This window comes from Magallana gigas, chromosome 5 (genome assembly GCF_963853765.1).
Source record: "Magallana gigas chromosome 5, xbMagGiga1.1, whole genome shotgun sequence".
Taxonomy (NCBI): Eukaryota; Metazoa; Mollusca; class Bivalvia; order Ostreida; family Ostreidae; genus Magallana; species Magallana gigas.
Window position 1 is genome coordinate 37,801,720 of NC_088857.1, and position 72,089 is coordinate 37,873,808.

The window sequence follows — 72,089 nt, forward strand, 5'->3', positions numbered from 1 at the left end:
AAAACCTAAAAATCATCCTAAAGCGCCGAAACCAGGAAAAGTTATAGATTTACGGGAGCGAGTATGTAGAGCTGATTGTATGATCACCTATTAAATTTCAAAGGAAACTGTAACCTCTTTTTCTAATTGTCACAACTTCGATTTAATAATGACTGATTAGTTTTTTTCGGGTTTAATGAACCTACTATGTTTTCTTCGTAGAAATCTGTTTCTAAAAATAATTGATTAATATTCGATTTCTGTAATTCAAGACCCCTCCCCCCCCCCCCAATCAACCAAAAATCAATATTAAAAATGATGACGACTATGGAGTTCAAATAACCTTTGAAATTAAAGCTTTTTATCGGAAAAATTATATTGCATTTCTTATTTTGTTCTCGAATCAGGTAAAAATACATGTAGATGGAAGTATGATTTATCAAATAAAGTAGCTGATCTACAAATATTTATTTAGTTGCTTACACAATTGAATTCATCGATGTTTTTTTCTAACTATCAATAGTGTCTGTTATTATCGTTTACCGAGTAACCAATTTAAAAACTCAGTTAAAGCACGAAATGATTCATACAAAAGAACGTTAATAGTAGGAAATTTTACATCTTCTTCTGGCAAGGTCATTCAGTTCGGTTAATTAGCAATAAGCGTAAATCTAAAAAACATGTACGTAAGATGAATTCATTTGAAAAGTTCAAGAATAAAAAAGAAATGTCAACATAAAAAACCATTAGAGTCAAACCAACCTTCAACTATCTGGGGAAATTTTTCGACCATAAAATTCCACCTCTTAGTCTTATGACTGCGATTTAAATTTAGCGGCATGTGTTAACGTGTTTGACTAGATCAAAGTTATGTACTCCGCAAAACCCTTGTTTCGCATAATGCTGCAACAGGTTTTCCTAAACCTACCAGTACTCATCAACTGAAAACGTGCTAACCAGATGATGGCAAGAAACAATCTCAATTTCGGTCTGACGCTCATTTTAAAACCTTCAAAGAACAACAAGAAGCTATAATCCAAAGAGGCATAGAAAAAATGGAGTGTTGGAATAGAGTTAGAAAAATAGTCTAAAGGATACGTGAAACAACAGTTTAAATTTATACAAATATCATTTAGATCTTTGCCTTGATAAGAATTGAATGTACCATATAAACTAAAGAAAATAAAAGACGTCTTGCATGGGCAATTTGTACAAAATGAACGATGGGTTACGAAATGCCGAAAAAATATCTGCAAATCCTTTTGTTTGATAAAATGCAAGTATAGAACCAGTTATTTGTTTATCCCGTCATAAAAATAACCCCTCTTCTACGTTTGCAAAACTCTTGTGAATTAAAGGAATGTTTTGTTTAATAGTGAATATTATTTCTTTCAGAAGAGTTGTTTGTAAGAAGTCAAACTGTTGCGATACAATGTTTAAAAAATTTGAATGGAATCTCTTACACGCATGCGCGCACGCATTTATCGTTGATATAAGAAAGCGTTCAATGATATAAAGAATGAAGAGTTTAAAGTATCTAAAATGTCTGCTAAAGACTTGCTGAAAGATATCCTGTATTGCGACAAAATCTTGTTTGGCATATTTGTTACCGTGGAAGACGGTATAAAGAGTTGAAATAATTTACAGTCCCTGGGTTGTGCACTTCCTTTCCTTAGTGATTGGTAGAAAATACATCATGTGAAAATTTACATTTATTTCATTGGTTGAAATGCTGTTCGGCGCAAGGGAGATAATTTTCTGATGATCTCTTTCATGTACGACTTTAACAAATTTCGTAGATTTTAAATCTTAAAAAGTGAGAAAACGAAAAAGCAATACAAATTGATATGAATGAAATTCAGCCTTTGGTTTTCAGGTCCAACTAGTTGAAAGTAACATTCTATAATATCTATTGAAATCATTTGTTTTTCTTTTAGCATTGTTTACTCAAATATTTATACAAAATAAAAAAAATTGATGCGGTATGCCTAATATCGGTAAAGTTATTTGCACCTTAGATAGATAAATGCAGTGGTATAACTTTAATTTTATAAAAACAATACGAGTCTACGACCCTACCTAAGATCTCTTTTACCCTATAGTCGATCTCAACTTACAAGCTCGGGTACGCAGTTCTCAATTTTAGACACGCAGGCTTAAACGACACATGACATAAAATGTTCCACTCGCCATGCTATGTAGAGGAAGGTGACATTTATATAAAAAGAATTAAACTATCTTTGATAACTAATTGCTGCTTAGGGTTTGTTCTAAAGACGGTAAGCTTTTTAAAAAAAGCTAAACTTGTTGTATCAAATAAGCAGAAGCCATGCAGGATTGTGCATGAAATCAGATGGTTTTCCTAACAAATCGTTTACGGTTTTTAGAATGTTGTTTATCAGCTGTTATTTATTTTAGTCACATCTCTAAACCAGTAGCTAAAAATACACATAATAAAAAAAAACATGCGAGAAAATCTTTTAAATGACTCATTATAATGTTGACAGTGCCTCGGTTTCCCTCAGGGAATTTTTCGCCCTTCCTCCTACTCGCTCTACTTCCGGTTTGTAGAGTCCTGAGCATGACCGGTCTTCAGATTGATATTGTGGTTGCTCTGACGTTTGGGCGCTCAGCTGCAAAGGGAAATACTATGTCGCGGATGAACTGATTTATATGAAAATACTACTCTGCATGGTGGCTTCATCACCTTGATTCACCGCGACATTTGAATAAATCCTAATTAATGAGATCACGTACACGAACAGATTAATGGTTAAATAACCCTTTTTTGTTTTCTATTCAGCTGCCCTCTAACAAGGAAAAGTAGATTATACTAGATCCTGATAACCTTCAGAATTCAGGCTACCCCCCCCCCCCCTCGATTTTTTTTTTAAAACTAACCTACAACTTTCATAAAATACAAAAGAATGATATTATTGTTTATTTAAGTTTACAACATAAATTGTTTTTATTCAGAACCTAATTATAATCCGAGTAATCGTACATAAGTAATGAAAATTTTATGGGACATGCAAAAGCTTCGATAGTTAAAAAAAATGAATTTTTTGATTGCTTTCATATTTAAAAAAGTCCAATAACATCACCCCCATAAATCGATTTAAAATGAACGTTTTCGCCTTCTGTGTTTCATATTATCTTTTCGTAAAAAGGATAGATACTCGTTAAAAATTCACCCAATATGTGTTACGCATTCATATATTGAATTGAAACGTCAAAATACAAGAAACTTCAATATTAAGAGACTGGGTAGGGGAATTTCATTCGTTTTTCGACCTATATGACTAAATAGTTTTTCAATCTCCAGAATTCCAAAAAAAAATATTATTCTATTTCTGTCAATTATCATACATAAATCTTTTTCTTTAATAAAGGTTGCTATATTGAGAATCAAACAAGATGATTGAGTACAGACTTTTCATTTTGTACAGAGTCTACCGTATTTCCATATTTGTACGTCAGAGGTATGAATTAATTGACAGATGAAAGGATAAAAAATTATATAGACTCTAAGTATCTTGTCAAAATAAACCAATTTATAAGATTTGAAATGCATTTTGCATTTGGTCGATCAATTGAATATTGTCAGTTTTGGTAATGAATAATGTATTTGTTCAACCGCCCATTGATATTAGCAATGTTCGTTGATAAGTAATTGAATTGGTCACGTACAGTGCTTGCGAATTGAATTTATTATGGTTTTTAACCTTTGTTGTCTAAGAAATGTTTAACACTTGTAAGTATTCCAAATCTTTTTTATTTTCATTGTTTAAAAAATCATTTTTGATATTTTTTTTAGTTATGATGCAGGACATGCATCGTGTTAAAAACCAATAGGTTTTAAAGAGTCGCCGCAGTGTCAAAACGAGTCTGTCATATTTTTTTTTTATTTCTCATTGCTGCATAATTTGGTGCCATTAAAAAAGAAATTACAAAATGCATTCGAAGAATGCCATCGTGTAATTGCTTTCAAATCTTTAAATTTCCAACATAATAGCGTTAATTTGCAAATTGTTTGCATATTTTAAAACATTTTGCAATTAGATTTGGTATAAAGTCAAAGACCTTACTCTATAAATTACTTTGCACTGCATGCTCAAATGTTAATCCAGATATCTTATTTGGAATTTTCTGCTATCTTTTATTTCAGAATTTGTCGATGTAAGGCTTTTTTGTGAGTATTTTTCTGTGAGAGAAAACTTAAGGTATCAACTTTCAAATAATTCTGTTTCAGATCTATTTTGTTTGTTTGTTTGTTTGTTCTATATTCTAAGTTTGAATCAACAAAAATACATGTTCTATATTTGAGAAAAAAATTCAAGTGAAAACTCATTGTTTTTATAGTTTGCAAAGAACTCATCATATTTTTGAAAATTGATACAGAAAATCATCAATTGATGTTATATTTTGTAGACTATTCTTATTTATATCAACATTTTATGCAATATTGATATGTAATTGAGAGCATGATTAATTGCTGTCATTCAATACTGTATTTTTTAAAAAATTGTAATTCATGTGTTTATGAACTAATATATGAAATTTCAAACAATTTTAATCATTGCTTACGTAAAAATAAACAACTCTCGAAAGAATGTTCAACCTTGTTCATAACATGAATTTCATTTTTTTATTAATCAAAGAAGGCACGTAACAATGTTGAAACAAAACAAGGCTTAACTGCGTCGTAAAATCCTCATATCATAACAAGCGAATACAAATTGACACAACATATATTCCTTATTTATTACACAAACAAAAATTAGTTAAATGTTTTGTTACATCTACTTATTTCGTTCAACCCCAAAACACAAAAAATTATGTAAAATCATAGGAAAGTTCTTAACGCGACCGTTGAAAGAGAGAGAGAGAGAGAGAGAGAGAGAGAGAGAGAGAGAGAGAGAGAGAGAGAGAGAGAGAGAGAGAGAGAGAGAGAGAGAGAGAGAGAGAGAGAGAGTTTAAGATGTTTTAATTATTAAATTCTTTTCTAAATGTGTTTCAAATAAGAATGTTTAAAGGCTTGTAAGTTGCATTAATAAAATCTTTAAAAGTTTATAATAAAATTTTGATAGAGTTTCGAGAGTACTTGATATGCTATATTTATAAATTTACTGCCTAAATAATCCATTAATAAATCTGAGTTTATCATTTAACAGTGTTGAATGATTCTTGTATTTCCTTTAGTTCGTCTTCTTTTCAATTATCAGTAGAGCAATAAAGATAAGCAAATGTTTAGCACAAGTTCAGAAATTGCCAAAGTTCTGATGCTAAAAAGCAATATTTTAACTTTACACAGCAAAATTTGTGAAAAGATACGTTATTTGCATATAAATTTAGAAAATGACACAAACCTTGGCATTTTGCCCAAAATGACGACATTAATACATTAACACTACGTCATGGTGACTTTGAGAGAAACTATACCGCTGTTTAACACTGCAAGTCATTCGCAAAGCCTAATATAGATGTGAAAAACCCACTTTGTTCATTATCATACCACTTTACTGCAACCAGTACTGATAAAATGTGTGGAACCTTTAATTTTTTGTCGTTCGTGCATATTCATTACAAACCCCTCCCAAATGTTGTACTGAAAACATTAAAGTTAACTAAACAATGTTTAAAAGCAACAACGTCAAGTGTATAACCTCAACATTTTCAAGTCTACTCAGTCATATTTGCTTGAATATGTAAAAATCCTCGAACACTTAAGATGAAGCATGTTCAAATGCAATATGGACATGCGAAATTAATGATAAAAAAACAATTATTCATGGAATTATCAATATATATACACTTATATTCTCACCCCCCCCCCCAAGTTAATTGATTGTTAAAACAAAATAGTGTTGTTAAAATGAAGAACTGGATGAGAACAAAGTGATAACGCAGGATTCCACATACAGTTCCTAAATTTGTATGCTAGTTGCATTCCATTTTTATTGCAGGTATATCTTGATATCATAGTAAGTTACTGAATGTCTAGTGTCCGTATTAGAAATACAATACATTTTACTTTTATTCACGCATAAAAGTGTCCAAAATGTATTCCTAATAATGCACCATACAATGCAGCTAAACACGATACAATAAGGTCAAAAACATTTCAGGTGCGTTTTTTTCGGTGGGCCAGGATCCCCACAAATGTAAATAACAACAATAAGGTCAACACTAAGTTGTAAGTACATTAATTTTGACGCATATTATTTCGTTTGTACATGACCGTAAAATGTACAATGAAGACTCGCATGTCAAACTCCGTACATTGTGTCTCCTGGTGCTGCATATTCAAGAAATACAGATTCTAATTATTTATCCAAATGTTCAACTGTGAAGATATCAAAATAATTATGATATGGGGTCATATAATATCCTTTCTCGACAATCACGGTGTTGGGCATTGCTGAAGAGATACAAATTTTCCTGGCGTTGCTATTCCATAAAGAGATTATAGTTATGAAAGACATAAATGGGTAATATGTTGACCATCCAAAGGCACAACTACCATATAGATGAAGCAACAGTAATTTGCTCCAAGGGGTCATTTATTTTATGCAAGTACAATATACCGCCGACAAGTGTGGCGGGGTTTAAGAAGCGGCGTATGTAGTAAGATTAGCATTACTCTAAATTCTTACTTCGTACTTTGTTTTATTACCAGGTTTATCAATTTGAGTTAGTGACCTCCCATTGTGAAGGTCCTGCTCGCCCGTAACATCAAATCTGTTATTTCCTTACAAAAACTCCGTTCATTTTATCGTCAAAATACCTAAAAATGCAAAATATAAAAATGAAAATATAAAAAAGAAAGAAAACATATAGCAAACATTCTGGTTAAGCCGTTTCATCTGACATCTTGACACTATTGCGACATATGTGCTATTTATGGTCCATTAAATAAGGAATCCGATCATATTGCAGTTTCCCATCATTATAGGTATATCGAAGGTGTACGACTAAGTAGCTAATTAACAATCTCTAATACATGCAGGTAATGATTACCTGTATGATCGAGTGTCTATATTGACTTCTGTATAATCATACCCAGAGGCAACGGTAAAATACAATGACACCAGCTATCTTCAATTTTTGAGACATAAAGATCTATTTGAAAGGTGTCTGGGTTTTTTTCCTGTAGAAATTTCCTCTATGATGATAAAGAAAAAAACAAACATGTATATATACATTTTAAAACGCTTCTAATATTTCATTTCCTATATAGATACTCTCTAAACTGCATGTAACTACGGATGCCGTTTCTATAGAATCGCTCTCATACTTCTAAGGTGTATCTTTGTGGTGTATCATGCTAAAATGTTACAAGACGTCATCGTCCGTTGATAAAAACTTCGAATTCAGAATATTTTGTAAAAGGTAATTTTTCAAAAATGTTTATTTTCTTTGTTATTGTTAAATGGTATTCTTATGTATTTCAAACTTGGACTACTTTTCATTGCGGTTAACCATGGAAATCTGCAGATGTACAGACGCATCTAGTCGTTTTTGGTCTAATACAATACATACTAAACCCTGCAACTTGTCGATATATGTATATTGCTGATCGTAGGTCTGGTTTTATTGCTTCGCCTACCTACCAACAAATATTCATGCTTTTTATCAGTGCGTAAACACACCTGTGTCATTGTGTTGACCAAGCAATGCGGACCATTGAATCACGCGCACTTTTGTGGTATTTTACACACTTTAAGACCATCTGGACGTATGTCTGTATGTAAACCTTTTTTTCCCAGAGCAGCTGAGCCAACTTAAACAAAACTTGGCATATAGTATCGGTATGTAGGTAATTGACCTTTAAATAAAGGACAAGACTCTTTTACTCAGAGAGAAAGTTTGAAATTATTTCAGATAGGGTGGGCTGTTCTTCACTTGAGCTGAGTATCCAATACGAAAGCTTTACGTATTAAGCTTTCTTCTATATAATAAATATGGTACGAATCCACGGACTCCATGGATTGGTACTGTGTCTATCAAACTGGCTAAATCTCTGTAGTTCCTAGTCTGAAAAAAATCGGATGGACGACCGCAGGTCTGTAGCCCCTGGTTTGAAAAAAACTCGGATGGATCCAATTTTTTTTCAGACCGTGAGATAGAGACCTGCAGCTACTACCATGCATGTTTATAGCAGGACAGGGGTTCTAAAATGTTATGAAAGCAAGCTAGAATATTGTCTGCATAAACTCAAAACATTGTAAAAGCGTGATTCCAAATTTTACTCAGTGATTTAATTATAGAAATACCCTTTTTCCAGAACTTCATTTAAAAATCTACGTTTTGTGTCAGAATTATTTTTTTCAATTTCGCAGTGCCTTTTTTGTTATATTTATTATACTTTTAAAAATATTGTATTCATGATACAAATTTGAGGATACTGAGATTAGCAATATTCAGAGAATTTAGGGGTAAATAGCAAATGTCTTAAAAATATTTATAACAAATGCCAGCAAATGGAATCTACGTTTCAGACTTTAAGGTTGTCACATCATTTAAAAATTATTGTTTCATATAATTATAATAATGATAAAAATAATAATTAACCCTCATTATCATTATCGTTATAATTCAGATACAACGTTTTAAACGTATTTCGGGATAATGCGCAAAAATACCAGTCCGCAAAAAGAATGTGTTGAAATGATTACTTCTAAAAAAAAAAATAAATGTCTTGTTTTTTTAAAATAAAAAAAAACGTGTTAAGATATTTCAATGACAACATAAATCTATGATATGAAAGTGTTGCTAGGAAAAAAAAATTAAAAGAACTGATTTGAATCAAATTCATTATCAATAACTAACAAAATGTTATTATGACATAATACTGTTGCAAGGAAATGTTTCATCTAAAACCATTGGTTTGGATTGAACAACTTTTTCATCGAAGAAGAGAGGAAACGGTCAATTTACAAGAGGGAAAAAGGCACTGTGTTACGTGAGTTCTATTACAGCTCGGTGTAATTAAGGTTCATTAGATAAGTGGATCAGTGGGTCAATTCCAGTGAACTGCGGTATACGGCCGAGCCATCAGGCAGAGACAAGTGTGAAATATATGACAACATGGTTCCTACATTAGTATATATATTTAGCTTATATTACTTATAATAGCAGTCTTAAATGACATTCCTGTAGATGGTAATTTCAGCAGAAAAATTAAGAGCAGCTATCTGTGCTTTTGTCTGTTTTCGTTTTCCGGGATATTATGCTTAATTTCAAACACTTTTAGAATTAATTTAACGTACATATATGTTATGTTTGCCTCTCCTTCTCTATGATCCATTGAAATCATAGAACGTTAAAAATCAGCTTGCTACGAAATATATCTTAAGACAAGAACAGGGGATGCTTACTCCTCCTGGCAATTGATCCAACCGTGTTTCTCTGCTTTGAATTTATATTTCGCTTCATGGATTTTTTGAGATGGTTGACAGTTTGGTATTTTTATTTTTCTCTTTAATATTATTTGGTTTATCTTAAGAACAAACCATCATTCAGTTAATAATGTGTAAAACAGATGATGATACACCAATCAAGTAAGTATAATTACGAAAGTAGGTAACCGTTTATTATAGTGACTTTGTGCATTATAGACACTGTTTCTTATAAACAAAACAAAATTTAAACTAAACTGTATCTCGCCATTTGGACCTATCAGTCAGATAGATTGATTAAACATTTTTTCCTATGGTTAAATGCTGTACCAATTTGGCTATTTTTTTTTCTAGTGATCTTGATATGACACTTTGAACAAATACCAGTATCGTTATATTTGGGTTTACAATTTAAAATCTATCAAAATATTATTTTCTTATATTATCATAAGTTTTACAGTCTAATAAAAAGTTCCTTTCATATTCGACAGAAGAGCTTAAACAAGAGACAAACTCAAAACAAATATTTTAATATTATAACACTATATATTTTTAAATAGATCCAAGAAAATATGAAAAAAACCCACTTAATTATATTGGACAAGGAAGTGTAATGATGATGCAACTCATCTCTCATAATATTTGATGCATCAAACACAATACAATAGGCAATGAAAAAAAATCAAACAGCTTCTTTCCTTTTAGCCTGTGGAAACCAGCAAAAATTATGCCTTCAATACACACCTTTTCATGAACTAAATGTGTCATTCTGTAGTGGCACAATAGATTCGTAATCATGTTGCGACGCGGCCCCGAGGCAAGAGACTGATTTTTTTTTACCACTACATAATTGCATAACAGTTGAATGCTTCAATTCAAAATAAGCATTTAAAAAGATTTATTATTTTAAAGGTAATAACATTGTCCTTTTTTAAAAAATCAAATTCAATTTTCAAAGAAACTGAAACAATTTAATAAGTAACTCAATTAACTTTTTTATATTCGTGTAAGTTTTTAAAGCTAAGAAAGACATCCTCCTTAAATAAAAACGTGAAAGTGAAAGAAACAAGCAGATCTGATATTTTTTCATTCAAGGGAATTTTTTAACACTTGAGGCATCATGGTTTAATCATAAACAAGGACAATGGTAAAACAGGTATGTAGGAAAACAAATAATGTTGTCATTATATAAACGACACACAGAGCAACTATTCTAAATCAAACAAATGTGTAATGAATTTGAAATTAGAAATAAATGTACAAATGATGAATATTATGTCGTGTTATAAATTTTGACTTTAAACGTCTTCAAACGTTGTTGTGACTTTGTTCAAGAATTCCAGAAAAGTCTTGTAAATTTTTTTTTTAATTTAAAAATGATATTGAAAGTTCATTGATTTAAATAAATATTATGAAGAATGCCACTGAGAATAAACAACTTGTTTTCCACAGATAAAGCGAGAGTTAGGCACTGTTAACATATTAGTGACAATAATCATTCTATTATATAATCTACTCATCATTCAGTGTAGCGGGGCAATAGAACATCCTTGTCACACACCTGAAGTGTAGTAAAAATGTAGTTGGCTAAAAGATTATTGCCCCTCTGCAGCTAGGGGTTGTAGAAGCATTGTCTGTCGTAATATTGACAGGTGTAGTATTTGTGTCAAAGAAAAGTGTCCGACTTCTTGAGTCACCTAATATGGGTTTCTGGGGGACGTTTGGGTTGCATAGATTAATGAATACTAATTAAGTTTTTAAGACTTTGAAAAGTTATTAAATGCAACTCTTCTCTAATCTGTTTTTATAAGTGGTTATAAATAAACCAACAAATGTCAAAAAGACAAATTCCTTGCTAAAGAATGCCACATTTCCCCCAGTCGTGGAATCATATCTTTGGTTATTAAATTCATGTATATTGTACTTATAGAAAGCTATCTAAAATGTGTGCATCTTGTCATGTTGCTGTCAACAGTATAAAATAAGGTGACATCTCTCAACATCAAAGTATGCATGTATATTAATTCAATTATATAAGTTTTGCATAATGAATTTTCAATTTATGGCTTTACTCAAAACGCACTGATATTAAAATCAAGTAGACCCTGTTGAAAATTTTCAAAATTATCGCAATGTCATTACCTTTTTTCTAATGTCTTTTGAAATTCTAGGATGATGAAGTGTAATTGAAAATCTTAAATTACAAAATGAAATAATTTTGCTTAATAAAGAATAAGGTTGTTTTTGGATGGACAGTGTGTATGTTGATATTTTGCATTACTGCACTTCCTCGCACGGACGTGAGTTTGAACTCACGCGTGCTTAATATCTATGATAAGTAGAATTATATATAATATGGACGAAAAGTACATATGCCGAGGAAAACCTTTCTTTTCTTTTTTTCTCCAGTCGAAAACTTCGACCGTTTGAACATATACAATTCAAGCGTGGCCCATTTCTCCATTGAGATATTTCGAATAATAAACTTTTCTTATATGCCTAAAACAGGAAACAAATGCTAACTTACGAAGTGCATCTTTTTAAAAAATAAAATTAAAAGAGAAAAATCATATAAAGTGGGGGGGGGGGGGGGTGTGATAACTATGATGTTTTACTTTTTCCATCTCCCGGAATTTGTTAAGTACTTTTAAATGACGTCGAAAATGTTTCTCACAGTTAATTTATGTATTTAATTGTGAGGAAATAAGAAATATTTGACGTCTCCTATAAATCCACTCATACCTAAGTCAAAGATTTGCATATTAAATTTGATTTTTATATTTGATTGCATACCATCTAAACGCAAGTTGAAAATTTCAAGTACAGTATGATTAAATTGGAAACAATTTCAAGATCCCCTTTTAAGTTAGCTACTGTACAGTGATGATGTCATCGTATCTATAATATTTATAATAAAACAAGATTCCTTCAAAATATTGGCAACGATTTTGATTTTTTTAATCAAATCTTATTTCTTTCATTTTGAAAAATAAGATCCACCTTTAATTGATGATTGGAACATACCTTAAGGAATAAATCTCATGCTATGAATAACAAAATGATTACATATAAATTTATATTAACTGTAAGATAAGTAATCACCAATCGCAAGAGTATTCAATAAGAATATGATTTCCATTGATAACAATTTAAAATGACCATCGACAAAAGGCAAATCATTTCAAATATTTCCGTTGCAATCTTCTAAAACTGTACTATACCTGTTTGTTAATGAAAATTGTGAGAGGAAATACAATTAGCTAAAAATATTTCTATTCAAGGTCTTTCAACGAATAAAGGTCACCAATACAAGGTCGAATGAAACTGTAATATTGAGTGCAGACGAGAAATACAGATTTCCATGTAATTGACACTAGCAGGCGTTACCATGATATCTCGATGATGAAGAGCGATCGAAATTATTTAAATATTTAAAGAACTGTTTCTAGATCCGGTAAATTTAATAGATTGTAGTCTTAATATTACATCAAAGCAACATCCTTCCACGATTACAGTATCTAAATACCATTAAAATCTTACTCGAGTATTAAACACTAGTAATTTTCTATTCTTTGCAACCAGAATAAAAGTTACAACTCAATTTGGAAATCATTATGAGCCTATACTTTATAAAAAAGAATGAGATAATGCAACGGTTTCTAAATTGTTTTTTTCCTTGTCTGATTAGAAAGCTCCAGCATTTTAAAAAATCTTGGAAAATCTGACAAACTGTCCTCTCCAGACTGACAGGTATAGGTGCTATGCTGACACATTAACGGGTTTTCCTTTGTCTCCTTGATGGTCTGTTGGTCTTAAATAAGCTCTCCATTCCACATTTCAAGACATTGGTGCCAATAGAAAAATTGTTTCGTACTTCCCAGACAGATTAGTTTTTAGTTTTTCTTCTTGTTTAAATGGAAATCATTTTTCAGTTTACAAAAAAGGAAGACTGAAGTTAATATTTTATGTTTAAATATAAACTTAAATTAAGACTGTTTTGGTCCACATGTCAGTTTTATCATACTTAAAATGGTAAACTGTCATACTTGCATTAAAAATGGTTTCCTCAATCAAAATTCTTGCTCATAATAAATCTTTGTCGCGTTACTGACTTCAACGTGAGTAAATTAGAATAAAAGTTTTCATTATTTACAACTTTATGCTGTAAAAATTACACCGTTATCTTAAATAGTGGAAGCATAGGACGAAAGTTTTAAGCCTCTACAAAAGTAATGAGGAAAATATGCTTAAATACATTCCATCGTATTTGTGTTGCAATTTTATATCCCACTTATGTATGCAACCACGTGAAGTATAGTTTACATCACTGTGAAAGCAAAGAAAAACCAAAATTGAAATAAACAATAATGTTTGATGCAATTTCTTGCCATGGTTACAATGCATGCCCAATATAAAAACTGTGTCGAATAGTGTTGCTAATGCATTTTTTCGACCTTTTACATGCCGTTTACAAAAATGCAAATAAGTGATAGCTCTTTTGCCTTGAGGAGTGTTACCATTTTTAGCTTTCAAACCGGTTATAAAAGAATTTCCGACCAGAATTTAAAAAATAATTGTATATTGTAATTCAAACTCTTAAAGGGTATTGTTAATAATATTAGGAAACTAAATAAGAAATAAGTTGTCAAGTTGTCCTACATCTCATTTGATTTAAATCAAAATAAAGGATTCCCAATACCATTCAAGATAGTTCTCTCAGGACAGTTTTAGTTTTGAAGGGAGAGTAATTTTTATATTAAATATGTTTTTTATATATTACATTTTAACCATGTCTAACATACACCAATTCTAGTTTACTTGCAAAGTTCAGGAAAATCAATTGTATGGTTCATTTAGGATCTTTCTCAAAATGCAGGTACATTTACAGGAATATATAGGAAATTGCAATTGTCCACATTTCAAAGCAAATTATAAAAGCACCATAGTATTTTCCTCAAATTATGTTATGTTTATAATAATAGAATTTTACTTTACGTGCAAGAAACATTGAATTCTTCCATTTGATCTTTAAAAGGGTGACCATCTCATTACAACATATCAAAATACACGAAACTTTGTTATTTTGTTTTTTTTATAGAAGCAGTTGGGAATAAAAAGAAAGTTTGACATTGTCGGTTTTTGCTTTGTACATTTAAAGGGACATGGTCACGATTTTGGTGAAATTCTATTTTTCTGCTTTTATTATTTACAATGCTTTAGAAATGCATTTCAAATGAAATTTGAGAGTCGATCATTAAGTTATAAGCAAAAATTATGTAAATATGACGTGCTACATGTTACCTGTCCTTCAACACCGAGAATACCGCAGTACCGCAGTAAATCACTCTTTGACGTCAGCACTAACTTTGATATTCTGTAACCTTTAGCAGACGTTCAAAACCATTAAAAAATCCGACAACTCTTGAATTTCATTTTTTATTTTTTTTTGTTTTTTCATCTTACTTATAGTCATTGTGTATGTAAACATAATCGGTAATTAATAATAATGTATATGTCACCTATGCCAGCAATAATTAAATGTCAAAGGAATGATTTTTATGTTTTTTGCTAATCTTCTGTGATGATGATAATAATGCTTCAGAGCGTTTCAAAGTACACAAAGTGAAAAATGTATTCTATATACATAGTTTGCCTTCCTCATCCTGACACAGAATTTTACAAAACTTGCTTCATCATCCAAATGCGTCATTGTGAAACAATGCCCCTCTTAATAGAACCAAATTAGGTCAAAACTACGATGAGCATCATCAATAAAAACCTTGAACTTTTCAAAGTAATGTCCAACTGAATAGATCGGTTCAAATCTGCCAATCAAACTTTTTTCCGAAACATGTCGTAATTCCCATTTTGTAATTCTCCAGGTTTTGGTCTATCCATATTTTTGGTCTATTAAGGTTTTTTGATTATGTATTTCAAGATTCGGTATTGATTTCGTGTACAACTTCTTTTGTAAACAATGATTGATTCTCGAGGTTTCTAAGTTTATCAAATTATATACCCCATCTTTATTGAATATAAAATTTGGATTATTTCATCTAATCCCAATAAAATTTTTCTTTAAAATCAAAAAAACAATGCAATTTCAGAAATTAAAATGGATATTGACAAAACGTTATCTTTAGGTTTAACACTGGGTATGTTGCCCTGTCAGCAGGGATTATCATATAAATAGTGCGTGTTTGGGAGGGTATAAATTAAAAATTGACACCCCGAAAAAACCACAGTCTGTAACCAACGCGAAGCGGAGGTTGACAGTGGTTTTCGGGGGGGGGGGGGGGTGGCGTCAATTTCTACTGCAATGCGTCCAAACAGGCATTATTTATTTCAGTATCCTGAATGTCTTGATTTTAAAAAAAAGTTTACTGATTTTATATAGGAATGACGCGAATTCTACTGCGGCCAACCGTACGCGCATAATTTACGCGCATATAACAATTTGTTATGTTACTCGTAGCTTGGTGTGTTACTAACGCTGAGGGTAATAGAACGGATTTTAGTGCGTCTTAACCAATCAGATTTTAGTTTTTAACATTAAGGGATAATGATATATCATGTTGTATTGCTATCTCTGATCTGTCTTTAAGATGGAACGTAAATGAATAAGTTGTAATGGACCTCTGTGATGAGAGGAAGAACAACTCTTCTGTTGTCCCGACAAATTTTAAATTGTTAGACTTGTCAAACCAACATTAATTTTGATCGACTCCATGTTGAAATAAACATATTGATAATTCTAAAATAGCCGCATTAGTATTATAATTACGAAGTTTTACCATTATCATTAGAAACACGCGCACTTTTAAAATTTTAGACAACTAGAGTCGAAATCAGGGTATTGATATGGCGACGAGTAGTGGTAACCTTGTCTGTCCTACACAAGTCATGAAAAGAGTAAAGTGTGAAAAAAAATTGTTAGACTTAAGTAGGTAAGGAATAATTTAGAATATCCGGATATGTTTATAATATAATAAACTATAATATGTAAAACTTTTTTTTCTCTTTACCTTTTCATTTGAATATATATCTAGATTAACAAACGATTTTTGCAATGTTTTGCGAGCTCTTTTGTAAACCTAGTTAAGAGATTACGGCATATGCAGATATTTTGTTTATTTTGTTTTGGTTGATTTTGAGGTCAAATGTCTTTTTCTGCATCATTTATTTGAAATTTTGCGATATATTTGAAAACAGCTTGCTAATGAGTGCTTTGTAATTTTAACTACATCTCAAACTATAATCTCCATTAATTATAACTTATGTATGTACGAAGCGCCAATGTCCTTTACGTCAATGATATTTTATTTCTACTCTCGTGAATAACTTAACCTGAAGTTTATACATAAGAAAGTGATTTAAAATGCTGTTATTCCAGGAAATCCATTCATATGTTTTGTGAACAGACATAGAAGAGATGACAGGTAATTTTGGTGATTGTAGGATGAAGTCATCAGTTATTTTAACAATGCTGACACATTGCCGTGCCTAACATATCCACCGGCCCTATTGTGTCATCTGTCTTGGGTCACAATTTTATGTTTAACATGCTACTATTTTACAAATTAAATAATAAAAGTCTTCAGTGTTAATTCAGTGTTAATTCAGCAAGCTAGTCATAAGACCTAGTTTACTGAAATAGAACAAAACGCTGCTTATTTGCACGGACGAATATTTTATGTGTTATAGTTATCATATTAATTAATATATATCATGTAAGTTTAATAAATTGAATTAAGCTAATGAATACAATTGAAATGTAAAAACACAATAAGTGATCTGTTTATCTTGTTATCAATCTATTTCTGTTGTTCTAAGCCATGAACAATGTGGTGGGTAGTATGATCACCTGCCGACTTTGGCAAGTTAAAAAAGGAGTACTTTATTATACACATGTTTAATATCTATGAAACATATCTATTTTTTCTGAATAGCTAGGGCTATGATTTATCAAACTAAAAATATATGTTTTTTTTAATCAAAGTTTGCAAGTCGTTTATATCGAGTGTTTATTTTAACGTGTAAAGTTTTTAGTGCTAAAACCAGTGTGATATCTCAATTGATCCTATTACTATTGTTATCATTGATATAAGTGACTTGGGTGGATAATTAAATTTTTCCTTTTGCGTTTTATTTAAAATCATGTGAACAATGATTCAACAATCTAAATTTAGCTTGAGATTTCTTTGAGGAAGAGGATGTTAGCATAATTATTGATGATTGTTTTCTGAATGAATATATGGAAATGGTTTTTAGACACAATTCATTCACTATACTGTATATATAAAAGTAAGAGACTTGTAACTATTTTTCTGCATGATTAAATAAAAATGTCAAGTCTGAAACACAATATTGACCGTGTCTACTTAAAAAAACTATTCATTCGACATACTATGTTGAACCAACTATTGCATAATGAATATGTCTTATATTTCAGAATCTTATAAAGTAGTGATACTCAGTAGTGAAGAAGTCACCCAACCAATCCACATTAAAATTGTTTTTCAATTTTGAAAGTATGTCAAGGAAAACGTAATCTTTTAATGCTTCCCACGATTAGCTATGATCATCCCACCCTCATAAGATAAATTTTTAGATCCAGTACATGTGGATGATGTTAGTTCTGTTTTCAAAAACGATTTAATTCATTTCAAAGTATGAATTCAATGGGGCCCTAGAAACTACGTTTTTAGATTGAGAATTATGTAGAATTGATATATTTTTAGTTCAAAGATCTAAATATTTAAATTGAAATTACATTTTAATAGCAAACCTTTAATTCACCAATGACTAATTCGTTATTTAAAGATATATTAACGATAATTTAGATTCAAAACATTTATGTGCATTTCCTTTAGATAAGGTTAAAATACTTTATTTTTTCTTTAAAAGAGATTTAGGTCAATAACTATTAAGAAAAGAAAAGTACAACTTTTTAATGCCATAAATTTGTCATCCAAGTCAAGAATACGTGCTAATTTGTATGATGTTAATTTTAGACCAGAAACGCCATCTATTTCCTGTTTGACGACATAACTGTCGGATCTTTTCGTTTCTCAAATGCATCAAATTTACTTGAAGTTAATTAAGATAAACACATTTTGATGCCTTACGTATGTTGAAAATAATACATAATTTATCAAATTTTAATACTTTTTCTAAGTTTTTGCTGTCGTTAAAATTTGTTTACATGATATTCATTAGCTTGATTTTTAACTATCTTCAATCAAAAAGTAACGTAATGCCCTCGATGATCAGATTATTCGGAAAATATTGATTTCTCAATTGATCGATTTAGTATTTAATTAACTATTTCAAGATTTTATTTATTCAGTGTTTGCAAAGTTTGCATCAATAGGAATATCCTAACTATACACTAACCAAGTTTACTAGCATTTGCTATACCCCCCCCCCCCCCCACCAATATAGTATATTCAAAAAACAGTTGCAGAAAAAGAACAATTAATCGATAAATAATATACATTTAGGGTTTCCGACTAAGAATTCAGCCAATATTGGTATATTTGTTTTTACTAGTATTTTATAATAAACAGCATAAAGCTTTTATTAAGAAAGAAATGGAAAACTAAAAACAGTTTTTGCAGATATTTATTTTCAGGAGAGAACTGGTATTATCACATTCTGTTTTCTATTCATTCACTGAGTATTTAGCATGTAGTAATTGGTTTAAAATTGTGCTTCTTGTAACCCAAAGGTGGTTGTTTTAGTAGTAAAACATGTCATACATTTTGCCTGACATTAATAAAGTATTTACATTAAAAACTGGTCTAAAATTGGCATGAATACGAGTAACTGTAAAGAAAACCCCCACAATGTGTCGTCAATCAAACATTGTAGTTTATTTAAGATACTTATAATTAATGCATGATAATGCTACGTAAAACATTAATCATGAACAACAACTACTGTGAAGCTGTGGAATTTAGAGCAAACTTCGAAGGCTTTTTTCCTTTAAACGTTGATTTCAGGCTCTTGATGTGACAGTATAAAACAAAAGAGAGTCACTGTGTCACACGAAGTTATTTTATAACGGTTTTGTCAAAACACTGAAGATTTTTGTACAGAGAGTTATGCTAAATACATACAGCACCATAAGCATTGTTCTTTGTTTCAAAAAATCCGCGTTACCCCTACAATAATTCAATAAGGATATTTTAGCTCTGCTTAGGTTTGATATGCTGTCATTTATATCTTGTTTATATAACGTGTTATTCGCTGATAGACGTCTCATGTTTTATGTATACCTTTATCAATCATTTTTTAATTAATTTATGACGTAAAGTGACTTTAGAATTAGGTAGGTATAACCTCAGTGTTTCAATTATCAAAAGAAACAGAGGGCAAATCAGTATGTTAGTACACAGAGTACCTTGTTATGTCCTTAACTGTCGGATCATTAGTTAAAACAAATATTGTCTTTTAAGTAAAACGAAATACATGCATTAAGACTGGCCCGAGTCTTCCTAAAAAGAATTATTGTGATAAACTAAATCAAGCACATACATGTACAAATTTTTTGTTAAAAATAGTAAAAACAAGCATTCTGAGAGTATTGCATAAGCAATACACGTCCCCTACCAGTTTGTGGAAATTGTGAAAACAATGCACTGTTATGCAGAATATCGAACCCAAACATTAAGAAATTGGAATATAAAAAATTGATTTTCTCGAAAATATGTCAACCAGACGCTACAAAAGTGTAAACTTGGTCTGTAGTTTGACATTTTTAAGCTGTTCAGCAAATTTCATATTATTCCTCAAACGCATAAAGAAAAAAAGTGTGGAAAACTGAAGTGGGACAGACAGACGGACGGACTGACAGACGGACGGACGGACGGACTGACGGACGCAGAGGAAAGCAATAGTCCCCTCCGGTGAAAACCGGTAGGGGACTAATAAAATCTGGTGCATCGAAAGCGTAGCTTTGGCTTCATATTTGTTTCATGGATTGATAGCTATTGTAAAGGAACCTGACTCAGCAAATATGTCTACAATTTATCTAAATAATGACGAAGATATTCATAATCCTCAAAGAAGTGCTATCTGATTGTGAATCCAATTTTCACATATATAATGTCAGTGTGAAATAAATATGCATTAAAGTTTATTTTATTTTCATTTCTAAAACACAGAAAGCAATTCATACTTGGTATAGAATAATAAAAAAAATAACAATATAATTAGTATACAATGATTTATTCATTTAGTACCCAAGAGGTAGAATTAATTTCATAAAACAATTTCTACTGCAGATAGTTTGAAGTTACCTTAAACAAAAAATTGATTAGACTGCTAGCATTTCAACACGACTTATATTTGAAATCACAGATAACAAAATATATTTGTGTTGCTTAATATACTATGTCCTAACTTAAGGTTAAATGGAAAGGTGATATTTTTCCAGATAATACTAGTACTTGGTTAGATACAGATATAAAATTTGCAAGAGATGTCCAAAAAAAGATGCATCCGATTCCGAATCCATCATTATACCTGATAAATTCTCTGAAATTGAATTTGATTATAATATTAAAAAATGAAATTCAAATGATCTTTTAAATATTCTTTATTTCAAAATTTTACTCTTCGGTTACACCAACTTATGACAAATTTCATTGAGGGTATGAAAATTGAGGGGAATTTGCCGAAAAAAATGTTGTTTAGAAAATAGCTTTTTAGATAAATCATAGTACAACATTTTTACTGTTATTAATGATAAGTACCTGCACGCACCAGTGTTAAGATGCATGACTTGCTAAAACTGGATGATTAACTATTGAAGATTACATCCTTAATTCACAAAGGCTTAGTTGTTTACAAACAGTTTCCCACAACGTGTTAGGCCTTAATTTATCGTTTTATTTTTCTCTGCTCTGCAATTATATCAAGGCGTATAAGTTACAATACAATGAATATAAACTTCGGCAGTAATACCAAGTTCCCCACTTGAAATTCCTTCTGATGATCTCTGATCAGGATCAGCTTAATTTAAATCAAGTTGAAAATGATATTATAACGGCACCAAATAATCCATGAAAATAAAGAGTAAAACAAACGTTTATCCTTTACAATTCACAGAGTAATAATTCGTTACTTTTTACTAAAAAGGGAGGGGGGCCAAGATGCATACCAGTTTGAGAGATGGTATAGGTATAATAAATAATACAACATGTCAAAACAGGACAAATCCTATTTAATAGTAGATCGATCAATTTCGGTTCGATTTATAAACCATAAAATGATATTGACAAATTATTTATTAATAAATTAGCATTAATTTTTTCTTAATGAACAGGTTATTAAGAGTTGATGATCGATGGTTAATATACCTGCCCCTCCTTTTCACTTGGTGTCAAAAACAATCTCCACCTGCATAACTCCAGTAATGTACTCATAATAACTGAGAAAGTATTATTGTTTCATAATTAGGTCTTGGTTCGTGTGAGGAATTCAAAGTTCGAACTAACATATATTCCTACAAATTTGATTTTTTTTAACAATTCGCGACCATTTTTACGGAAATTGAAAGAATATGTGTATTATATTTGCAGAAACCTCATTAAGTAATATACTATAACGTTGCAAGATACTTGTTTTTACCCTTATAATTATATCAATGTCTTATTGAAAAGAATGGTATTAATTTGTATTATTGCATGAAAACGTGATTCTCGTATGAGTATTACATTTTGAAGTACGCTGTTTACAGTTAATTTTGTATGCAATTAAGACAAATCAAAATTATCACACTATTTATTCTCGATTTTAATTGCTCAAAGGTTTGTTGCAATTTGAAAAGAAATGGTTTGAATACTATTTATATTCACACCCATCCATTGTAATTCCCAGACTTCTGTGATCCTATATTACATAAAGCAATGATGACTGGTGTTGAAGATGACAACAAGTCGTCATATGATTGGACGTTTGTTCTGAGATACGTCAGTCCTTGTCGGTTTTTGCAATAAATTGACGCCTGTTTCGTCCATATATATCGTTATATATAATATACCACAATAGGGAATGGAAATCTACAATCGATATTTCGTGTTGCATATTATGTTGTTTAATCTACACCTTAGTCTACTCTATCAGATGAAACATATAATCCCATATCTTTTAAACCATATACTAAAAGTTGAGGATTTAATTTCTTTATTTTCACTTGAAGTCCTAATCAACAGTTAAATAAACCATGACGAATTTTAAACCAAATTATTCATAAATACAGAGTTAATTCGTGGTATATTTTGGAAACTACTAAATGAAAATAAAATTTACTTAAATTACTCAAATTAAATTAAATTAAATCCAAACGTTTTATTCGGTTTATAAACAACGAAATTTTAACCAAACGAATATTTGTGATTTTACAGTATCTATTTTTTGCGATTTTGAACAACTATTTCGAAATGTTGATGTCATGTTTTTTTTTAATTTCATTTATATACAGTTCATTGAGCTAAGGAAAAGTACAACTTTTTCATGTTCTTTGATTTGTCTGAACATAGTTTCCTTTACTTTTAAATATTCGAATGTTCAAGAGAAGATGGCAATTGCCTTGTGTCAATAAGTATAGAGTTTTCAACAGTTTTGGTGTCTGTTGATTCTTGTGCATAATATTAGATCTTATTCCCTTGCTAGTATTATATACTTAAAGAAAAAAGACTTTTTCAATAAAAACGTAAGATTTCTAAATTTGTTTCATAAATTAATAATGATTTAAACTGAAATCAATAAAAATAAAAACTGTCTATCAGAAAAATAGAACACTGCATCAGTGGTGATGAACATTTACTGACTATCATCCTTTATTTAAAAAATCTTTGGAAATCAATGCAATAGTTATAGGAAAATTTTATCTAATTATAAAAATTGTATGCATTGTTACAACGCACTTTGAAAAATTACGCACTTTGAAAAAACATTTCAAAGTGCGTTTATTATGGGACCAAGTCAACGCACTTTGAAAAAAAATATTTTTTTTTCAAAGTGCGTTGATATCGTCGATATTAACGCACTTTGAAAAATGTTCATGGTTTAGTGAAAATAGTTGATAGTTTTATATACAATAAATGATTGTTTGAATCTTGTTTAGCTTAATGTGATATATTTAAAGAAGAATTCATTGCATTCTCAGCTAACTGGATAAACTGAGTTTCTAGATGAGAATTTTTTCCTTTTCTCAGAAGACAATATCGACAATTTACACAGAAAAAAAAATTCGGGAGCTTTTAATTATCCAACATGACATAAACTTCATCGCTTAGCAACTGCAGTTTCCTTTTTTTGAGTATGCAGCAAATTTACCTCTTATCTAGTATATTAGGCTATGCCCGAACGAATATGATATATATATATATATATATATATATATATATATATATATATATATATATATATATATATATATATATATATATATATATATATATATATATATATATATATATGAATAATGGAGATCAATGTATGATATATTTCAACTGGCTTATTTCAAATATGATGTGAAAAAAGGATACCTTAGTTTTGTTTTTCAAAAACAATAATGATTTTTTAAAAGATCAGTGCGAGAAAATTAACCCACATCCTTTTGCTTGTTTTTAAGTTTATAATAATTTAATGTTCGTTAATGTTAATATTCTTTTATTGAAGGGATTTATTTGATTAGAATACGAAAAGAGGGTTATTGTTGAAACACATAGATTCTTTAACATACCATTGGAGAAATTATTATTCGGCCATCTCGTTTTTTCAATAACACTGTACGTACTTATACAGATCATATTTCTTTTTCCGATCTTAAATGTTTAACCAAAGACTATCATATGTTATGGAAGGAAAAATGAAGGGTAGGGGACCTCCTTCTTGTAATCAATAAATGATGCACTGGTATTCGACCTGTATCGTTGGTTAACCCCCACCCCCATCCCCGTTCTAAATACGTTAAATTAGATTCATGAGTGTTAACAAATCATCATACAATCAAAAAATTAGAAATTCATTTCCAGAAATTGTGATATAAAAATATTTTTTCAAAGTGCGTTAAGAGTGTCGATACTAAAAAATGTTGATGTACTTTCATAACGCACTTTGAAGATTTTTTCAAAGTGGGTTATTTGGGTCCAAAATTTAACGCACTTTGAAATTTTTTTTCAAAGTGCGTTGATTTTGTCCAAAATTTTACGCACTTTGAAATTTTTTTTCAAAGTGCGTAATTTTTTCAAAGTGCGTTGCCACAATGCATACATATCAAAACAGGGAAATGAAAAGGAACAATGACGTGTTTTCTTGAAAAGGAAAGTGCTTATCATTTTTTGAATACTTTTTCGTTTACATTCCTAAACTCTACTTATGTATAATCAAGTCAGAATTCCGTTTGTTTACTCTCTATTAACCCTGAATGGGTTATACAGGCGCACAAGTTAGACGTTACCTTCTATAGTAATGAAAAGCTACATTAATTATCATTAGTTTAAATTGAGGTCGTTGCATGCGTCTTACAATTTCCTCATACTTTGTGCGTTTCTCTCAGTCCTCGGTTATTGTCCAGCCATTACTCATTGACATTTATGTCTCTGGTTTGCTTCGTATATACCTGGTGTATACATTGATAAATACATTATATCAATAACTCATAAAAGTGGAAGAGTTATGAGACATATGCAAATCAGTAGGAATACCAAAACCAAAAATGTTCTGAATATACGGTCCAGGATATTTTTTCCTTTCCTTTTGTTAGGGAGAAAAAAAGATCAATGTACATTTTGTATAATGTAAATTGTGCCTACATGTCCTGACGACCCGCTTTCAAATTTTAACAGCTGCAATGTTTCATTGGTAAATGAATATTATTTTTTTAACGAAAAGGCGGAAACAACTCTAGGTATCAAGAAGTACGATGGAATGGGTTATCATATAACATTTCTAAACTTCAAGTAAAATACTTTTTAATTTTCAAAGGGTACACTATGATACATATATTCAAATTATTTACCTGTTTATTAATTATGATTATGAATAATGGCTTTAGCGCTGTTTAACTGGTTTTGTGGTCAATCTTTTATTCTATCTTCTCGTTTTAATTACAAGACCAAATTTTTAAACAATAGTATTCCTTTATAAATTGTACCTCTATCTTTCTTACCTTTGTTTATTGTTTATGGTATACATCAATTGTACACAGAATTCTTTACCTATATATGTTAGATTCTATTGATAGACACATAAATCATTGTAAATATTAATTTACAATACAAACATTGTTGATATACCATTAGGTTAACAAAGGATCTTCACTTAGGACAACCACAAAATGATTCAATTGAAATTATACTGTTTTAGGGGATTCTTGTGGAATATTGCATTATTTGGGATAAACTTAAAAGCGCTGTAGTGTTTTTACATTTTAAGTCATAACACACTTACTCCTTATTAAAATGAATAGCTATTAATGATAAATAAGTTCTTCCATTATTTATAAGATTATTTTAATAAGGTAAATTTAAAGTGTTTAAGAAGTAATAAATGTCTTGTGCTTTATTCTGAAAAGTTGGTTTAACACATTAAGGTCCAATCGACACACTATTTTTGGAGTAATAAAGATTTTGCGTTGGAATATTTTGAAAAATTATCAAATTAATTTCATATTATTTTAAATTTTAGATGAACCTTGAAGAGAGGCATTTAAATATTGGCATAACTTGACATTTTTAAAGCTAAGACGAGGACTTTTTAACTACTCGAATTCTACTTACCGCCATATTTGTAATCATGGATGTCCATGTGATTTTAGTTTAAATCATTTTACATTCTTCAGTATCAACAAACACCTTCCTGAGTTTTACCTTATATTTTTTTACACATAAAAAAAAATTCATATTTCTTATTTTTTTTCAACTTATCTTCCAATACATTCTATATTGAGAAACATATTTGCTAAAATACACCATGTGCAAAATCGTATTAAATTTTCTTTTCAGACACAAGATATTTACTAAATCTCTACACCCATTGATATCTATTCAGGCACTTTGACTTTTATCACAGTTACCTAAGAGATTTCGATCTTCCATCTGAAATTATTATTAATAAGTATTAGTTTATAATTTTTTCGAATGAGGTCTTGGATGTCTGTTAATTCTGAAAATAATAATACTTTGTGCTAGTAACTGTGTTGATCATTAAATGAGATTTGAAAGCATTAAAAATACTTAAAAGCATTAATTGAACAAAAAAGAAACAGATAACTCGAGAATGTTTTTCCATACTTTTTCGTTTCTACACAGTATTTTATTTTTGATAATTTTGCTCAGCGTGCTGTAAAATATACCGTTTGACAGATTTGAATCGATGAAACCATTAAAAAGGCAACTGCCGACATTTCGATTTGACAAGGTTTGACAAAGTGAATAGATGGTAATATTTCAAGAGATATTGCATTTGACAACTGTAGATTTGATGATGTCAGTAAGTGTATTTATTCAAAAATATTTTATTTCCGTGGATGTCTTGTCTCTATTGTAATACCTATCGAAAGGTCAGAGTTAAAGATCATAAAAAAAAAACAATTGCAATAAACACATACCCATATAACAACAACATATTTTTATATTTTATACCAAAAGAAGAAAGTGGATTCTGGAAAAAAGATCATCGTTCATAGGTATCAGTGTAATACACAGTATTCATACAAAAATAATATCAAATGACAATTTTAAACTTAGTTAGAAATAACCAATAACCGATGAATTGAAATAACCAATTCATCGCTGTCTTCTTTGTTCCTAGTCAATTAAGTAACATCTTGAAACTGTGTCATTAATAAACAAAATCCACAAACTTAACACATTTTCAATATTATCGACTCTTTTCAATTCAGTCTTATATTGAATCTGAGTGATATCAAGGCAAGAACAAAAATGACAGATTAAGGCGACATAAAACAAACTGATGTATTTTATTTTATCCAATAATGCTCTTTTTATCATAAAGTAAAAATATTTTAAAATCATTATCATAAATCTATGAGAAAAGATAAAATTAATTCATTTATTGGAACCTTGACAATGTAACGTCGTTGGTCTTTGAAAATGTATTAAATCTCACTGTTTCCACGTAATGCTGAATTTTCAGACGTTAAATCTCATCAATTTTATTTCGATTTTATAATCTGTTTATCGTCAAAATCTATTTAAGCATGTCTCATTTGTGTTAAATGTTTTAAAACTCCCTATAATTTACTATTTAGCCGTTTTAAGTAAACATCTTGTTCACAAAGAACAGTTTTTTTGACTGTGAAACACTCGATCTTAGGGTTTACGTCTAATTTTAGCCTGTGGAGCCTAATGTTTGAAAACTGAAACAATTAGTTCTATTTAAATCATTAACCATTAGATTGTTCTGCCCGACGTGTTTTTACTAAATCAACGATGTTTTCTTTAAAAAAGGAAGGAACAGTTTAATTCTTCACACACCTATTACACTATGAAATATGAGTACAAATGTACCTATTCTTTCTTATGACCCTCTATTTATCTTTTCCGCATTAATCATTTGTATATGAACTAAAATGTTGATGTGAATAGTTCTATTTAAAGTTTGATTTACTGAGCAACCTCTTGACTGCTTAAGTTTAATAAAAGCTTTTTGAGTAATCAAAAGCAAGCATGACATGAAACAATGAAGACAAATCACAAATGAATGGCATTTTATGACCTTTTAAATAGATTTTGATGAGTAAGCTCGTCTTGCTTAACTTGCTTAACTTGACAGGAATTAATTATTAAATATGGTCATATGTAATGAAATTGAACTTAGTTTCTTTAAATTAAAAAAAAAGTTGACACAATTTTCATTGTATTTAAAGATAATAATACACTTCAATTAATTTTGTTGTAACTTTGTTATTTTGTAATTGTTAGACAATAGTTAATCCCCTACTTGTCTACGGATTTTCTCGTTTTGCCGATTACGACACAGAGCACACGGACCGGTCAGCAGAGGGTGCTCCCTCCTCCATGGCACCTGATCCAACCACTTTTTACAAATTAGAGGCCCATGTTTGCTCCGCTCCCGTTTTTATTTCTCCTTCAAACTTTTGATTTTCAACACCGTTCGTTATCACCACATGTCATTTCATATGACTTATTTTTGAGTCCATGATACTTTTTTCTTTATTAAGTAGATTAGATGTTTCAAGATTAGGGCATCCACCTTTCCAGTAATACCGTAACGAACTAGTCATAATAGTTACGAGTTTTAAATTTTTAAATTCAAAATGAGTATGCTGTACATCTAATGATAAGTTATCTTCTTAGTCTTTGTTCGTACATTTTGGTAAGCTAGGTTGTTTATTGATTTGAAAATAAGTTAAGGAAATAGATTGAGGGCTTTTGATGTAACTTTTGATACTCTTATACACCTCTGTGTTGAAAAAGTTCACATGTTACTACGTACTAATACACAGAATGACAACCTGAACGAAAAGCAGAATGGATCAAAAACGAAAAGAAAAGAAAAAAATTGTATCAAGTCAATCACTGAAAAAAAAACCTGTACTTATGTAATTCAAGTGGTTTAGTACACAAAAGATTGTGCATATTTAAAACTTTAATCAAAAATAGTACTTGATTTACAAATATATACGAATCCATGTTCTTTAAAAAATTGAAAATAGTTATAGAATATGATTAGTGGGTTGAAGTCTTTTCCATCAAAAAATTTGCAAAATGATTAACAAAGTTTGCTTACGTTTTCAAACAAAATTTTATCTGGAACTTTAATGGAAAAATAAATCTGATATATATTTAATTTCTTAAATAAGAGAATAATGGTACGTGTTGAAGTTTTTCAAATCTCTTAAACCAATGTTTACAAGATAGATAAAATATGTATTGATTAACTTTTGGCTAGATAGTGATTCGAAAATTCTTGCAAAGGTCCTTTGACGTAAACACGTCAAATTTGACCTAAATAGATACATTCCTTGTATGTTGCTTTTCATTGTATGAAATATTCATTCTCTTTTGTGACCGCTAACAATTAATTCAAAGTGGGAAAAAGAGGGAAAGAAACCATAAAAATAAAAGTCGGATTATCTTTTTGTATGCCCATTCATAGTTTTAACGGAAACTGTTGTCGAGTATTTGATGGACCTTATTAATTTCTAGTTGCTTACTGTTAGAACAGGATGAAAGGTCAAAATGTGACGAGACGAACAATAACCTTTCACTTTAATTCATTTTTATTGGGTGGCATTAATTGACCAAATTTTGATCATATAATCAGTTTGTTTTTTTGTTATGAAAATTTACAAACGGTTCATTTGTTGGTGAAAAAATAAATAAGTAGCATTAAGCTTTAAAATGTTTTTAAGCAACTTTAAGTTTAGGCTTTAAATATGTTCTATAAATTTGTGATACATTAACATCAATGACATGTGTGAAATGCTGCACAATAGTTGGTGACTTTTGTCCTATTGTATCAATTACAGAATTTTTTACAGTCTATAACTGGCATTTAGTCAATTGTTGATTAACAACCTGTTTTGTTAACGATTGTTCCAATACTAGGTCATACGATAATGTTTACTTCTTCACATTCCATTACATTTTATTGTTTCTTTGTGAAGAATTCAGAAATTGACGATTAATGAAATGGTCACGTGACTATTGCGTCATATTTCTTTCAGTAGGGTCAACTGAAGCTAAAGACAACTCGATGAAAAAAAATAAACAACAACAGATAAGAATGTTTAAAAGTGTTTGTTTTCACATTTTAATGTGTTTTTTGTGTAATTTATAAAATAAAATCAGAGACATTTCATGTTGTTTTCACTTTAATCAAAGTATCACAGATGTCAGAAGGCCTAAAAAGAACACTGTTCAACCTATAAAATGCCGACCCTTTGAGGCAGACGTTCGCCTGACATGTTGTTTTATCAGACATTTTACAAAATAGTTTCCGTCTCTGTATTTAAAAAATTGTAACTTTTTACAGAAAGAAAACAATGATGCATGTATATTTGTATTCATTGGAATGAATACAAGTAGAAAAAAGTACATTTCCCGGGTTTTTTGTATTATCATTTTATGAATTATTTTTTACTATGAAGAACATAATTTGTTCTTATAATGAAAATGAATGGGCGTTGATAAGTATAAAGTATATATAAGAGCAATGACAAACGCAATCTGAGACTATCACTGATAATGCATTTCTTAAAATACCATTTAAAACTCTGTGAGGGGACTACATATATGATTTTACATTTGTCAGCATTCTGCTTTACAATGTGTAAAATTTATTGTTCAAAATCACTGCTATTATTTATGGTTATTATGGTTATCCTACATTTGTATGTACCTTTAAGGTTGTTCATCAATACCCACTCACCCACATCTATGCATCGTAACTATTTTGCACTTGGAAAAACATTATTTTTTACATAGTTTGCATTGCGAGATTTAAAAGTAACTAAAGACTAAAGAGAGACAACTTTTAAGATTTTTTTTTACACTTTGTTGTCTGTTTTCTTTTAATGATCGAATTATGAAATTATTTCTTGTTTAAATATACTAGTAATGGGATGGTATATGCAATAAATGAATAATTGAAAATGGTTTAGTTTAATATTTACACACAGTTGCGTACATACGTAACGTGTTGGATATTTGTATCATACAATATACAATGGCACAATGCTCGAGAGATTGTCAGTTGAATACTAAGCCACATATTCTACGTCGATAGTAGATTTATCGCTGCCTGCTTCTTCCTTAACAAATAGACAGAGACGATGCACACGTTTTTAGATTATATAAAAACTTTTAAAATTGTCGATAGAAGCTATTTCTCGAATTCAGTAAATACTCAATTCCATGAAAGTTCGATAAAAAGACAAACAATTATATGATTGTTTTATCGGGCTTTCAGATGATGATAATAAATGCAATAAACAATGCTTGTGTTTGTAATCTGGTTACTATTTTGACAGTTTCCCTGCTTGATTTATGAAGTTGACGCTTTCCCTATGGTTTCTGTCGCAAACGATAATTGAAACAATGTATTTGATAAGGAAATATACATTATAATGATGGAAATTGTATGAAGAGAGTGGCAAAAACTTTAAGACAAAAATATATAAGAAAGTATCTTGCTAAAAAGGTGAAATAATTGATTTATATTTCAATTCTTATCTGTTCCATATTCGGATAGATTTTAAATTGATAAAAAGGGTTTTGATTTTTTTGCACAACTCAGAGATGCATTCAAACAAAATTTAGCGCAGCAATTAGAGTGATGCATAAAATGAAACCACGCCACCCATAACGATCAAGCAGTGTGTTATAATATTATTCTTTATAGTTTCTGCTTTTCCCAAAACGTCCCACCAATTTACACCACCGTTTGAACCCCAAACACTTTATAATACATCATTTATCCCCGATACTTTCATTTATTTATTTCAATGTCCTCTGATCTTTTGTATGGTTTATAATTGCGTATGTGAAAAAAATTAGAGAGAAAAATATATTAAATATTCAACTGCAAAACTGCCATTGAAATATCATTAAAATGGTCTCAAGATGATTTTAAAAATAAAGATATATGGACGTCTGAACAAAAGGAGATACTAGTACCTTATTTTGTTACTATTCATATTCGACTTAGTATATTTTTATATCATTTTTCTCAGTACTTCGTATTTTTCACTATTTGGGGGAGTTGCAATCTAGTTGCATCATATTTATACCTCAGAGGTCAAACAAAGAAAGACAACTTTATATTTTGTCAAAACGGCATGATATGGTATATTTCTTTTTCTCATAAGACAAAGGTGGCTTAAGAGAGACTTACATTTGCCCATGTTTAACAGTGCTGGATGGTTGTGGCCGTGTTATGCTTATTAACCTCTTAACGAAGAAGAGCAATATATAAAAAGATGTAGGAAACTTATATAAATTTTAATGGTAAAATAATCCAGATCTTTCTCTTAAAAATATCAGTAAATAGCCAGCTTTTCATACGACAAAGTTTAAGGCAAAATGATGGCTAATTTGTTGATCTTTTAAAAGTTGAAATTGAAGTCAAATTGATGCATCAGAATTTTTTTTTATTTCTATTGCAAATCGTAGGCAAAAAATATACTGAATTTAAGGTTTAGTTTTGACTTCTTTCATCAGTTTTTAAATTCTTTAAATTTTAACTGGATTAATGTATACCAAAGACATTTGTGAGAAATATGCAGAATACAACCGTTAAGACAGATGCTGAATAAGAATGATAACTGGAACCACGAGACGATTCGTCAGAGTAGTAAGGGGAAAGCTAGGACTCTTCCAGTTATCTAAAAGTTTCTTTTTGTTAAAAAAATATTTTTATATATGTACTAAATGCAATTCGAAAACATTCATACCTTTCTCTTTTAAAGTTTATGAAAGACACAATCTGGTGAGGTCGACAGTCAGTTTTAATTTAGCATTTAGAAGCGTGCAGCAACAAGACGAGGTGGCCGAGTGGTTAAGGCGATGGACTGCTAATCCATTGGGGTCTCCCCGCGTGGGTTCGAATCCCATCCTCGTCGGTATTAAATTTTTGATGCCTTCCCTTCTTGACAGACTAAAAATAAAGGTGATCGATAATACGAGGAAAAAATTCTGTCTACGGTGGTTCCGGACAAATCCTACAGCATTATTGTAAATAATAGCATTTATGTTATTTGCGATATGCTTTGTCCAAGCAATATTTTAGGTATTTTGAATTTTTAGAAAATTTCGACCACACATTTGGGTTTTTAACATTACCTTTTGTTACTTATATACTTTATACTATATAACCAATCAGAACGTGCTAATATGTCACGTGATGTATTTTTAGCGCCACTTCAAAAACTTTTTGTAAACAGGGGTTCGTTTATTTAAAATCTACCCACCCTTCCTTCCCCTCATCACCTACAGTATACCGGGAATAATTGCTGCTAAATTTTTATTTTAGCCGTTTTTTGGGAGTTGATCTTAATCAACTCTCCTATGCAGTCACTCTGGCAAACCGAAAGTGAAACAGTGTTTGGACCTAAGCACAAATCATCACCGCTGACAAGTCTTAGTTCTCGAATATAATAGACAAATTCGATGTAATGTATGCTGAAGCATTGTTTTTCAAGGAAACTTATCTATAAACACTTTGAAAATAGTAAGATTTTATATAATACGAACAATTAAGATATTTATGTAGTCTCATGTATTCTTACGCCAGAGTTTAATATAGTCTCGTTCAACCAAAAGTAAGAATTGTTTCGATTACTAATACATAGTTTGAAATCTATCATAAAAATATTACACAACATGATTCATATGTGGTTTCTCTAAATTCTTTTCTGAAGAGTCTAATTAAAATTCATATTATAAAAAAAGTGCGTAATTGAAAAACAGACTAGAAACTAATTGCCACGCAAGATAAGTTGATTCTAAAATAAATGATAATCGATAAAATCAACTCCCGTCAGTACTTCAGTACTTTGATTTGGTTTTATCAGTATTTGGTTGTATGCATATGTTGTATATGAATTGTACATTTTAGGTTGTTTCTTTGTTTTATCAATAATTGGTTGTATGCATATGTTGTATATAATTTATACATTTTTGTTGTGTGCAGGGGAGGTCACATTTCGTACTTTGTTTGATCTTACATCCAATGTCGGTGGTCTCACTATTGTGAAGACCTTCCCTTTAGTCTGTTTTTCTTTATTGTCAAATAAATTGACAATATTCACTCAAGCATGTGTTATGTTCGTGATAGTCCCAGCTAGATCACCAATATTACATAAATATTGTGACGTCCTTTCTAGCAAAGTAATCAATAAAATCAGGTTTTGTTCTATAACTCTAATTTTCTCCCAACTTTTGTACCTAACAGAGTTGCGCAATGGGTTAGAGCGTTAGCTAAGAAGTCATGTAAGTCATGAGTTTGAATGCCGCTGGGTTTTTTATTATTTCCGAGTTTCAAAAAAAAAATTAAAACTGTAACGTGTAATGTGGGTTCAAACCACGGATAATAATTTTCCCTAAACGTTTCCTACGTTTTTAAATGATTGGAGTAAAATCAACTCTTAAACACTTTTCATCAAATTAAATCAAACACGATGATTCTAACTGATTTATAACTAATTATTTTCCTTCCGCTATCCTTGTACAACACTTGGTCTGAAACCACTGTTTCAGACCACCGTTTCAGACCCTGTGCTGAACCTAGTCCGAACTTATTTATTTCTGAGCCTATGCTCCCGGACTATATGATATACCGTAATGTTTCAAATGGTCCACCCGCAGTATTTTGGGGTCCCGCAAATGAAACATAAAGCGTACCTACTATAATCGCTGTATCTCTGCTCTCTGAGGTCTTCTCTCCTCTGCGTCTATCAGCAGACTAACTACTATGCGCAGACGCGCTTCCTATTTATACCCTACGTCAATTCTGCTGACTCATCGCAGGGTCATCAAAACGTTTGAGACAGTTAACCACACCCAAGGAATAGTTTATGATTGAATATATTTGATTGACCCTGATTGCTCTATTTACATAATCAAAGGAATTTTCATTACAAAACATAATATTTTGGTCAAATATTTAAAAATTTGAAAATACTTAACAGGTGAAAGTATTTTACTCTTAATGTACTTTTATTTACATTATCAGCAGATGTCCCATATCATACCTTAAATGTTTCATCTAGTTCTGAATACTTGAAAAGTAATAATTTTGTATAATGTGTAGACATTAACAACCCGCATCAAAATATTTCTGTAAGAAATGAGACACGTTTTTTCACGCAATCCAAAATCACCGATACCCTCAGGTAAACATGTAAATATTGTGAAATGAGATTGTTGTTTTCATAGCTTCAGTATACATTTATGCTGACTCGAAATCAAAATATTTCTGTAAGAAATGAGACACGTTTTTTCACGCAATCCAAAATCACCGATACCCTCAGGTAAACATGTAAATATTGTGAAATGAGATTGTTGTTTTCATAGCTTCAGTATACATTTATGCTGACTGGAAACTAAGTTGTTGGTTTGTTCTTCCTTACTATTCGTAAGATAAATGATATAGACATTTGTATCAATATCTTTTTCATGTAAACGACAGAACATTTTTAAATGTTTGTACACTTTCAATTAATCACCATTCATCAATTTTGTCTATTTTGGAGGTCATTTTAGGAAAACGTTTGTGGGAATTTGATAAAGGTAGACTAATAAACAAAGCTTTTAATAAAAAAAAACAAAACTATTGAACCTAACTGACAAAGTTGTCAAAACGTCATAACGATAGACTATTGAGAAGCCTCATACAAGTTGCAACACATATGTTTGTGGATTAATGACATTCAGAACTATGAGTCGACAAGACGAGGTGGCCGAGTGGTTAAGGCGATGGACTGCTAATCCATTGGGGTCTCCCCGCGTGGGTTCGAATCCCATCCTCGTCGAAAGAAAATTTTTGCTGCCTCCCCTCTTTCAACTACTGAAAATAACAGTTGTCGAAAATACAAAAAAAAATCCTGTCGATATGTGCTAGTTTTGAATAACTCTTATTTTCTCATTTTACATTCTAAACATGAGTCTATATGAGTCTATCGATATCCAAAATACAGTCTGCATATATTTATATCTCTTTTTCTTGTCTTTTTATATTTTCTTGTGAAAGAATGATAGGCATTTAATTTTTGAAATAATGTAATTAAGAATTCGCCAAGGAACCATTGACAACCACACTTCTGCCAAACTGAGCCAAAATATCGGCCCAGGCAAGTGTTAGCTTTTTCTTTGTAGTTAATGATTTCTGCAACAAAGATCGTTTTGTATATTTTATTATTTTTGCTCTCGTTTATTGAATTAAAGGCGAATCAAAGACGTAACAAAAAAAATTACTCATTTCAATTGAGAAAGTAAAAGAGGGATATAGAAAGAGTAAGCTGTCTTCTCTCAATGAAAGAGGAAAGCACTGTTATGAAACCTCGTTTTACTGTACAAATGTACTTTCGATTCAGATAAACGATATAGACATTTGTATCAATATCTTTTTCATGTAAACGACAGAATATTTTGAAATGTTTGTTCAACTTATTCAATTAATCACCATTCATCAATTTTGTCTTTTTTTGAATGTCAATTTCGGAAAACATTAGTGAGTATTTGATAAAAGAGGACTAATAACCGAAGCTTTTAATAAAAAAACCCAATTATTGAACGTAACTGACATAGTTTTCAAAGCGCCATAGAGATAGACTATTGAAATTCCAGCATGATAAAAGTTTAAAAAAGTTTCATTCAATTTGCAACTTAATGTTTGTCGATTTATGACATTCATAGTATGTAGTAGATAAGACGAGGTGGCCGAGTGGTTAAGGCGATGGACTGCTAATCCATTGGGGTCTCCCCGCGTGGGTTCGAATCCCATCCTCGTCGGTATTTAATTTTTGATGCCTTGCCTTCTTGACAGACTGATAATAAAGGTGTTCGAGAGTACAAAAAAACCTGTCGAGGTGCTAGTTTCGAATTACTCTTTTTTCTCAGTTGATATTCTCATCATGAATCCATCGATATCCAAAATAGAGTCTGCATATATCTATTCTTTTTTCCCCTTTTCTCTCCATATTTTCTTGTGAAAGAAATGATAATCATTTGGTTTTTGAAATAAGGTAATTAAGACTTCGCCAAGGAACCATTGACAACCACACTTCTGCAACACTGAGCCAAGGTATCGGTCCGTACAGGTATCACCTCGTTCATTGTAGTTTATGTTCGTTTTCTCTGCGACAAAGATCGTTGTGTACATGTATTTATTTCTGCTCTCGTTTTTTGAATTAAAGTAGAATCACAGACGAAACATACAAATAGAATACTCATCTTAATTGAGAAAGGGAAAGAGGGATATAGAAAGAGTAAGCTGTCTTCTCTCAATGAAAGAGGAAAGCACTGATATGAAAAAGACTTGTTTTACTGTACAAATGTACTTTCGATTCAGATAAAAGATATAGGCATCTGTCTATATATATAAGCTGTCTTCTCTCAATCAAAGAAGAAAGCACTGTTATGAAGACTCGTTTTACTGTACAAATGTACTTTCGATTCAGATAAACGATATAGACATTCGTATCAATATTTTTTTCATGTAACCCACAAAATATTTTTAAATGTTTGTACACCTTATTTAATTAATCACCATTTATCAAATTTGTCTTTTTTGGAGGTCAATTTCGGAACACATTTGTGAGAATTTGATTAAGGTAGACCAAAGCTTTTAATAAAAAAACAATTATTGAACCTAACTGACTTAGTTGTCAAAGCGACATAACGATAGACTTTTGAAATCCAGCATGATAAAAGTTTGAAAAAGCTTCATACAGGTTTGCAACACATATGTTTGTGGATTTATGACATTCATAAAAATAAGTCGACAAGACGAGGTGGCCGAGTGGTTTAGGCGATGGACTGCTAATCCATTGGAATCACCCCGCTTGGGTTCGAATCCCATCTTCGTCGATTGGAACATTTTGCTGCCTCTCCATGACAGTTGACAACAATGGTTTTCGAAAATGCGAAAAAACCCTGTCGACGTGCTAGTTTCGAAATAATCTTATTTTCTCAATTAATATTCTTAATATAAGTCTATCGATATCTAAAATGCAGTCTGAATGTATCTATTTCTCTTTTTCTTTTCTGTCCATTTTTTTTATTGTGAAAGAATGATAATTATTTGGTTTTTTTCAATAACGTATTTAGAATTTGCTATGTAACCATTGACAACCATACTTCTGCTAAACTGAGCCAAAAATATCGGTCCACACAAGTGTCTGCTCTTTCTTTGTATTTAATGTCTTTTGAAACAAGGATCGTTGGGTACATTTTATTATTTTTGCTCTCGTTTATTGAATTAAAAGTTTGAAAAAAATTAAAAGCTTCATTCAAGTTGCAACACATAATTATGTTTGTGGATTTATGACATTCATAATAATAAGTCGACAAGACGAGGTGGCCGAGTGGTTAAGGCGATGGACTGCTAATCCATTGGGGTCTCCCCGCGTGGGTTCGAATCCCATCCTCGTCGGTTGGAACATTTTGCAGCCTTACCTCCTTGACAGACTGAAAATAATATCTTGATATAGAAATTAAGTTTCCTTGATTATCTTTTATTATCTATTAGAGTCTGATCATTAAAAAGATCTTTTATAAATTCCAGAAATAGAAACTTGCAAACGATATCCAATGTAATTATAGTTCGCCTTTAATTAATATAAGGTAGTGGGTATTTTATTGTTTAATTTTAAATACGACTTTTTAAACTTTAATAATTATATAAGCCAGATACGAAGCTCTCAATTTTTTGTCATGCAAACAAAGTTTGTGTTCACATTTTGAATGTTAAAAAGAAAAATTTAGGATTTGGCCTAAAATGAATCTGACAATCTCTATGGACTGTTTATGTTCAAAACGAATTACCAACTTAAAAAAAGAACTTTTTACCGGTATATTAAACCGATGTAAACAAACGCATTACACGAGCCTTGTTTTTAATTACAAATAATTTGTGAATTCTGTACGATGCTCTTTAGTCTGTGACTGACACTTAGTTTTTGGTTGATTGTTAGAAATCCATTTTCAAAGCGTTGTAATCAAGAAACATAGAAATAAATTGACCCAAAGCGTGACATCCTACTTTAAAAGAAGACATATTAATAGGATAATATTTTAATAATAACCAAACCGAATAGTTTTTAGAACACATTTAACACGCATTTAACATATTTTCTGAGTACTTTATGTAAGTTCAAGAGAGAAAGCTCAGCAAAGCATTGATGTATTTCTAAATAAAAGTTCTACCCGAAATTTGGCTACCATTAAATGATTTCAGATCTTGATAAAATGTAAGAAAATAATGACCTATACACTTTTTGAATATATAAATACGCATGATCAGCACATTTCCAACTACTTACTGCGGAATCATTTAATTTCGTGGGGACCAATTTTCGTTGATTGTGGATTGTTTGCTTATCCGTGTGGATGTAATTTCGTGGATTTGCCAGTTTTCAGTTTAATTAGGTAAAGTAAATCTTTAATAATTAGTTTTCGTTGAGGATGTAAATTCGTGGGCCAGGGGGTACCCATGAATACCACGAAAATTGAGCCACCAGGAATTCTAATGATTCCACAGTATATCATGATATTGTAGATCAACCTGACATTGTTTCAACTTGTGTATAACATATAGATAACAACCAAAAGATACTCATTATTGGACAGAAAATGCCTTTCACAAGATGTAAGCATAATTCTTTCCTTTTTAAACATGCAGAAATTTTTTGTCTTTGTGAAAAGGTGGTTCTTAGTTACCAACATATTCAACCTCTTTGTTTCAATTAAAACTTTTACTAAAGTAAATACTCTTTAGAAAAAATTAAGAATATAAACAGTCTCAATTTTTAATAATGACATTTGATCTTGTCTTAAGATGGCGTCTTTTTGTTCACCATCGTTGCTGTTGTTTTGCATGGGCAAGACCATAATGGTAAATTGTCAATTGTCATCAAATTAATATATCGGCCTATCTATCATTACTGTAGATTCCTTAATTAAAAAAGGAAAGGAATTTAAGGAATTCGGTGCTCTTTATTTTATACGCTCTTGATTTAAAATTTGATGTTTAAATCGCGAAATTAAGCACTCTCGTTATATAAGGAATCTACAGTTTTCTAGATCATCATGAAGTTTTTTTTAATGTAATTGTTTTGTGTTTAAATCGGAGGCTTTTGTGTTGTTAATTTCTATATTTGAGAAATAATACGATTTCACTAGCTACCTTTCCAAGTTTAATTAAGTTTTAAACAAACATACTTTATAATTGTCTTGACATCGAAGAAACAGTCATATACAATAAATTGCATAACAACGAGCGTTCTTGTTATTTATAATGTAGATCCACCGGTCCATTGTGTCAGTTGCCATGACGTTCATAACGCTCGTGTGTGTCCACATCTTATCCAGTGTGATGGCGAGGTAGGTTAACCTTTTAAACAACCCGACCTTTCAACACCCCCACACAAATCTAATCGAAAGCAACCACTATCTAGTATTCCCAGTAAAGGGTAAAACAATGACAAATGTATTACGCAGTTATAACAACCCCACTCCGTTATAAATGTTAAAATAAACACAAGAGAGATGTTGTATCTTTCTTTCGCTCAGGTGTTTTAATAGAAGGTTTGTAACCTTATAATATATTACAAATGCTTCATTTAAAGACTACTCTTAACCGATTTATTTGAGTAGGAGTTAGGTGATATTTTGTGCATGAACTAGGTCACCTTGACAATGACCTATATTTTACTGCAGATAAAACAATTTTGAATGCATATACATGTAGATATTTATGCAGGTAATGGTCACAAGGACTGTTCCTATATAGATACTACCAATAACATCAGGTCTAAATGGGGCACAGATGACGTTGAGTTTAATTTAAGATTTGTCGTAACGCTCTTTCGTTTTCATGAATGAATTCCAAACCACAAAACATTTCCAAAATCACTGCAAAAATAATTATTAAATTTAAACATCTTTACACATGTGATTCAAAGTGTTTTGCTTTAAATGTGTTATATGTTTCTTGTTATATGATTTAATGTTTTACAGAAATAGAAAAATAAAGTTCTATTATATTTTTGATAGTGTTTTGAGCGAACAGAGGACGTGAATGGGACTCGGACAAAGTCATACGGCTGTGTAAAGGTAAATAAAGACAGAATTAGTAGCATTACAAGCATTATTTAAAGATAGATAACTTTTATTTACATTTTAACTGTTAAATTCCATTTCATCTTAAGTGTACCTGTGAATGCATATAAATTTTGAAGGTTTTTATTTCATTAATCAAAATTATATAGTCATTTGGGCAGTTCGAATTTACGTTGTATATCTTCAGTGCATAACATTACAGGACAAGTTTGTAATTTGGTGAGTATGTAGATCAACTTTTGTTCGCAACGATTTTATTTTGCGATTGACTGGAAATAAACTGGTTCGCGGCGACAAAATTTCGTGACCAAGTCTTATCCACTTCATGTTTTTATTACACTTCTACGGAAATGACGGATTCACTGCAAAAAATATGCCCGACGACGAAGCTCTAGCGAACCTCGTTGAAATTTCTCGCAAACATACATCTTGGATTACACTCTTTTTGTAAGAACAAATTAAAAGTTAACAAAGACACAAGCAAACAAAATATTTGAAAAAAAACAATCAAAAGACTACTCTTTAACATTTTTTGTTTCTTCTGCAATTAAAGAGAAAGGATTGTACTGCTTCAGCCAGTATTATCGGAAGAAGAAGTTCTCTATCAAACACAACTACATACTGCAAGAAAGAATTGTGCAACAAAGGCAAGTGTTCTTAATTAAAAAAGGCTTGTAAACATTTGGTAACCATTTCAGCTAATTATCAAAATTTTAAAAAAATCTTAATCATTCAACTTTTTTTTGCTCAATTTAAAGCCCAATTCTGCCCGAAACCTGTTGCAATTCAAGATAGCAAATTGAAGATAGATACCATTAAGGATGACTGCTTTAACGCCGTATTTTGGGCCCCTTTTCAATCACCATTGTTAGTTATATTCCTCGCTCAATTTTACTCCACTTATAGTTTGGTCAATTTTTAATCAAAATTTATTGTCATAATAAAATAATTCGTTGTTTTCTTACCCTCATTGCTCTGCAAATATTTTGAATTTAGACTTTTTTGCCCCTGGTTTATGATAAGACTTATAAATATGCATGGAGTGATCTTATATTGTAACAAACGGATATCTCTCAAAGATATATCAGAAATATGAAGTAGGTATAGACAAATAATTCTGCCTAGCAGATTGCGTGCTACCTTACATGTCACATAAAGGGTGTCTTATATTAACAAAGTTACATGGAGTAGGAAATCAGGTGGTGAATTATAATATTCAATAATTCAAAGTATACCATTTACAACGGAGAACGCGAAGTCAACGCATGAAGAAACAAGATTTTGTATGTTTTACCTTGAGCGTTTGTTTGTTTAATTGATCTCCTTTTTACATTAGCTTTCAAGTATACAACTACCATTAAAAGAAGAACAATAGACAAACATGCGCTGACTATGTATTAAGTCTATAAAAAAGTGGGCGTCCTCATTATCCTATGGAGATTTAAGTAAATGCAATGACCCCTTCCTATCAAAACGACTTCGTTCTTTGTAAATATGAACATTATATTGATGTAGTTACATATAGTTGCAGCCTTTGATTTTTATAGTATAGGTAAAATTTGTGTTACATCTTATCCTGTAAATTATACAATAATAATATCACTGTATGTAAACACTAACACTTGCCTCATGGAGCATTTCCTCACTTCTTTCCAATTATTTTTTTAAAATCAAGTATTTGGTCTAGTCAAAATTTGACCTCATCAATTTCAATCAATATAGTTTTAATTTATCATAATTATATTTTCAATTTGAACCGTTTCCAATTACACGTACCTTTTCTTTTTGTTGTTTTGAAATGGACATTTTTTAGTATCATCCTTTACATGATCTTCTTCGTAACAGTAAGTTAGTGTAAATATTTAGTGTATTTGATACATGTGTACGAGTTGCATATGTTTATGAATCTTATAGTTTTAAAATAGCACATAAAGATACATATGCATAAAAGAAAACATATAAAGAAAAAAGTTTGTGACGACCAAGTTCTACGTTAACAGAAAATGATTTAATTCTGGTTGTAACACGCTTTCTGATTGGTTGAAAAATTTATTTTATATCGAATAAAGAATGTTGCCTACATCATAGTAAGACAAACGTCAAAATTGTTTTTATCCGCCTGACGTTACGTTTGAATTTTGTACAATTTGATGTCAATTTTTAGATGAAATGACTGTTTTTATCAACAATTGACAGCAAAAAATTACATTATAAGGAATGAATTCAATATTTATTAGTTTTATACAATATAAAATGGTTTGGAAGAATTTACGCTTTTATTATAAACCGCTTCGCGGTTTATAAAGCGTAAACTGCCCCAAACCATTTTATATCGTATAAAACTAATAAATATTGAATTCATTCCTAAAATAAAAGAAGTGACAGTGCACTACACAATGAAAAATCACGGACATGTACATACATAAGGCATAAACACCTTACCACCAGAAGACAAAATTGGTTTTACTTGACGGATTTCAAATATTGAATTAAAACTATCAGATAATCACATAATTTAACACTTTCTTTTTAGATATACACCACTTCATCGAACCACTAACTGAACCGTGTGTAGACATATCGGTGGGAGATTGCAGAGACCCTGCAGCATTGGAGGCCATCTGCAGCGATTGTGAATTGGCTCAGTATTGTCGAAAATCATGTCGACTTTGTCAAGGTCATTTACTACTTTTAATATATTTAGATGTCTTAACATCATTTTTTTTTACATTGTCTTTCATTATTTGTTTGTTTGTTATTTTTTTTTGGGGGGGGGGGGCTGTGCAATGGAATGTGGCATTTTTAGAGGGATTGGTGGCTCTGCCATTTTATACTTCATTAATCTCTCTCTCTCTCTCTCTCTCTCTCTCTCTCTCTCTCTCTCTCTATATATATATATATATATATGTGCTAGTTACAATACTGAATTTTAAGTCACAAACTGATATAAAAATGTATATTATGGGATGATGTTTATATTAATTAACAACTATTTTGTATAGCTGTGTTTTCAAATTTATATAAGTTATTTTAAATCGATATGCACATTTTAGGAAGAAAAACATTGAATTCAAAACAAAACAAATCAGTTCAGAAACTACACAATCAAATTATTATTTTTATAAATTCAAACATCTTCTTGGTAGGCGCAACAAATCCTTTAACAATCCTTTAATTTGATATTTAAACTAGGCTGCCAGAGTCTTTGGCGCCTTTGGTTTGAAATTTTACATTGCTCTAATATTACTACTACGTTTGTAATCCCTTTCTGTAAACTTCGCATACAGAACACACAGGGACCACTACTTGGTCGGAAAATCTCGTTTTGTTTGACTACTATCCAGCTCATAACCAATGCAACTATAGTCAAGCAATAGGGCCTTCCATTTGTCACAGCATCAAGGCTCACGGGCGAGCAGAACAGCACGCAGGTTACCTCAATCTTCCAACGTACGATAGTCTTATACACGTCCACTTTACAACAAATGGCGAGCTTCTTACTAACCTACAACTTCTCTCCTGTCAGACAACTGGAAAAGGCCGTGTGGATATCGTACTAAACAACGCAACCATTGCTGAGGCTTACAATGAAACCAGTGTATGGGCCTGGGATTGGACTCTTCATGAACTAAACCCGGCACAACATAAGGGTACTCATAACTACACGTTGGTCATCGTGAAAGACAGGAAAGTTAGAAGTTATGGCCACTACTGGCTTAGAAACATCAGACTTGAAACTACGGTAGTCCACCATGGGCATAATTAATGACAAAAACAAGGAAATATCGGAATAAATTGAAAATATGTTTTTGTTTTCCTTTCGCTCTTTTTTTTCATTCTTGTATCATCTTTTATTATAAGATTTTTGGAAAAACAAAGTTATAAAATTCATAAAAACAATAACTATCAAATTCAGTATATTTTATTTTATTATAATAAATGGATGAATTGCGCAGAAATTAGCATTTCTTGAAAATTGTACACAATCGATACCATATTTAAAATTACGATCAATTTCGTCTATTGTTATCTCATCTAAATAATGTTCACCATGCGCATGGAAAATAGTCGTCGAAATTATTTACCGGTGTTGTATAGTCCTTTTCCCCATAGCCAACTCCTCGAAAAAAAATGGCTATATAGCTGTTTCTCCTCACGGAAAGCTGACTATAGTGGGATTTCCCCCATTTAATAGCCAGATTAACCCCACAAAAAACCTACTTTATCCTAGATTTTCTCCCTGTTTTACATTCCTGTAATGTTTATGGCGGACCTACTCATAATAAAGGGTAATAAATGCATTATTAATTATACATAGTATAAAATACATGTTTTTTTTACACCTTATATGAGAAAAGGCACGCACATTCATCACACTTTTGTAGCATAACCCTTTATTTTACCCTTCGTTGCGCCTTTTGGAAGACCTTGCACCTTTTTTCGGATTTCGGAATACCTTGGATTTTTTTCTGTTTTCAATGCATGTCTACAGTTTTGACTATAATGTTATGACATGGACATTTAAAGAATTAAAGAAGACGTCACAAAACATTTCAGCTTGGAAAATACGCCAGTTTGGATATTAGAAAACTAGAATAGAGCTGTGTAAAATTTTTCACATGAAAATATAAATGAATTATCTATCAAAAATATGATATAATACAATACCTTATATTGTTAACACGTTTTAACCATTTAAAACTAACGCTTTAAAAAAGTCAAATGTTGTCTTACTTCGGAAATTTTAAGTTTAAAAACCGTGAAAAACACAGAAGGTCTGTCGCACGGCAAGGAAAATGCAAAAGTGGTTTAAAGGGGCATGGTCACGATTTTGGTCAAATTCTATGTTTATGTTTTTATCATTTACAATGCTTTATAAATGCATTTCTAATCATCAAATAAAATTTGAGAGTCATTCGTAGAGTTATAAGCAAGATACAGAGCTCACAACTCTTTGTCATGTAAACAAGGCTCGTGCCCCGTTTCTGTTTACATAAGTTCAATATACCAGTAAAAAATCTTTTTCTAGCTTATTTGTCTATCTTTTTATTTATTCTAAGCATAGATAAACAGTTCCTAACGTTTAACACATTCGGTTTATGTTTAAAATGAAATTTTTACTTCAACCTTCAAAATGTAAACAAACGCTTTGTTTACATAGCGAAGAATTGCAAGCTCTGTAACTCGCTTATAACTCAACAAATGACACTCAAATTTCGGTTGACTATCAAAATGCTTTTCTGGAGCATTGTAAATATTAAAATCGGAAAAATAATTGTTTTCCGAAATCGTGACCATGCCCCTTTAAATCACTTCTACAGTTTACATAATGTATTAAAGAACATTTCTTTCAATTTTATTCAACCATTAAAACGTGAAAAAATGCAATTCATCAATTTTAAGATAAGTTAAAAAGAGAAAACTACTTCAGTTATTACCAGGATATGACGCTGGTCAGCTTATGAGGAACCATTTATCAAGTCACCGGGAACGTCGCTGGGAAATTTAAGGACAAAAATCTATCATATGCATTAATCAATTTGAATATAAAATACACGTTCTGCAATCAATATCAAACCCATATAAACCTTACAAATATTACAGCTTAAATTTTTTTAATCACTTCTGGTAACGATAGGATATAACAACGAACACTGTGATGTTTTAAATCCGTCCGTAAAGATAACAGTAATATTATATAACTCTGAAAAAACCCCTGAAGTATCGAAGAAAAATCAAAGATATTTGATTATTATCTCGAGCATTTATAGCTTAGTCGGGCATGTAGCTTTAGGGGAGGGGCGCAGGGGACCTGTCCCCACTTGCTTTTTGGCGCAGATCTTTCTTAAACTTACATATAAAAGATTGAAATGAAAATAAGGAAATGAACAGTGAACAGGTAAACTATCCCATCCCCTTCCACGAATTAGGGTTTTCACAAATTTGGAATGTTTTTTTTTAATTTTGCTTGTCAAGATGATTTGGATGAGTCTGCCCTCCCCTCCTTCACTTTCAAAAACGATGCTATGTGCTTGTTTGTCTAACTCAATGTGAATTCATACGAAACTATAATTTAAATAAAGCATTTAATTTAAATCGGCTTCAGTATTATATTTTTGTGTAATGTTGTCGATTGAAATAAAAACAACGTTCTAAGACTTTTATTTGTTATGTAATTTCATTCATTAAGAAGGCTAGGTAGTCAACAAATTAACCATCAGATCTGACTTAACTTTTAACATATGAACATTTTGGCCATTAACTAAACAAAGCTAACGCTAGCAGCCACTGATAGCAGCCACGAGAGCATTTCTCGTCATTACGAGATCTTTTCTCGTAATATTTAATAACGAGATAATAAATTCGTAATAACGAGAAATTACGCAATCTTTTCTCATGATAACGAGACAATTTACTAGTAATACCGAGATATTTTCTCGTAAGTACGACACAAGAATATTTTTTTATGTTTTCTATAAAGGTACGTCGTACTTGTATGTGTAATTCTAATCATCCTAGCGTTAGAAATATTAATTATAAGTTAACGCAAGTGATCTGCAATATGTTGTTAAATGAAATGTCATTAATCATTTATTCATTTTTCTGGATTTTTTGTTAAATTGAATGATTTATTGTTATTTGTTAATTTTTTTTTATGATAAAGAGTTACGGTTTCTTTTTGTTAAAATTACAAAACTACACAACTTGATTTCTTTAAGGCCAACAAGTCTAAGACGTAGAAGCTTAAAACAAGAGGGCAATTCATTCATTTACTAGCCAAGCATCCCCCAAAATAGTTTACCGTCGCAAAGATACTGAGGTTCATATGTATGATTTGACTGGTCAATTTAGACAATGAATCTCCAAATCTGGAATCACGTTTTTTGAATTCCATATTTCGACTTTTGAATCTTGAATCTCTAATGATCCTTTTAGTATTTCGTACACGTATCTAAGCGTTTTTATTTAATTGTGATGAAATGTTATGCAGATGTTGACTGTGGTTGAGGATTGAGGGTAATAGAATTATTACAGCCCCCAAGGGACTAAATATGTAACGCAAGTATGCAAAGGGCAATATATTGCTGTTTATATCGAGTATTACAGACGTAGTATGGTATATGGATTCATTAAACATTCAATAAAAATAACCCTGAGGACAGCATACTTCTGTGAATTTAATTTCCAAAGCGAACACTTTATAATTTGTCTATAACATTTGTATGTCATTTTTTACAACTGTTCAATTTCATAAATGGTATGAAAGCAAAATCTTTTTATTAGTCTGCGCATTAACATACACAATGAAAACTTTACTTGTCAATGATGCTGAGTTGTTGCTTGTTAACAAGTTTGAGTTATCGGACTTCAAATTAAATCTAGCAACTTGGATAACACTAAATAAGTTGCGAGAGTAAATGCGAGGAAAATCGAACAATTCCAGTAAATAGTTTCGATAACTATTTTCCATGGGCAAATAGCACATAAGTATTATATGGAAAACGTTATTTAGATATTGAAATAACAATATAATTGGTCTTAGTTTTACATTTAAATAAAAATGCATCAATTGTTCACTATTTTTAAGAGGAACTAATATTTCATTTCTGAGCAATTCGTCCATTTATAATTATGCAGTAGAATACACTATTATTATAAAATGACAATTATTGTTTTTATGAATTGTCTAACTTTGTTTTCCAGTTATTTTGATGATAGATGAAACAACAATGAAAATAAGAGCGGAAGGAAAACAAAAAGATATTTTCACTTTATTCCGATATTTTATTGCTTTTGTCATTTATTATGTCCATGGTGGACTACCGTAGTTTCAAGTCTGATGTTTCTAAGCCAGTAGTGGCCATAACTTCTAACTTTCCTGTCTTTCACGATGGCCAACGTGTAATTATTAGTACCCTTATGTTGTGCCGGGTTCATTTCATGAAGAACCCAAACCCAACCCGGTTTAGTGTCGTAATTAGCCTCAGCAATGGTTGCGTTGTTGAGTGTAATGTCCACACGGCCTTTTCCAGTTGTCCGACATGAGAGAAGATGTAGGTTAGTAAGAGGTTCGCCATTTGTTGTAAAGTGGACGTGTATTAGACTATTGTACGTTGGAAGATTAAGGTAATCTCCGTGATGTATTATTGCTCGAGCTTGTGCCTTGATGCTGTTGCATATGGAAGGCCCTATTGCTTGACTATAGTTGCACTTGTTATGAGCTGGATAGTAGTCAAACAAAACGAGATTTTCCGACCAAGTAGCGGTCCCTGTGTGCTCTGAATACGAAATGGACGGAAAGAAATAACAAACGTGGTACTAGTATTAGAGTAATGTAAAATTTCAAACCAATGGCGTAAAAGATTATGGCTGCCTAATTTAAATATCAAATGAAAGGTTTCTTAAAAAACATTTTGTTATGCCTACCTTGAAGATGTTTGAATTTGAAAATATTAATTTGATTGTGTAGTTTCTGAATTGATTGGTTTTGTTTTAAATTCAATATTTTTTATCATAAAATGTGCGTATGAATTTCAAATAATTGTTTTGTTTTATGATCTGTTTTTATAAGTTAATTTTTCAATTTGAAAACACCGCTACACAAAATAATTGTTACTGAAAATAACATCATCCCATAATATACATATTTATAACAGTATGTAACTTTTAAAAAATTCAATATTTTTATAAACATATATATATTTTTATACAGAGCTTTTCTTTCCAGGAGATTAATAAAGTCTAAAATGCCAACAGCCATTAATCCTTGTTAAAATGCCGCATTCAATTACACAGCCAAAAGTTATAATAATTTTAGAAAAGCAATACAAAAGAAAATGTGAATAAAATGATGTTTCGACAATATAATAATAATAATAATATAATATCTAAATATATTGAAGGTAGTAAAAGACCTTGGCAAAGTCCACATGATTTTCGACAATACTGAGCCAGTTCACAATCACTGCAAATGGCCTCCAATGCTGCAGGGTCTCTGCAATCTCTCGCAGATATATCTACACACGGTTCAGTGGGTGGCGCGATGAAGTGATGTATATCTAAAGAGAAAGTGTTTCATTATGTGAATATCTGATAGTTTTAATTCAATATTTGAAATCTGTCGAGTAAACCAGGTTTGTCTTCCAGTGGTAAGGTCGTTATGCCTTTGTGTAGTGCACTGTCACTTCTTTTAATTTGTATGGCCGACTCAAACCTTTTTTCTTTATATGTTTTATATCATGCATATGTTTTATAATTTTTGTAATCAATTCAACTCTATGCACTTTTTTAAAACTATGTTTCAGAAACACATACATGCAACTCGTTTGCCTCAGATATACTAGTAAATAATTAAACTAACTTAGTTTTACGATGATAGGATGATGCATAGGATGATTTTCAAAATTTCAATTTCAAAACAACATTAAGAAAAATGCACATGTACTTATAACTTAGCTTTGCTGGCCTTTTAATTTTCTTTCATAGTATGTAATTGCAAACCGTTCAAATTGAAAAAAACCCAATCATATTAAATTAAAACCATGTAGATTGAGCTTTGTAATTGATGAGTTTTAATAATGTCTAGACCAAATTCTTAATTAAAAAATATTAGAAAGGAGGAGTTGTCCTATGGGCGGCTATGAGGCAGTATCATAAACAGTGATAATGGTATCGTTTTATAACTAAGAGAAAGGGATTCACCACAACTGTTGGTCTTATAAACACAGCCGCTTGTTTTTCTGTAATAAAGAATTCAACCTATAGTAACCTATAGCACCTCTGCGAATGTTATTGTCATTTAAATTTAGACCACGTGGTTTTATTAGAAATTTTTAATATATTTTAACGGTTAATTAAAAAAATCATAAATAAGATTATATATCAATATATAAATGGATTAATTTAATACTCATTTAGTTTTAATGAAAAAGATTTTTCAGAATGGGGTGCCTAGGAACGCGGTTAGACTAATTAACGTCATGGCAGAAAGTGAAGGCCGAGTTGACCATTGGGTAGATACTTTATATCTAACAACTTTGGTTCAAAATATGCAAATTAATGTGCATACACTTGCCTTTTTTAATTTCCAATATTTTTTTAACTCGACAGATTGGTACATGTAGTTATAAGTTATATTAGGGTGGCGTGGGACATATGTCGATAATAATGTGAATTGAGGTACAGTATAATTGACATACTTTCACCAGTTTAGGATTTTCAAATTTCACTATTTTTTACATTATTTGATCGGAAAATACGTTTTAAAATGTTTTTAAAGGTGAAAATTAATTTTTTTTATCAAGATGGATACAAAAAAACGGAATTAAAATATCCAGGGGGATTCGAACTCATGATTTACATATTTGTAGTGAAAACTTAAAAAGGATACGGCGTGCATAAATTGAAATTAAAAAAAATAAATGCATAAAATAAGGAAGTTAAATGTGGATGGGGTTCCCCAATTATTTTTTTGAAAACATTCTTTAATTTGAAAATCTTTGTTTGAATAGTGCTTAAAATTATAGTGAAGTTTGACCTAAAGAACAAAATTAAGAATATAGCAATTTAGAATAAATACCTACTCAATGGTTTAAAATAAGATTTTAAAAAGTTAGCTATTTTTTATTCAAAGTCAGAGGCAACAAAATGAAACAGAGCTACATACAGTACATATAAACACCATTCGTTTTTGTTTAGATTTTACGTCCCTGTCGGCTCCTCTAAATATCCAGTCATGCAATTTTTTAATTTCAACTTTAAAGAATATACAAAAATTAACCCAAAAAATAAGGTTGTACAAATGAAGCATTGTTGGGGTTTTTTTTCAAGTGTAAAGTGTTATCTAGTGTCATATATGATTTTGAAGGTACTTTACTGTAAAAGAGAATGATTGTAAACATTATCCCATGCGTTTCGTCTAAAAGTAAAAATGATTGCAATGTATGTAAGGGAGATACTCCACGGATTGAAAGGTAGATATATTGGGTTTAATTTAGGAACAAAGCAGTTGAATGATTAAGATCTCTTTTAAATTTGACATCGTGCTGAATTGGTTTACAAATGTTAACAGACCTTTTCTTTAATTAAGAACACTTGCCTTTGTTGCACAGTTCTTTCTTGCAGTATGTAGTTGTGTTTGATAGAGAACTTCTTCTTCCGACAATATTGGCTGACGCAGTACAATCCGTTCTCTATAATATATATAGCAGATGATTCAAAATTTGTTATATGGTAGTCCTTTAACTGTATCTAAAAAAAATACTTTATTTGCTTGAGTCTTTGTTAATCTGTTCATACAAAAAGAGTGTAAACCAAGTTGTCTTTGTCTTCGAAAAAAAATTTACGAGGTTTGTTATGGCTTCGTTTCGGGCATATTTTTTGAAGCGAAGCGAATCCATCACAACCGCAAGGCTGTTACAGTAATAAAAACATGGGGTGGAGTAGACTTGGTCACGAAACGTTGCCGCGAACCATTTTATTCCCGGTCAATCGCAGAATAAAGTCTTTGCGAAAAAAAGTTGATTTACATTAATCAAATTACATACGTATCATTAATAAATTTTGCAATGAACATGTACAACGTGATTTGGAACTGCTAAAAGACTATATATTTTTGAAAATTGAAGAATACACCTCAACATTTATAAGCATACACGATTAGCTGTAAGATGAAATAGAAGTAAACGATACAGTTAAAAATGTAAATAAATGGACGGATGGTCGCGGGAATTTTAAATTGTAATTGATCTCATTGAAAAGAAACTTTCTGCGTAAAGACTTTGCTAAAAAATCATTTAAGACAACGATACTTTTTTCATAAGATATTATTTATTACTAAAACTTTATATCCAATAATTTAAGGTAGATCCGACGGGTGATAAGTTGACCACTCAGTCTCCCTAAGAAGCTTTGAAATCGACAGAGTTATCTATCTTTAAAGAATGCTTGTAATGTTACTAATTCTGTCTTTATTTACCTTTACACAGCCGTATGACTTTGTCCGAGTCCCATTCTGGTCCTCTGTTCGCTCAAAACACTATCAAAGATATAATAGTAATTTGTACGCTTTATTTTTCTATTCAGTAAAACAAATATGCCATATACCAAGAAACATATTACGCATTTAAAGCAAAACACTTTTAATCACAAAGTAGTGTTTTTAAAAAAGGAAATTTAAATTTAATGATTATTGAGAACGTTTTGTCGTTTGGAATTCATTTATTGAGACAATCAAAGATCGAATAATTTGGCCATTCCTCTACTTTATTTTTGTCAGAAACTAAAGGCCAGGCTTGCCATGTTGTCGCATTGACTAATTATTTAAAGGTTCGAGCTCAAGGTTTAGATCAAGGTCAATTCTTCGTTCATTTTGATAGTAAGCCCCTGACACGTTATCAATTTTCAGCCATACTTGCCAAATCATTGCAATTCTATGAGGGTAAGATTGGACGATTAAGAACTCGATCATTCGTTTCGTATTGGGGCTGCAACAGAGGCAGCAATGAGGGAGCATCCGTGATCAAGTTATTAAACAATGTTGTGCGGAGTTGAACTAATTCATACTATTAAATGCTCTTTATAATGTTGCAAAGTGTTGATCCCAGATATGACTATTATTTGGTCAGATACGTTCCCACGACTGTACTGGTGCAATGCAAAATCGGCTAGCAAGATTGATGCCATATGCAAAGCTGTAAATCGTACTGTAAAGCAATTTCTAAGACGAAAGGGGTTTGGTCTAAAGGCATCAACAATCACTTTTGCACAGAAGCCGCTGTAATTCCGTTATGACAGAACACATCTTAATAATTTGGGCGATGCAGCATTCCTCAACAGCCTTTAGAGGGCCTTGAAACCATGGTGCGTTAATCATCAAACATCATTCCCAGATGATAAATACAGATTAGTATGTTCAGTTTCGTTACATTTATCAGTGCACTTTTACATTAATTAGGCCTATGGTAAGGCTTGATGGGTGAAAAAAATTACAGTTTAAGCATTCACATTCATCGCAATTTAGTGGCGGGTGAACTCGTAGAGACAAGTTCATTTAGCGGAATCCGGATCATCACGATAGAGGATTTCTTTTATGTCTGTCTCAAAACTCTGGAGGCGGGGGTATCCATCTTCAGTGCTGGGGAGGATTCAGGCGTTACTTCATTAGTACATGAAAGACCGGCTTGACCTTGGTGCAAAGGGCAAGCTTGGTAGGGGGCTACCCCTGTGGTGGTGCATTATAGGCGGCAGTTAAAAGTTAGGGCCCGAGCGAGAACTTGATTTGCTCCTTTGGTGTTGGAAGTCACTCTGGTGTGCTTCTAATTAAAAAACTTCTATGACGTCACCCATGTATTTTGTCAACATTTATTTTCACTATTCAATCAACAGTGGTTGGATATATAAATATCCAACTGATGGGCAGTTGGATATTTTTAATATCCAACCGCCTGTCAGTTGGATATTCAAATATCCAACAGTGCATAAAACAAACAAAAATGACAAAATGTTAAAACATGTATTTCCAACATAAATCCAAATTTATAGAATCTTGTCATCCGTAAATGTATATCCGATAAGCCACAAATGAAATTTCAGCAGAAATATCTCCTTTTCTTAATTTTGATTGATTTGGGATCACATATAAATCAATTCCATAAACAATTTTAGACTTCCTCTTTGAACCTTGAACTATATCACTCCTTTTCCTTAGTTTTAACAATATAGGGAATATTGTCGCACTTTTACTTCATAAGACTCCTATAAAATTTTTAACATATCATCGTCTGTTAATTTTCGTCAAATTTCTAACTAATTGAAAATACACAATCGTAGCCTAGTTAAACGAATTAAGACGGAATATTATCACATTAACCATGCTATCAGAGATTTACACGAAGCTTACAGCGCATTTAACATATATAATAAACTTATAAAACGTGTTAATTGCAGTATAATCCAATGAATGAACTGTTATCTGTCGTATTGATTTAAGCTTGGTTAAACATCACAATGATTAGATAAACTAAACTTATTCTTACGACATTCTATTTACAAATAACTAGGAGTGACAATCGACTAACCAAGTACCCCGCTAACTGATTATCAAAATACACAAATTTTTGCATATTAATCTATTTTTCAATTTACCGCATTAATACCACACAAAGAACAATATTTGTTGATATGTTAACAATTCATAACATCATATTTTATGGATTTAAAATTATTTTGAAAATTTATATCGGAAAAATATAGTGTTCCGATGGGGTTTCTTCGACCTTCGCACTTCCGCCTACAGGGCGAAGATGCGAGAGTGCGAAGTTGCAAAGGCGAAAGTGCGAAGGGGCAAAAGTGCGACTATCGCTCCTTCGCCGTCGCAACCACGCACTCTCGCCTTAGCATCTTCGCGATTTCGCCTTTGCCTATTTTAATTGCATTCAGCTATTGTCGGTCAATTACATAAAAATTGATGCAAGTAACGTACTCGCCCGATATTTACGGAACACTCTCGGATCTTACTGGTATGCATGCGCTAGGCCATCGTGCTTACTATGAATGTTTATTTATCTTTACGTTATTATGTGACATACATGGTACATGTATATGTTGACCAGTGCTGGCTATGCCTATTCATGATATGATCCACTGTAACATTTTGATTAATTTCAGTATCCTACCTTGCTTGTTCATTCACGGATCTAGAGGATGAGAGAGGATCCGCACCCTAGCCCCCATCCACCAGCGCCTCGTAAATTCAATATTATTTATTTCAAACAAAAAAAGAGGAGAGGGGGTCAGGACCCACACCTGAAAAATTTAATATTAATTTCACATAGTAAATTTACCAAAAATATGCCTTGGAGCCTCCCCTTTCCCACAGCAAATACATTATCCATCGGACCCCTCCCCTCGAATTATGGAACTGCGCAGGCTGTTGAAAAAAAATCGTTCTCTGCCGCAAATGTCATTTTATACACATAAAAGTACTTTTAAACGATAGAAAAGTCCACAAACATAAAAATGCAAGTGCGAAGGCGAGGTAGCGATAGTAGTATCGCTCCTTCGCCTTCGCAACTTCGCACTTTCGCCTTTGCATCTTCGCGCTTTGCCGTCGCATCTTCGCACTTTCGCCTTCACAACTTCGCGCTTTCGCCTTCGCATCTTCGAAGTCTCGCATCTTCGCCCTAAAGGCTTTATGATAGATTTGATAACGCCCCGACCGAAATTATAACCTTATAATATTTAAAGAAAGATTCCTTATTACTAATATTTATATCTTTTTCAGCAGTTGAACAATTAAAGTTATAATATTAAGTTTGCAAACCCCGCTTGCGCCCCAACAATACGTCATTTGAATTTATTGGACTGTATAGTACAAATTCGATTCGTAGTGTTATAACAGACAAAGACAATAAATTATGTAAATATAATGATATATCCAATTATGAAGTACAAAAAGCATCATTTTCTTCATGCGGAAATAACTTTATCTAGTTCAATATAAAGACAAAACATGTTTTTAAAAAATATTTAAATCTTTGAAAACGGGTTGTAAAATGGAATAATTGCACACTCACTAAATCAATAAACATAAACGTTTGATAGTTTTATGTTAATGCTCTTGTGTTTATCAACATTAAAAAACAGAGTTGGGTTGCTATGCCTGCGTATTGCATGTGTTATTGTTTTACCCTTTACTGGGAATACTAGATAGTGGTTACTTTCTGTTAGTTATGTGAGGTGGGGGTGGGCAGTAGAAAGGTCTGGGTGTTTAAAAAGGTTAACTTACCTCGCCATCGCACTGGATGAGATATCGACACATACCGGGGTCCTGAACGTCAAGGCAACTGACACAATGGACGGGCGGATCTACATTGTAAATCACGAAAATGTCCGTAAGTATACAATAATGTATTTGACTATTTCTTTAATGACACGACAATTTTAAAGCATCGTTGTTTACAGGTTATATGAACTTAAAAAAGTAGCTATAAAAATCGTATTATTTTTTCAAATATAAAAATTACAAACACAAATCAATTAAATCAAAATGAACTTAGATAAATAAGAATACTGTAGATTCCTTATTTTACGTGAGTAATTAATTTCGCGACTCAACCATTTTAAATGAAATCACGTGCATATCAAGTAGGAAACGCCGTCTTTTCCCCATAGTTTAACTTAAAAGGCGAGATTCTAAAGTTCGCCAGAAGCACCTCTCGCTATTTAACGCAGACTTTTTTGTTTAATTAAGGAACCTACAGTAATGTTAAGTATACATTTATTCAATGGTAATTGACGATTTACCATGATGGTCTTGCCCATGCAAAACAACAGCAAAGATGGTGAACAAAAAGACGCCATCTTAAGACAAAATAAAATGTCGTTATTAAAAATTGAGACTTCTTATATTTTCCAAAGAGTATTTATTTAAGAAAAAAAAGTTTTAATTGCAACACAGACGTTGAATATGTTGGTGTTACATAAAACCACCTTTTAACAAAACCAAAGAATTGCTCCATGAAAACATAAGTAATAATTTCTGCATGTTTAAAAAGGAAGGAATTATGCTTACATCTTGGTAAAGGCATTTTCTGTCGAAGAATGATTATCTCTTAGTTGTTATCTTTTGATAGCATACAAGTTGAGACAATATCAAGGTAATCAACAATATCACGATAAAAATAGTTTGAAACGTGGTTACATGCGAATGTATATATTCAAAGGCATATAGATATTTTTTTTTCTTAAATTCTATCAAAATCCTAATCTTAATAGGAAAATACGGGGTATTGACTTTGGACATTTGACTGAAGCTTTCTCTGAATCTTAGGACAAACAACTCTCATCACTCTATTCTGAAAATTCGGCAGCAAAGTTTATTTTTTTGTAGCGAATAGTTATATGACTGAACATCGAGAAAATTCAATGTGGCAATTTTTCCTACCATCCTAAATCATTTGGTGGTACCCTTTTGGGAGTAGTTTTTAATTTAAAAATACATCAATGCAAATTTGCTGAGATCTTACTCTTGAATTTAGTCCTCAGACGGATCATAAAGGACTTTTATATATGGTTTGAGCCTAAAATGGCCCCCTAAAATGAACATTGTCATTTTACTGTAATTCTTTGTTTTATTTGTACAAATATACATTTGAAGTTTTTTCATAATTTTCATTTTGATTTCAGTGCCCACAATTTAAAAATATGACATCATAAAGTTTACCTTTTCCCGCCATTTTCTCATTTTTAGCATAAAACGGCTTGTTTTAAGGCAGTTTTTCTTTCAGGAAACATTGAGCGACTGCTTGAACAAACAAAATATTTTCACCAAAGATGTATCTCTCCAATACTTATAAGTGACAAAAAGTTCGTTCTTGTTCAAAGAGTCGCTCTATATTTCCCATTCGAAAAAAGATAAGAAAAATGTCAATTTTTGATTGATTTTGATTGAAATATAAAAATAGCGTCACTTCTGACGTCATATACTGACAGTGAATGCATATAAATCAAATAAATAGGTAAAAAACATACTTCATGTCAACTCTTTTATAAAATAACACAACAAAGTAATGTACCTGAATCGTTTAAAAAATGGCGAATTTTGGGGGCCAAATCTGACTATCATATATAGTTCTTTGATACCAGTATCTTTTGTTGAATATTTTTTTTTAAAAAGACTATTTTTTCAAAATTTTAATATACTAGAATTGCAATAGTCTATCGTCCTGTGCTTTGAAAACTACGTCATTTGATTCAATAGTTGTCTTTTTTTTTTATTAAAAGCTTCTATTTTTAGTCCACCTTTTATCAAATCTCACAAATCTCACAAATGTATTCCAAAAATTGATCTCCAAAGAAGACAAAAGAATAAGGTATACAACCATTTCAAAATGTTCTGTCGTTTTCATGGAATAGATATTGATAAAAATGTCTACATGTATATCTAAGTCGAAAGCAAAGTAAAACAAATACAAATCACATCAGAGATTTCCTCTTTCATTGAGAGAAGACAGCTGTTTCTTTCTCCACCCCTCTTTCACACTCTCTCAATTAAAATGAGTAATCTATTTTTTTGTTTCGTCTGTGATTTGACTTTAATTCAATAAACGAGAAAAGGGGAATAAAATATCTGCCGCCTTATCTCATTTGATGTTAAAATTAATATTTCAGATACCCAAAAGAGTCCATCGCCCTAACTCCTCAGCCGAATCGTCTTGTTGGTTCCAGATATCATTCGTTACAGCGGGTGTAATCTAGATACTTGTGTCTCTAACAAACGTATTTAGTAATTAACCATCAAGTCAAAAACTGAAAAAATTCAAGACTGATTAAAGAAGAATAGCTAAAAAAGATAGACATATAATTTACAATTTACTACGATTGTTTAAATACTATGTAAAATGACATGTTGGTCGCTTTATCAAATAATATATTCGTTTTTAATGTACATGTAAATCTTTAATTTCTCTGCCTACGATTGTCAACTTAAATAATGATTCCTGTCTGATGCTTTAATTTTGTTTGACTTGAATCCCATTCAGTGAGGAGGCTTGAAGGTCAACAAATTAAACATTAAACCTGCCTTAACTTTGACATATGAAAATTTTGGCCAATAGCTATAGCTAACATTTAGAAAAGAAAAACTCCAGAAAGTTCATCTTTAAAAAGTACTCACATCTTAATGTTTATATATACCTTTGTTGCATCTTCTCTGTTTACCTGTAAAAAAGAAACACGCAGCAAAGTATCTAATATTGTCAGAGATTAGTAGTTGGTTTTGTAGTCAAATCAGAATCTCTCAAGGACTGTACAATTGTTTAATTATTTTGAGTACAAATTTCCAACACGTTATGATGCAAGGGACATCGTTATTTGATAATAATACGAAGGTGTATAATTATGTATAAAAATATTTAAATATTTTATTATAATTTAATGTACCAACTAGTATATTTAAGAATGTTAAGATTTCATTAGCATAGTGTTAGGAGGTGTAAGTTAGAAGTATAAAAGTTTTCTCTCTTAATATGACTTCCGAAATTCGCAGTGCAAACCAAATTGTAATGCCTTAAACTTTTACATCCAAAATGTAATGCCTTAAACTTTGAAATATGAAAAATTGCTCATTAACTAATATTTATTAAATAAAAAACCTTATTGTTTTACCATATCAATTTTAGAAGTGTCCAGTATCTTTAATACATATATGTAGCTCGTCTTCGTAAAGAGGTAAATAGGCTTAATATGGCCACGGCCATCAAGCCCCTTTAGACGGCAAAGCTAAATCTCTCTTGAAACTCCCTTTGTCATTTTGACAAAAATAGGGTTGCCTTTCCTTTTTTAGCCTCTGAGGTATAAATATGATGCAACTAGAATGCAACTACTGCAATTAGTGGGGAAATACTGAGTACTGAGAAATATGTTATAAAAATATATTAAGTCGAACATAAATAGTAACATAATATAATGTACAGGTATCTCCTTTTGTTCAGACGTCTATATATCTTTATTTCTAATATTATCTTGAAACTATTTAAGTAATATTTCAATGAAAATTTGACTGTTGAATATTTTTAAAAATATATTTTCGTCTCCAATTTTTTCCACATACACAATTAAATAATTATTACAAAATACAAAGGACAATGATATAAATTAAATAAAAGTATCAGGGGTAAGAGATGTATTCTAAAGTATTTGGGGTTTTAACGGTAGTTTTAGTTAATCAATTTATTGTTAGGATATGCAAAAACTGCATAGCATAATCATGACACAAATTGCGTGATCGTTATGTGTGACGTAGTATCACTTTATGCATCTCCCTAATTGTTGCATTAAATTTTATTTAAATACGTCTTTGAGTGGTGCAATCATATTGTTAAAATCCTTTATGTTTTGTATTTTGAGAGAGAGAGAAAAAAAAATTTGCTAATTTAGGTCTACTGTTAAATGCTAGAATGGTCGGCTGATAATAGAAATGTTAAAGTTTTACTCCATCTCGCATATTTGTTGAGCTACACAAAGACATTTATCAACCAAAAATCTATCCGAATATGTCACAGATAAGTAAAGAAAAATGTAACTCCAATATTTCGACTTTTTAGCGAGACACTTTTTTATACATTACTATTTTTAAGTTTTGTGGAGCTCTCTACATACAATTTCCATCACCGTTATGTATTTCCTTTAACGAATGCAGTGTTTCATTTGTCGTTTACGACATAAACCATGAGGAACGCGGCAAATTTATAAATCGAGCAGGAAAACGGTCGGACAGTTAATAGATTAAACATTTGATAAAACGAACATTGTTTAGTGCAATCATCTTCATCATCATCTGAAAGCTTGATAAAGCAATCATATGTCTGTTTGTCTTTTTTCTAACGTTCATGAAATAGAAAATTAACTGAATTCGAGAAATAGCCCAAGTACCATACTGAAGTGGGAGACCGCTGCAGAGTTTTGTTGATGTACTTCTAAGTAAGTTTATATATTCAAAATTTTGCTTACCACCATATGATCTCAGATTTGAAAGAGATGTCAGAAATTTCTTGGTATTTTGTGGGACATTAACTACACTGCTACAAAAAACTATGTCAGAAATGACAAGTGACAAGGATTTGTTGGTGAGTTGGCAGTCTGTAAAGGATTTTGGATAGATGTTCCTTAGGCTACAATTCCACAAATACGAGTCTTTAGTAGGAGGAGGATACTCCATTCAAAATGACGAAGACGTTGTCGAAGACACGATGTAGATACAAGAAAAATACCAGAGAGGTAGAGACTTTTTAATTTTTCAAATGCATACTTATGTCACAAGGAAGACGCCATACTAACACGTAGTATATACAAAATTACTTCATGTTTCAATAAAAGACATTTTACTTATTCGTAACTTCTAATACGGATTACATGCGTATTCTACAGATAATATACATGCTTCACTTTACATGGAAAAAAACTTACTGACACTATTATACACTTTACACTTATAACATCAGATCGACGGAAGATATATCATTCATATACATAAAGACATAAACGAACGATATGTATATATGATTACTTTATATAGATAAACAGCTGGTATAAATATTTTTTGATAAATGTGAATAGATGAATGTTGAAATTATCGAGAAACTTCGTAACTGAAAGTTTTAATTTAAGACACTTAGGATATCTTAGAGTCCTATAGAAACTACCTGTCTGAATAAAATTTCTCAGGTAAATACTCTTCTCTTATATGAAATAAAATTCCTATTTGATTTTTAGAAAATTATGTAAGATTTTCAATATTTCATGTTGGAAAAATTTTTCTCCTATAGGAATTATTATTTTCCTATGGGATATTCTTTTTAGAGGTAAATATCTCACTTGTCAGGTGAGACACACTAAGAATTAAAGTAATTTTATACTTTCTTTGCAATTGTCTATTTTTTGGTATAAATTGATTTTTTTTATGAAACTGCATCATAAGCGGGTGCAAAAATGCCAACTTGCCACTGTCATAAATATCCGCCAGAGTATTCAGACTAAATTTTGCCGAAGTTTAAAAATAGAGTTATGTGAGTGGGCTGTCCTGAGATTCAGAAAAATCCTCTAACAAAGATGAATTTTGATTAATTTGAAGTGAAAAAAATGACCTTCATATTTTTGAATATAAAATGACCAAAGTTCCAACCGACTTCTTTTATGATATTGCTTATAAACGTTTATCATTATTATGTAATCGAAAGATAACAACCAAGAGAATTACATTCCAGGTCAGGAAATGTCTTCCACAAGATGTAAGCATAGTTCTTTCTTTTTTAAACATTCAGAAATTATTATTAAAATATACTTTTATTGAGCACCTCTTTGCTCTTAATAAAAGGTGGTACGTAATCAGACCAACCTTTACAATTTCTGTGTGCCACTTAAATCTTTTACTGTAATAAATAATCTTCGACAAAAATGAAGAATAAACTAATTCTAGCGCATTGTTTCATCGGTCGAGAAACAAGAAAACAAAAGAAAGTTAGAATTTGTCTATCACTTTCAACACTTTTCAATTTTCAGTAACTGAATATACTAGACAGTCTCAATTTTCATTAATTGACATTTCATATTGTCTTAAGATGGCGTCTTTTTGTTTACCATCGTTGCTGTTGCTTTGCATGGGCAAGTCCAAAATGGTAAATTGTCTATTTTTATTAAATTAATGCATATTCAATTTTATTATTAATTTCGTACATTATGAAGTTAATTTTGATTTAATTGAATTGTGTTTATATCGGAGGCTATATGTGGTGGCGATTTGTATCATTTGAAAATTTTTAATTTCTGTAAATACCTTTTGCAGTTTTTCACAGTTTGAAAACAGCGATTTTTTAAAAATTATAACCGTCTTGTCTTAGAAGAAACAGTAAACTACATAATGGTATGCTAATGGAAGTTCTTGTGATTTACAATGTAGATCCACCCGTCCATTGCGTCAAATGTCAAAACGTTCAGGACGCTAGTAGATGTCCACATCTCATCCAGTGCAATGATGAGGTAGGTAAACTTTTGAAACATACCGGCAATTCTACCCCCCCCCCCCCCTCATTTATCCAACCGAAAGCAACCACTATTTAGTACTCCCAATAAAAAAAACACAATCGCAAATGTAGTAGGCAGTATTTTTATGCAAAACTTTGAGTAATTATATACGAGGAACCGGTTAATCGATTGCCATTACTAGGTGTCTTAAAGTTGTCAATCCGAAGAAAAAAGTTCAGGTTTTACCCAGTAGTCCTGTCTAAATTCTTCTATTATTTAACCAATGAACATTGCACCATGCGATTAATGAGATGCATATGCAAAATGGCAGTAAATTGTAAATTTTAGTTGATTAACCCACACTTTTAATAAAGAAGTTCGGGTATATTGTTGTAATTCCAGCCAGTCCATCCGTCCGTCTGTCACGTTTTACTTTCTCAAACTGCTCGTACATCATAAAAACCAGCTAATTGAACTCTTGAAATTTGATTTGAGGTGTCATGTTATTTTTGAAAAAGATTTCAAAAATGCTCTGGTAGTCCAGGGGAGGGGTCCCATAGTTGGTTACAATGACGTTTTTTTTCACAAAAAAGATCAATAGGTAATATTCAAATTATACTTATTGAAAATAATTGGTTTAACTTATGACTTTTTTTTACTGAACTGTTACAAAATAGTGTCATTTAAGGGCAAACACTTGATGCGGGCATTACTGTCTAATGACAACATCTAGCTGAAAATTGTACCAAAGAAACTAACTCCCAAAGAAATGTAATTTGTGAATTTTCCAAAACATGGAATGTTGTAATTGTATTAATACTCATATATATTGAAGACTTTTCTCATTGGGTATTTTAATATGAGATGCTAGAAACTATAAAATATATTATATTTGTATTGGTTAATTTTTAACAATTTCATTTAAACAAATAATGAAAAAATTAAAACCCCTTTCACAATTGGCGCACAAAAATTGTTAATTAAGTTACGTGTTCATGGTAGATTTTAAGGTCACTTGAGTAAACTCAGGTGACTTAGTGCTATCCGTTTTTGCCCGTCGTCTTTATCGTTTTACATTTTTAACTTCTTCTTAAATACTACAAGACCAATTGTTACCATTTTTGGTGTGAGGCATCTCTATGGTAAGAGGAATCTAAATTGTGAAATTCGAGGCTCTACCACTCCCGGGGGCACCACATGGGGCCAAATATGCAAAAAAAAAGCCATATTTTCAAAAATTATCTTGTTTACTCCCACACGTGAGGAAAAAACTGGTTGCATGGTTATCATGTACATAACGCCAAATTTCTTGAAATTCATGGCCCTTTGGTCAGGGGTTCTGGCTCTAGGGTGGGGCCAATATGGCCATATAGTAAAAATGTATTAAATCTTAGAAAATCTTCTCCTCTACTTCCATATATTTTTGTTAAAAACTAAATGCATGATTATGATGTCCATGAAGCCCTCTACCAAAATTGTGAAATTCATGACCCCTGTGTCAGGGGTTCAGGCTCTAGGGTGGGGCCAATATGCCCATATAGTAAAAATGTATTAAATCTTTAAAAATCTTCTTCTTTACTCCCACACAAAACTGAATACATGGTTATGATGTCCATTAACTCCTCTACCTTAATTGTGAAATTCATGACGCATGGGTCAGGGGTTCAGGACATAGGGGAGGGGGCAATATGGCAATATAGTGTTAATGGATATAATGTTTTAAAATTGTCTTCTCTATTCTCACACATATGAATGAAAAACTGACTTCATAATTATGTTACCAGGAAGTCCTCTATTGAAAATCTGAATTTCATGTCCCCTGGAGTACGGGTTTTGACTCTAGGGTAGGGCCAAAACGGATGTATAGGTGTTAATGCATATAATGTTTAAAAATTATCTTTTTTACTCCCACACACCTTCATGAATTCATGATTTTGTAGACCAGATCAGAGTCTTTAAGTTTTTCGCCAAAATTATAGGTTTCATTATTCTTTTTGAAAGATTTCAGGCAGGGAGGACAGGTGGTCGTCATTAGAAATTTATAATTTTTCTACTCCAGAATGAAACTTAATTAAATGAATATATGAGTCTCCTTGACAAGTTTTGTATGGGTTATATGCTACTCAGGTGACCGTTAAGGCCTATTGGCTTCTTGTTTTTAATCAGATTGAGGTTACGTTTTGCGCATGAACCATGTCACCTTTTCATCGCTGCTAAAAACAATTTTATATGAATATACATAAAGATGTCTATTCAGGTAACGGTTACAAGGGCTGTTTTATTTTATAGATACAGCCAAAAAGCAGCACATATACCTATCTAAACAATCTCTGCTGTAAAAATAATTCTCTTTTAAACATTTGGTGTTTAAGGGACGCAGTTGGAATTTCATTTACTTTTAGATTTTTTAAACGTTCGGACGTTTTAAAAATGAATTCCAAAAGACAGAACCTTTTCTAGATCAGTTAAAAAAATCATTAATGTTAAATTTCTTCGCACATTTATGATTACCATTTTGTGATCTAAAGTATTTTTGCTTTGAATCTGTAATATGCTTTTGTATATTATAAATTGTTTTACTAAATGATAGAATATAAGATGTTCAAATTATTATTTTATTTTTGATAGTGTTTTGAGCGAACAACGGAGGTTAACGGGACAAGGACAAAATCATACGGCTGTGTAAATGTAAACAGAGACCGAATGAGTACTATCATGTTTTCAAGTTAGAATAGCCCAAGCTTTACTAAAGGCTGATCTTCCTAAACAAATTACGTATCACAAAAATGTAAAAGCTATAAATACAAAAAACAAAAACAAAACTCGATTTTTATTGCACCTTTAAAAGGGTTTCTTCATAAGCCTTTATGCAGAGCATTTACTTTCAGAGAGATCAATCACAATTTAATCGTTTGTGAAGTTGTTTTTTGCAAATAAATTTTGAGGTTTTTCTCAAATATTAAAAATATACAGTCATTTTTGCAAATTTATCTTATTTGCAAAATCTACCAGGTGTGTGATTTGGTTAATGTAGATCAAACTTCATTACCAAAGACTCTATTTTGCGATTTACCGAAGAAAAAAAACTGGTTCGGGGCGATGGCGACTAAGTGTTATTCGCCTAATGCTTTTATTACACTCTTATGGTAGTGACGGATTCGCAACAAGAAATATTAGCAACATGAGGCTCTAGCAAACATTGCAGAAATGTCTCGCACAAAATACAGGTTGGTGTACAGTATTCTGTGTTAACAGAATAAAAGATAACAAATCATCAAGCAAAAAAAGTGTTATAAGAGACACTATATATCATTTTCTTCATCTTAGTCATTGTTTTTTAAAGCATAGTTAGAAAAATAGAAGGTGTGCATGTAGTGAGAGTTTGAATCTTTTTACTGCTAGAATAAGCTCGCCATTGCATTGTCAAAGATGTTCCGGAATTCAAAATGTATATCGAATCGTCTCGGAATTTTAACTTTTATTGACGTCATATGATATTGAACGACTGCAGTTGTCAATGGAATTCGAGGTAATTTTACAAAAATAAGCAAGCAGTGGAAATACTTCATGTACATAATTATGCACATGAATGATAAAGCTTCATAACTCTCAAGTGAAAAGATATTTCTACACTTTGCATGACCCTGGAACGTGATTTGAAATGAGGCACCCGACGAAGAAAGGAAATGGAAAACCGTCGGATCTAGATGATAATCTCATAACGAAATGATGTATTGATGACAAAAGTGGATTTATTATTTTCATATCTTACAAGATTTAAGTTCGCACTTGTTTTTTGTCTCCATTATATTTTTATCATTTTAATGCCAAATCTGCCAAAATTCGTGGTCTTTCCCCCCTTTGCTGAAAGGCAAGCTGAAATGTTTCCAATCTATGAGCATGCGCTGTTGAACGAAAGGCTGGGCTTGCAATATTTACAATCGCAACTTCTCGGCCCTTTCCGACAGAGCACGGAAAAACACCTCAAACGTATTACATAGGCGTCCATGACAACTCCCTATTTAAAAAACTTGATATAAATACAAAAAATTTAACGATCCGTAGAAATGTTAGCTAGACTTCATAAGAGTCAATAATGAACCCTAAAATATACATGTACATGTACCATAGAAGCAACATACAAGGCTGTCTAGCCTATACTAATTTAATGGGAAGCGACTCTATTATGTATATTATTCTAACATCTGGTAATGTTCATACATTCGAGGTGTTTTCCCGAGCTCTGCCGGAAAGGCCCAGGAGGTTGCGAACTGAGAAGTTTCAGATACCACTAAGCGTAATTCTTGCAAATTCATTTGAATTACGGGCAAATGGTTATTTCATGCAATTTGCACAGTATGAGCTGTAAAGTCTCTATAAAAAAAAATATAAATGACCATTACAAAGAATTCTTACTTCTATTATTATAGAGAAAGGATTGTATTGCTTCAGCCAGTATTGTCGGAAGAAGACGTTCTCTTTCAAACACAACTACATACTGCAAGAAAGAACTGTGCAACAAAGGCAAGTTTGTAAACTTATCAACATTTGTAAACTATTTCAACACAATGGCAGACTTTAAAAAAATTGACCATTAAATTCCCTTGTGCTTCAAACTAAACCTTGTGCTTCTCAGTTTGTTTCTTTCAAACAAAAAGAACTGATTTTAAATTCCTGCATTCTGTCCGAGACCTGATTGCAATTAAGGAACGAAAATTGAAGATAGACACCTTGTGATTTTATTATACTACAGAATAAAACTTTTATTAGAGAAACAAGCGCCTGTTTTTCTAAGGTCCTATTTTGTGTTATATATAAACCTTTTTTTTTACAGCAGTGACTTATACAACGTAATCAATATCACTGTATATGACCACAAGCACCTGCCGCTTGGATCACTTCCAACTTTTCCATTTTTAAAATAAAATGATACAGAATCTGAACTAGACACAATCTTTATATAGATTCTTCTCGTTAATTAAAGTACCAAATCTATTTGGCTTTAATTTCATATGATTACATTTTCAACTCATGAATTAAACTGTTTGCAGTTTCATACTATGAAAAAAAAAAGGGGGGGGGGGGCAAGAAAGGCAAAGTGTTTGTAATATAATTAAACTGCAATATCATATATGCACACTAGTTTCATATATGTGTTTATAGAACTTCATCAAAATATAGAGATGAATTGGTTACATAACTGATAAAACATATGCATATACGAAAACATATAAATTAAATAGGTTTGAGTGGATCTATTTCCTTTTATAATGAAAAATTGAAAAAGGGAGGTATTAAGCAAGTCGTTCTGAATCAAAGATAAAAAATACCTTTCTAAATGACAGTGCACTACAAAAAGGAAGACATATATAAGACATTTACACCTTGTCACTCAATAGATGATTGCAACTATTATATTTAAAATTTCCAGATAATTAAATAATAAAATGTTTTTTATTAGACACCCACCACTTCGTCGTGCCACCCACTGAGCCGTGTGTAGATATATCGATGAGAGATTGCAGAGACCCTGCAGCATTGGAGGCCATCTGCAGTGATTGTGAATTAGCTCAGTATTGTCGAAAATCATGTGGACTTTGCCAAGGTTTTTATACTATTTGGAATATATATTTTGAATCTTTAACATTGTTTTATTCGCATTGTCTTTAAATTGTTTTTCTAAAAAAATTATTTATTGACTGTGGTTTGGAATGGGGCGCTTTAAGAAGGCTTAAGAAGTTGATAGTTGTTGCCTTTTTAAAGAGTTTATTAATCTCCTTAAAAAAACAGCTCTCTCTCTCTCTCTCTCTCTCTCTCTCTCTCTCTCTCTCTCTCTCTCTCTATATATATATATATATACATTAGAAAAAATTCTATTTTAAGATAAAAACTGTATATTACGGGATGATGCAAATTTAAGCAACAAAAATTTTGTATAGCCTTTTTTTTAAAATCATATAAACCTATAAAAAGAGATTATAGTAACTATACAATTATTTGAAATCGATATGCTCTTTTAATTTAATGAGGAAAAATATCGAACTCAAAACAAAAGAATAAGTACACACTGAAAATTCAGACATCTCCATGGTAGTCCTAACAAAAGCTTTTTGTAATAAACCTTTTATTATATATTTAGACTAGACTGCAAAACGCTTTTGCGCCATTGGTTTTAAAGTTTACATAACTTTAACTATAACGTTTATTATCTTTTTTCTGTATTTTGTGAACAGAACACACGGGGACCACTACTTGGTCGGAAAACCTCGTTCTGTTTGACTTTTATCCAGCTCATAACCATTTGCAACTTTAGTCAAGTAATAGGGCCTTCCATTTGTCACAGCATCAAGGCACACGGACAAGTGACACGAAACGCAGACTACCTCAATCTTCCAACTCACGATAGTTTCTACCAGGTCAACTTTACAACAAATGGCAAACCTCTTACTAACGTACAGCTGTTATCATGTCGAACAACTGGTAAAGGCCGTGTTGACATTATACTTAACAATGTAACTATTGTTGAGGCTTACAATGAAACCAGTTTATGGACTTGGGATTGGATTCTTCATGAATTGAACCCGGCACAACTTAAGGGTACTCATAACTACACGCTGACTATCGTGAAAGACAGGAAAGTCAAGAATTATGGCTACTACTGGCTTAAAAACATCAGACTTGAAACTACGGTAGTCCATCATGAGCATAGGAAATGAGAAAAACGATCAATCAAAATAAATTCGAGATAACTTTTTGTTTTCCTTTTGCTTTTATATTTGTTTTTGTTTTTATGTCATCAATGTTATGGGAAACCAAAGTTACAAAATCAAAAATAACAATAATTGTTATATTCAGTAGTAAATTCTCACCATAAAATTCCATATAGACGAATTTTCTATGATTGAGATACTGCTAGTGTCTCGGGAAACAATAAAATTAATATCGTTCTCATATCATATCAAGTTGGCCGACTATTGTTTTCATTGCGTATTTTTATGCGAAGTCTAGTACGATAAGTACATTCGTATATTTAAACCCTTTAAGATATTGTTTCGCCACCATTTATGAAATTGAACAAAATGAAGGAAATACAGATGAAAATATAAAGGTTTTATAAAAGAAAATTTATTTGTTGAATGATTTTTTTATTGTATGGTATGTGAGTATTGCCCTTGTGCTTTTAGGACGGTTTGATAAAATGAAGCTATGTAGGAGTATATTATAAGAAATGCCATAACATTTTGAAAAGTGTACGCCTTTGAGATTTATTAGAGACACAAGTATGCTATCCTTATGGTTATTTTTATATTTTTATATATATTGTGCCAATTTACGGCTGTAATATATACTCATATTAAACAACATTAAATAAGCCCCTTAGGACGAATATATTGCCCTTTTCTTCTTTACTGTCGGTAGTTGAATTTAAGTTGTCCTTCTTTTGAACCCTGAACATTTGTGATACAATCTTCATGTAAATCTATGAAACTTAACGAATAAAGATGAAATATAAAAATAAACAACTAAAATTATTTTGTCAAGTAGAATGAAAGGGAAAAAATGTATTTTTATAGCCTCATCATGACAGCATCTTACGTTTACTAAGGATGTAAAATCTTCACAATCAGGAACGGAAAACTAATTATTGTGTAGAGTAGACCTTTTGTAATGCCGTTTTACATTTTCAAATGCTAGTAACTAGGTCACTGACCAACTTTTCTTGCTATTGACCATTAAGTTAACTGAACAATTTATCCACTTGATTTGATTTATAGGTGCTCCACACCATTAAAGAATGTCTAAAACTACTATAAACATTGTCTGTATTTTGTTTGTATTCAAATGATACAAAATCAAAGGTCAATGATCAAAGTTATTAGATATGTTATTTGAAATCAATTTGGGTATGTTTAAGGATTTTCTTTTTTGTAGATCAGACGTACGTTCACATTAAATGACTTGTTTTAGCGCTGTTAACTATGAGAACCTTCAAAATGACTTAATGTTTTTACATTTTTCACCAAAAATCTACTATAAAGAATTACTCAACGATTATGTTACTGATCAAATATTTACATCTGAATTGTTTTGCCCATATTCAGTGCACCCAAGTATAAAAGCTTCTTTTTTTTCATACAGTATACAACAATGATGTAACAGCATTTTGCAAACACGTTGTAACTACGAGTATAACGTTATCTCTTTCTTAATGATTTGAGCCCAAATCTTAAATTTAAGGTGGAAACATTCTACTTGTTTATGAGTTTTTAATTAAATAAATTCACTGCATTTCCTGCTAATAAAAATACTATAATTGATCTTGCATTACCATACGATATAGTATTCA

At 31.3% G+C, this 72,089-nt stretch overlaps 2 protein-coding genes and 5 non-coding genes across 7 annotated transcripts; 6 read left to right on the forward strand and 1 right to left on the reverse strand.

The window, feature by feature from the left end:
- Positions 1-32,921: 32,921 nt before the first annotated feature.
- Positions 32,922-33,003, forward strand: Trnas-gcu (transfer RNA serine (anticodon GCU)). Its single transcript has one exon. It is a non-coding gene; the product is annotated as a tRNA-Ser (tRNA).
- A 2,828-nt stretch (positions 33,004-35,831) lies between these two features.
- On the forward strand, positions 35,832-35,913 carry Trnas-gcu (transfer RNA serine (anticodon GCU)). Its single transcript has one exon. It is a non-coding gene; the product is annotated as a tRNA-Ser (tRNA).
- Positions 35,914-36,810: 897 nt separating this feature from the next.
- Positions 36,811-36,892, forward strand: Trnas-gcu (transfer RNA serine (anticodon GCU)). Its single transcript has one exon. It is a non-coding gene; the product is annotated as a tRNA-Ser (tRNA).
- Positions 36,893-37,887: 995 nt separating this feature from the next.
- Positions 37,888-37,969, forward strand: Trnas-gcu (transfer RNA serine (anticodon GCU)). The gene has a single exon. It is a non-coding gene; the product is annotated as a tRNA-Ser (tRNA).
- Positions 37,970-38,452: 483 nt separating this feature from the next.
- Trnas-gcu (transfer RNA serine (anticodon GCU)) lies at positions 38,453-38,534 on the forward strand. The gene has a single exon. It is a non-coding gene; the product is annotated as a tRNA-Ser (tRNA).
- Positions 38,535-39,715: 1,181 nt separating this feature from the next.
- LOC117693078 (uncharacterized) lies at positions 39,716-45,007 on the forward strand. Its single transcript, XM_066085361.1, has 7 exons — positions 39,716-39,749; positions 39,939-39,995; positions 40,404-40,483; positions 41,156-41,215; positions 41,775-41,868; positions 43,755-43,898; positions 44,509-45,007. The coding sequence occupies exons 1-7, from the start codon at positions 39,734-39,736 to the stop codon at positions 44,985-44,987; spliced, it is 930 nt and encodes a 309-aa protein (XP_065941433.1). The 5' UTR covers positions 39,716-39,733; the 3' UTR covers positions 44,988-45,007.
- Positions 45,008-48,977: 3,970 nt separating this feature from the next.
- On the reverse strand, positions 48,978-57,577 carry LOC105323144 (uncharacterized). Its single transcript, XM_034466777.2, has 6 exons — positions 57,527-57,577; positions 57,009-57,088; positions 53,199-53,258; positions 52,320-52,413; positions 50,137-50,280; positions 48,978-49,500 (listed from the first exon to the last, which is right to left on the reverse strand). The coding sequence occupies exons 2-6, from the start codon at positions 57,039-57,041 to the stop codon at positions 49,019-49,021; spliced, it is 813 nt and encodes a 270-aa protein (XP_034322668.2). The 5' UTR covers positions 57,042-57,088; positions 57,527-57,577; the 3' UTR covers positions 48,978-49,018.
- Positions 57,578-72,089: the final 14,512 nt, after the last annotated feature.

What these genes read in the sequence shown, in the direction of transcription:
- LOC117693078 (XM_066085361.1), top strand. An exon ending in AGTCATACGGCTGTGTAAAG is followed by an intron (nt 41,216 to 41,774) that starts GTAAATAAAGAC and finishes CTGCAATTAAAG; the next exon opens with AGAAAGGATTGTACTGCTTC. An exon ending in ATCATGTCGACTTTGTCAAG is followed by an intron (nt 43,899 to 44,508) that starts GTCATTTACTAC and finishes CTTCGCATACAG; the next exon opens with AACACACAGGGACCACTACT.
- LOC105323144 (XM_034466777.2), bottom strand. Translation starts at nt 57,041, where the DNA reads ATGTGTCGATATCTCATCCAGTGCGATGGCGAG. An exon ending in TCATCCAGTGCGATGGCGAG is followed by an intron (nt 53,259 to 57,008) that starts GTAAGTTAACCT and finishes TATCTTTGATAG; the next exon opens with TGTTTTGAGCGAACAGAGGA. An exon ending in ATCATGTGGACTTTGCCAAG is followed by an intron (nt 49,501 to 50,136) that starts GTCTTTTACTAC and finishes TTTCGTATTCAG; the next exon opens with AGCACACAGGGACCGCTACT.